This window comes from Arvicola amphibius, chromosome 18 (genome assembly GCF_903992535.2).
Source record: "Arvicola amphibius chromosome 18, mArvAmp1.2, whole genome shotgun sequence".
Taxonomy (NCBI): domain Eukaryota; kingdom Metazoa; phylum Chordata; class Mammalia; order Rodentia; family Cricetidae; genus Arvicola; species Arvicola amphibius.
This window is the reverse complement of record NC_052064.1, coordinates 26,801,479-26,873,567: the sequence shown is the minus strand read 5'-3', so window position 1 is coordinate 26,873,567 and position 72,089 is coordinate 26,801,479. Positions and strand designations below refer to the sequence as shown.

Sequence of the window (72,089 nt, the reverse complement as noted above, 5' to 3'; positions counted from 1 at the left end):
TAAGATTAAAAACGTTACTTTACTGGTACATTCCAGACTGCTTAGATAGAGCTAAGATATTAGTACTGATTAAGAAAAGAAGAACATCATTGAGGAAAATCTTTGGGAGTATATTCTCAAAGTCATCTCACAGAAAGACTGATCCAGAGGAAACCAACTCTGTGTTTTGTGTCAGCAGATGAACTTGGAAATGTGTAAGACTCTGCTAGCTGGAGCTTGTTTTAAAAGAATGGAGGGGTCATGAAGAACAGCTGAGACCAAGAGAGAACATTGATTCAGGAACAGCTGCAGTGCCTTAGTAGCTCTGGATTGAAGGAGTTATGGGAAGAAGTTGAGATTTGGCACCATGTGGCATTATTTGTAAAGGCACAGCCCAGCAGTAGAGAAGATGACAGTACTTTGGAGATGCCAGTACAATTGAATGTCCACTAAGTACAACAGCAGCTATGTTACATAGCTATCCTGAGGCTATGAGGTGAACTATGTGCACTAGAGATGACAGAGCCAGAGAAGAAGAGTTATTCAAGTCCTTTGGACCCAAGATAAGTGAGTTCCAGAAGTCTGACACTAAGTTTACTTATTGGTTTTTGGTTTTGCTTTGGTGTGAATGTGCCATGCTCCAATTCTTCCATCTTAGAATAGAAAACATGTAACTCATTCTGATTGTACCAGAGATCACAATTCATAGACTTTAGATATTTTAAAGAGACTGAATATTTAAAGTGTTTGAATTTTTAAAGAGTACAGGCACTTAAAAGTTGATATGTTTTATTGTAATATTAATATTGTTATCAGTTGGAGTTAAATAAAAACATGAACATTATGTATGATTTAATAATGTATTGATACGTCAAGGTCTCTAAGGGCAGGGACCTATTGGAAACCTCCAATTTAGACTGTCTCTCTCCACATAACGTCTGTCTATGATTTTCTGTATATGTTCCTGTCTGCTGCCAAAGGCAGCCTCTCTAATGACGACTAGACATGGCATCAATATCTTAGTACAGGTGAATATCTTTAGAAATCATTTCATTGTTTTCTTTTTAAAGAACAGTTGTGTTTAGTTATACCGCATGTCTCTGGGCTATACAGTCTCTCCTTTTTGGTCATTCAGGCAGTGTAGGGCATGAACATTCTCTTAGGTCATGGGACTCAAGTTAAATCAAATATTGGCTGGTCACTTCCACAACTCCTGTGTTACCATTACCGTTGCACATCTTTCAAGCAAGATAGATTTTAGGAAGAGGGTTTTGTGACTGAATGACTGTACAGGTTTCTAGTTCCATAGCCTGGAGAAAATCTTGTGACAGTGGGACTAGAAAGTAGGGGTGAATGTGCCATGTAGGCACCAGCTCAACTTCTCCAAGTTGTGTTACTTGTGATTTTCCCATGGCAGCTTTATATGAGAGTTTGGTACTTTAAGTTATATGGACTATTTTGTTTTTAAACAGCTGGGTTTCTGGTTTTTTTGTCTTCCTATCTGATTGTTTTTTAGATAAATCCAAACCCTTAGATATACATATTTAGGTGAAATTTTATCTTTGGTGCATGTCACTGGATTAACACTGATAAACCGTTGACATATTATTCTGTTTTATTTACTGAAAAATCCTGAAGCAAAATTAAATGTATGTAAATGTGGTCATATATTTCCATATTGTGTGTTTATCCTGTGCAGACAGATTTACACATAAACATAGAGGAAGACAGAGCTAGAAATGGCAAGGGAGAGCTAGGTATACATAGATGTCGATAGATAAATGATAGGTAGGTAGATAGTTAAAAGATAGATGATGGGAAGGTGGATGATAGATAAATCACAGATGATAGAATAGATAGATGATAGATGTAGATAATATATAATAATCAGTCTACATGTATTTTCTAGACAATATAATAAGAAATTTTGTATAAAAATAATTTTTAACGTTCAATTCAATTGTACTTCATAAAATTTGGCTATAATTTCTGCTGCACGCAATGATCAAACACTTCCAAAGAGCACACCTTCCAGAGAGCACACCTGGGAAAGTTAATAAGAAGCAGACGATTTATTGGATTTGCTACTCATGGGAGGAGAAATGGACAGGGACATGCTGAAGCAGAGAATATTGTTTGCACCTATTTGATTAGGAGAATCTTATCATTTTTACAGGGCTGCTTGGCATATATCAGATAAAATGCTTTTCAATAAAGAAATTATCAACCCCGATTTTAGAGGAATTTATATTGTTCATATATAGAAATCAGAGATTTAGAGTTACATGGTTGTGCAAAGTATTTCCAATGATGGAATTTATCAAGAATAGTATAAGTGCCTAATCTTACCAGTGAATCAGTTACCAAAGCAACAGCATTAAATAACTTGATTACAAAGAAAAGAAATGACTTGAAATATATTATTTGTCTGCTCTACTTTTACAATAACTTTAAAACCAAAATGAAAGGTGGTATTAAGAACTTTTAAAACTGTTCTTTGAGATAAAACAAACCATAATTCTGAAAAGAATAACACGTAGATTATCAAAGGAAAATGGGTGTTAAGATGTGTCAATCTACATTTCTTCTCTACTACTTTAGATATTTTGAAAGTTTAACTTCTACTCTAAAAGATTTTAGTAATTTTAATATGCAAAATTTATTGTAAATGCTATGAATTATTATAGATAATCAGCACTTTTCAAAATTGCCGATTACTTTATGCACATTAGAAATGTGTTACTGTCACTTGGTTTATTTACCAAATGAGAAGTGGTAAAGCACATCTTTATACAGATTTAGACAGAATTAGAAGCATAAAAATAATGAACTTGTGACTTTATCATTTTATTAGAATAATCTCATGTATAGAGAAATATACTTCCAAAAGAAGTACAGTAATTGTTGACAAAATTTAAATATTTGGGAAAGACAGATCCACAGTGAGCTATACACTGTTGGTTCACATAATAAAAACATTTTTAAGTTAATTATTTTGGAAACTTCATGGATGAGTATAGTATTTACATCATTTCTATTCTTCCCTCTCCTCTACGACTCCTCAGTGTCTGCTCAATTAGTTTTCAAATTGTGACTCATTTCTCTTTAATTACTATTTACACATACACACAGACACTTGTTTGCATATGCACACACACACACACATAAACACACGCACCTATAACCTGCTGTGTCCATTTAATATTGCTTATTTGCATGTGTGTTTACAGATGACCATTTGGAATCTTATAGCCTACCTGGGTGATAGTACCCAGAGAGAACTGATTCTTCCCCTCTCAGTAGCTTTGGTTATATGTTACTCCTTGTTCATGGGTGGGAGACTTATGAGGTTTCTCTAATTAATGTCGGCGTGTCAAACTTATGCTGTCTTTGTGCTGGTCTTGCTTAGGTTACAATATTATAGATTTCAAAATGTACCAGCATCTTGTTTTTAAAGTTAATTTTAAGACATTGAACTCTTTAATTAACATTAAGGTAAACAATATTTTTATGACCATATGTGATTAGAAAAAGCATGCTAAAAGAGCTTAGCATATATAGGCTAAACATTTTAGTAAAGACTATAAACAAACAAACTAACAAAATCAGCCAGGAGGTGGTGGCAAGTGCTTTTAATCCCAGTACTAGGAAAGCAGAGGCAGGCTGATCTCTGTGTTCCAGACCAGCCTGGTCTACAAAACAAAAGCAGCCAACGCTACACAGAGAAACCCTGGGTCTTGAATAACAACAATAACAAAAAAAATCTTCAGCTTCATACCTTAGATAGTGGCACTTGAAAATGTGATGTAACCAAATAGTTAGTGAATCTTTAAAGTTGGATTTTTATTTCTGTTGTTGTTGATTTTTTTTAAAAAAAAAATATTATTGATTTATTTACATTTTTTTATTTATTTTACATCCTGACTGCATTTTCCCCTTTCTTATCTCCTCCCATTCTCTCCCCCACCTCCCATCCTCACTCCCCTGGTATGACTATCAGCATAGTATGGCATCTAAGTGGCTGTAAGCTAAGTACCTTCCCTTGTGTTAAGACTAGGCAAGGCATAATGAGGAACAGGTTTCCCACAGCCAGCGGAGTATTAGGAACAGTCTCTGCCCCCATTGTTAGAATTCCCTCAAACAGGTCAAGCTATACAACTGTCAGATGTATGTAGAGGACCTAGGTAAATCTCCTGCAAGCTCCCTGATTTTTGGTTCAGAGTTTGTAAGTTCCTATGAGCCAAACTGGTTGTTTCCGTGGATTTTCTTGTGATGTCCTTGACCTCTCTTGCTCTTACAATCCTTTCTCTCTCTCTTCAACTGGATTACCCAATCTTGGCTACTGCTTGGTTGTAAGTCTCTGCATCTATTACCATCAGTTACTCTGAAAAGGCTGTCCTATGACATTTGTGGTAGTCACCAATTTGATCGTAACAGAGGGCCAGTTCAAGATACATTTGCACTATTGTTAGAAGTTTTAGCTGGGGTCATCCTTGTGTATTAGTGGGGGGTTATATTGCATCAGGTTTCTACCTGACCCCAAAATACCCTTCCTTTCCAGTTACCTCTTTCAGTACCTCCCCCTCTACTCACTCCCTAACCTGATCCCTCAAGTTCCTCACCCCACCTGCCCTCAGTCCACCAAGGAGGTGTCTTCTACTTCCCTTCCCAGGGAGTTTTATGCACCCCGCCCTTTGGCTTTCCTTTCTACCTAACCTCTCTAGGTCTTTGTTTCACTCTTTGAAGCTGTGTTACTCTGCCTGTGTAAAACATCTGATGGTCCTAATAAAGAGATAAATGGCCAATAGTGAAGCAGGAGCAATGATAGGTGTGGCTGGCAGGCAGGGCGTATAAAGAGGAGGAGAAGTGAGGATGAGGGAAGAGCAACAGGAGACAAAAAGAGGAGGACATCAGGGGTCAGCCACCAGGCACCCAGCCAGTCGTGGAATAAGAAGGAAAGAAAGGTATACAGAGTAGAGAAAGATAAAAGCCCAGAGGCAAAAGGTAGTTTGGATAATTTAAGTTAAAAAACGCTGGTAATAAGCAAGCTAGGCTAAAGCCAGCAGCATTCATAACTAAGAATAAATCTCTGTATGTGATTTATTTGAGAGCTGAATGGTGGCCCCCCAAAAGTCGAAAGAATAAATAAAACACCCACAACACCTGAATTCATGTGAATAAGGGGAATAAATTAATTTAGACATCCTAAATTTCTCAGTTGGTCTCAGGGTCCCTCTTCATGTGTACAATTATTTGTTTAGAATAAGCAACGTATCCAGGACTTCAGGATGAACATAATGAATTTTACTGCAGCTGTATTTCCACGGGATTTACATGATTTGTTTGTTTTCCATGTCATTTAGAAAATTTTTGCAAGTTTATCTTCACGTCTAAATGTCTACATATATACCCAGGATGTAGTATATACATATATATATATATATATGCTTTTGTACTTCTGAATAGATAAATATATATATACATATATATACACTCTGTAGATATTAATATTCATATTAATATACTGAATATATATTCTACACTCAGGATACAACACACATATATAGTCTACTGTACTTCTGAATATATATATATATATGTATATATATATGAATATACATTCTCCCTAAGTATATTCTAGGTCTATGATTTTATGTCACTTTGAAAATAAAATTCTCTAAACTTTTTAAAAAGTTAAATGTGTTTTTTTAATCACTATGATGATTATTTTCTGGGCATGAACAGAAAGTGAACAAATTTCAGTAGTTGATCTTGGCAGGACAATACCCTAGCTGCCCATTAAGGTCAATCCTGTAATGGTGCAAACATTTTTTTTTCTTTTTGATACATCACCGCTTTGTATCACACTGCGAATTTCAATAGAAATACTAGTTCCAAATTTCCTTAATGGATTTTTGCCTAGAGTATGTGCATTTAGTGGTGAATGGCAACTTTGTGTGCCAGCTCCTAAAATGGGATAAAATATAATACATTATGGATGTTTTTCAATGAATTGTTCTTGAAGATAGAATTGGCAAGAAGTAGAGATATACAAAAGAAAATAACTAAATAAAATACAGAGACCTGTGCAAAATAAGGTCCATTTTCATAAAAAAGGAAATACATACCTTTCACCTTCTTTTCTGCTTTTAAAATGTTCATTGATGGAGTCTGTTTTTTTCTTCGTATTTTGAAATTGTAAGATGCATCTCATGCATATTTTTGGAACTCATTTTTAACGCCACTGAAAACTTTTAAAGTATAAATGCTACTTACTTTGTAATATAAATGTTTGGATCAGTTATCTTGTGGAAAAAATAAATAATTTAATAGCATATATTTAGAGTGTTACACATTTTTAATAACTTGATATCCAATAACTTTTGACCTCCAGATCATAACGTCTTAAAGGTCCTGATGAGGAGCAGAAGGAGAGAGAACATGAGAAAGAAAGTCAGGAACGTGAGGGGTGCGTTCACTCATAGAGACGGTGGGACAGAACTAATGGGAGATCACCAACTCCAGTTGGAATGGGACTGATGGATCATGCGACCAAACCCGTCTCTCTGAATGCGGCCAACAGTGGGGGCTGACTGAGAAGCAAAGGACAATGGCGCTGGGCTCTGATTCTTCTGCATGGACGGGCTCTGTGGGAGCCTTCTCAGCTTGGTCGATCACCTTCCTGGACCTGGGGGGAGTTGGGAGGACCTTGGTCTTAGCATAGAGTAGGGAACCCTGATGGCTCCTTGGCCTTCAGAGGGAGGGAGGGGAGGTATGGGTGGAGGGGAGGGGAGGGAGGGGGGAGGAGGAGGGGAGGAGATGGAAATTTTTAAATATAAAAAAATAAACCATGAGAAAAAAAATCAAAAAAAAAGAGCAAAAAGCAGTATTCTAACCTCAGTCACATCATTAAGGTTCATTTCATTTGCTTTTTAAAATTTATATGTATATTTTGTCTTCATGTTTCTCTATGCAACATGTGAATGACTAATGCCCTCAAAGACCAAAGAAATGATTTTGGATTCCACCGTCCTAGAATTGGAGAAGACTCTAAGCTGCCATGGGGTTGGTAGAAAATGAAATCAAATGGATGCCAGGGACCAAATTCAAGTAAAATAAAAGTTGACATTATTAATAAAAATGATCATTAATAAATTTTCATATTCAAAACAAAAGCACATTTCTTTGCACTTTTTGACATTATGCTTTCCGGAGAGAAGCACAAAGCATGATTGCAGAAGAGAGAAACTACCTAGGCATGATCTAGGGAACTAGGAAAGGAGGAGGCTGATCTGAACTGTTGCAAATTAAGTAGAAGTCTTAGTAGAGGATGGACCTAGAAATCTGGGTGGTCTCTCAAGAGTCACTCTGGAGACTTGACAAACAAGCTTAGATGAAGACCCTCAAAACCCAACAATGAAAAGACCCCCAACAGAGCAGAGGCAACAAAGTTCAAGCTCTAGGCACAGCTAATCATAGTTCTTGTCTCTATCAACCACAGTGAAAAATATTCTTGACCTTCTCGTAAGCTGTGAAGGCTACGTGAAGGCCCAACATACACATCAGGCCATAAGAAATAAATATTTAAAGTATTTAAAAGTTAATTGTCACTCAAATTTTCCAAGAAAATTCCATGATAAAATATTTTAAAATAAAAAATATTACTTGGAATTCAGTAGAAAATATATAGATAAGATTACCACACTAATTAATATTTCTTCTAGAAAATAGTATCAATTTTTTTATATATTTAATAAAAATACCAGACACATCACCATAAAAGTGAAGGTTTTAATCGCAGATGTTTTATTGCCCCATAAAATATTCTAAACAATACGCAAATACTAAGTGGAGTAATGTGTTTCAAGCAAATACCTACTGGGAGTTTTTTTCTCACAGTTTTTCTGTAAATAGAACACGCTCTGTAAAGTAGTCTTTTCTGCATACTAATCAGAGAGTTGTCTGCCACATTCTGACAAGATTTCATCTAGAGGGTAATATGTGAAGCCCTCCAGAAAGATTCCCCAGATACAGACGATACAGCAAATCAAATCTCCCTTCAAACTAAATGTGCTGGCAATGGTGGCCCTTCAATAAGCAGCATGTCCTGAAACCCGAAGGGATAATTTTTGAAAGGGAAAAGTTTGAATATGTAGACTGTTGCCATGACAAAAAAAAAAAAAAAACCTTAATATGAACATATTAGGCCAAATTCAAACAACGGCTTAAACTGAGACCGAAAGATTGACACCAATTCCACCTAGATGGACCATAGCACACTCTTGGTTGTTGCAATTTAATTTGCACTTCCTTCTTGTCTTCTTAATCTTCTGCATCAGGGCAATGTCATGAAACACCTAGTCTACCTAAAATCTAGCATATGATGTTTTCATGTGTTCATCAGGACATTCTCCAGAGGAGGACAGTTCACTATGTTAAGGGTCAACCTAAGCAGAAAAACGAACAAACAAACCAAATCCATCCTGCTGAAAATAACTGGGACAGAAAATGATTAAAATACAAATGAAGACTATCTAAAGGTCTTAACAAAAAAAAAAAAATAACAGATGAAGACAGTAAGCAACCTCTTCAAATATGTTAGGCATGAAGAGATTTCTTTTGAATTACTTAATTATTCAGTTATAAAGGCTGAAACATCCTCAATGCAGTACAGACATAAAGGGTTACTAACTTCATTGTATGAACAAAAAAAATAATAAATCCTGCAATTAACTTTTCAATTATGGAATCTCTTTCTGCTTTGCCCTTTATTAATAGAGAAAATGTATGTGCACACTCATTTATCTTTGCTCAAGGTTTTTTCTATTATCTAATGGGATAATTCCATTTTATTAATATTGGTGTTGTGTGGAAGAGGGACAATTTATAATAATTCCTAGTTTACTAAAATCCAGTCAAATACTAGACCTTTCGCCCATTCAGGATAATTTCCCTGAGATCCACTTATGTAAAAGTAAACTATGCTTTCTTGTAAAAAAAAAAAAAAAAAGGTAAAATGTATTTCAATATATTTAGTTTATTTCCATAAGGATATGAATGGTATTCAGAAAAATAGAGTGCTATATTCCAAATCATGTCGTTAACAATATAGAATTCCTTTATATCCATGATTGTGACTATAACCAGTCCTGGTTTGAGTCATATTGACATGCTGGAATTTATCAAACAATAACTGTGTTATCATCTGGTGTCTCAGTTATCCAGTTGCTAGCATGCAAAAGCTGTGGAGGCATTGGATTCTTCTACCTAAAACTGACAGCCTAGCAGGGAGAGTCCGGGCACTTAAGGAGAATTTTCCCAGGATGGGTCAGCCCAGAAAGACCCCAGGAAGCTCATCTATCAGTCTTGAGAATGAAGTCAGAACAGAGTTGCTGTTTAACTCACTTTTGGTTTCCTGTGTTCATATTAGTGTGTTGAGAAAAGAAGTCTCCTTGATGAACGGTGAAGGCTACACTTAAAGAATGTAGAAGAAAACTTTTTATAGATTGTTCTTAAGTATTATACTGGTTTAGCAAATTAGTGGTTGTAGACTCTACACTAGCAAACGTGACTTCGCTAGCAGTGAGGAATAGTTAGGCTCCCAGCACCAGGAGTCATTTCTGTGTTGTTATAAAGGTTCCAAGATCAGCTGGAGCTGTTATCTACCACCAAGGAAAGTGTGCCACTACTGGACCCTTATAGTGACCATGCCACGCAGTTGGTGGGTGCGGTTCTTATGAGCCATAGCTAGGTAAAGACAGTTGCTGGGCTCACTTCTTTGAATGCTTGCATGTGCATTTTGGTACCATGAAAGCTAGTTCTGAGACAGAAGTACTCAGAGTCTGCTGAGTGTTATTTCTAAAGTGCATGGTGTCTTTAGCAATATAAATTTACCTTTCTTTCCTGAAGGTGACAAAGAGCAATAGGCAATAGGATGCGTGTTTTGGGAGTCTCTTGACAGTTCTAGCCAATAACTCAGAAGGGGGCTTTCCATGTCTGGTGTTGGAGTTTTTGTTAGGTATTCTTTGGCTCACAGAGGAAGTACCCTCAGCATAGATAAGAAACATTTATCTATCTATCTATCTATCTATCTATCTATCTATCTATCTATCTATCTATCTATCTATCTATCTATCATCTATCTATCATCTATCTATCATCTATCTATCTATCTATCTATCTATCTATCTATCTATCTATCTATCTATCTATCTATCTATCTATCATCTATCTATCTATCTATCTATCATCTATCTATCTATCTATCTATCATCTATCTATCTATCTATCTATCATCTATCTATCTATCTATCTATCTATCTATCATCTATCTATCTATCTATCTATCATCTATCTATCTATCATCTATCTATCTATCTATTATCTATTTATCTATCTATCTATCATCTATCTATCTATCTATCTATCTATCTATCATCTATCTATCTATCATCTATCTATCTATCTATTATCTATTTATCTATCTATCTATCATCTATCTATCTATCTATCATCTATCTATCTATCTATCTATCTATCATCTGTCTATCTATCTATCATCTATCATCTATCTATCTCTTTATCTATATTTATATAGAGAATTACATAAAAGTTTTTAGGTAAATAATAGTTAATAGTATGATTCATTATGATTCTATCACACATCCTTGTTATTATTTTACCTACCTTCCTCATTCATCTGGATTTAACTCCTTCCCCGCCCTGAAGACCTCCTTTCCCATTTCCCCTATCATTATCACCTGTATCCTTCAATTCCCATTACCCTCTCCTCTGCATACTTGCTATTATGTGACTCTTAATCCACTGATCATATTGTAGCCATCTCTGAATCTTTTGTTTCTGTCATCAACAAATTCATGGGCCTGGAAAATATATTTTATTTTATCTCTTATTCTTAAAATGTGTCATGAGGCCTGGTGCACAAGAGTCTCTAGAAATGTTTAATTATGAATAAACACAATCTCATTCCTATTACACAGTAGCTCAGTTTGCAGTTCCAGTCAGAGAAAACAACACCTAGCATGCTAAACTAATCTTAGCGTATTGGTTATTGTACCAACTCTCTCATCCTCCCTTTTCCCTATTAGAATCTGTAAGTAGCACAGACACATCTTAGATTTTTTTGGATACTCATTGGTTAGTTGTTTTATCCTTAGTTATATGTATATAACACTAGTTCATAACAATATCAATACAATATCAATAGTACATAACACTATATATTTAATTATATAATATATTAATTATATAATATAATTATGTATTATATAATAGTTATATGTATTAATTATATAATAGTTATGTACTAATGCTATACATAATAGTATATATATGTGTGTACACACACACACACACATACACACATATATATATATGTAAAACACAGTGCCCCTTCTGTGCTCTATGTGCTACAATATTTTTTGTGAGCTTCGGGCAAGGGGCTGGAGGTTGAAATACATAAACACACACAGAGACAAACAGACAGAGCCATGGACCTCTAACCACTGGTAAGAGGCCTCTTACTCAATAGCACCATGGAGGCTTATATACCCAACAGTCAAGTGGGCCAACAGGTGAAAACCTTATCCTCTGATCCTCTAGGCAAGGCACAGCGTTTAGTAACTCTAATCAGAAGGCTCTAGCAGGGAAGAGCAGCTGAAGGGCAAGACTCCAAATGGTCCCAACATATATGTTATATAAAAGAGTGTTATAGATGTGTATGTTATTAAATCTATAAATAATGGGTCTCTGTGTCTCTGTGTGTCTATGTTTAAATGCACAGTATCATAAAGGTTTACTTTTAAAAAGACATTGGATGGATGAGGCTTTAATTAGTATTTTAAGTTAAAATGTTAAGTGAGACTCTAAGTCTCACTTAAGGGAAGTGTGATACATTTCAATGGACAGTGATCTCACTTCAACTAGTTGTTACTTCTCAAAGGCGAGCATCAATATGTATTTCTTTTCCCCTCTCCTGACACAACAATCAACACCTTCACCTTAAGAACAGTGTGTTCTGGGGAGGAAATGTGCCCTCATGGACGCCTTTGACGGTCATCATTTGTACTGAGGAGGAACGGGAAGACACAGAAGAGTTGGATTCAGTTGCTGCACCCTGAGGTGCCTGGTTAACCTGTGCTGTGCGGACAGATCTGCCATGGGCTCTCCCGGATAATGAGCGATTAATGAAAGTCTATGGGTAACAGCGAATTGTCCTCAGACACGTTAGAGTAGCTTAGCATGCTAGGTATTGTTTTCTCTGACCGGAACTTAATTTAGTTTGCAGTAAACTGATACTTTGCCCACAAATTATTTCTGGTAGCACGATGATTATAGTTTGTAAGTTCCTAGTGCCCATAGGAGAAATAAAAAATGATTGCCTCTATTATCCCCCACAATCTCTTGATTTATCTAGATAGATGATCCATATTTACCACTTAATAGTTAATGTCTCTTACAGAAAGTTATTTTTTAATTATTTATTTAAAAGGTTTTTTTTTATTTTACACACCAACCACAGTTCCCCCCTAACTCCCCTCCTCTCTCTCTTTTTCCCCAACTTCTTCCCACCCAAGCCTCTATTCACTTCTGAGAAAGAAAAAGTCCCCCCATGGGGAGTCCACAAAGTCTGGCATATCAAGTTGAGGCAGGACCAAGTCCCTCAAACAAGGTGTCCCTCCATACAGAATGGGCTCCAAAAAAGCCAGTTAATGCACTGGGGATAAATCATGGTCCCACAGCCAGGGGTCCCACAGACTGCCCAAACCACAGAAATCTCCCTCACCCACATTTAGAGGGCCTTTTTCAGTCCTATGCAGGTTCCCCAGATTCCAGTCCAGAGTCAGTAACCTATAATCCAGAAAGACATGGGTTATATATCTCACCAGTCTGTCAAAGGGTGACTATAAGATTGCATATAAAAAATATCAACCACACTGAGGCTGAGATGTTTTACATACTCTGTAATAATTGCTTTGCTTGAAAGAAGACAGGCCACTCATGAAGGTGTGCTCACCACTTCGGGTCTTTCTTAATTTTTCTTTACAGCTATTCAGTTAAAAACAATAGCTGACTCTTCCTACTCAACATCCTAACGTCTTACTGTCCTGGTGCCATGAAGGGGTATTCAGACATTGTTTTCAGTTAATGATAATCATAATTTAGGCATTGAGTGTCTTATGATCTCAGAGTTTTAGAAAAATGTTTGGCAGACTTCACCTAATACCAAATTAATTAGATATTAAAATAATAAATTAGATGTATAAATAGAATACGATAGTGCATTTAATTGGAAGTGAGATAATAGAACTTATTAACTAATAATAAGCAATTACCAAATAATAACCAAATAAGTTAACCTCCCTATTCATTAATACTTTATTTTAATAACTGACTTATTCAGTAATATTTTATTTTACCTGACAATGCCTGGAACAATGGAGGAATCTCATTATTCATAGTCTGCCTATTCTTCTAGGGAGAGGTTTGACTTGGATGGCAACCTCTGCGGGATGACCTGTCCAACCTGCCCCAGAGCCCAGCTGCATGTCAGTTTATAGAAAAGGAGATTTCAGAAAACAATGTGGAAAAAGCTATTCATTTTCTTCCCATGGTTTCTTTTTCATAGATTTTTTTATTAAAAATTTCCATCTCCTGGAGGGCTCTGTGTGAGCCTTGTCAGTTTGGATGCTCACCTTCCTGGACCTGGGGGGAGTTGGGAGGACCTTGGACTTCCCATAGTGTAGGGCACCCTGAATGCTCATAGTTTTTTGTTTTTTTTTTTTAATCCCAAGAAAACATTTGTAGCTTTGCTGCCTGCAAAAGTGATGCTAGGGTATATTCTGCAAAACTTGCAAAGCTCGTAACTCATAAAATATTCCTGAAGTTGGCAGGTTTCATGAGATGAAAGGTTTGCGCGGCTCTAACAAGGAACTCAAAGGAAGAGTGGAGGAACAGGCACAGCACAGCACAGCAATTTAAAGCCTTGTGCTGAATACGGGACTGCTTTGGGATTCTTATCATGGACCATGGAAGATTACACACCCAGCTCGGTTTTCCTTCCAGACTGTGTTTACTTTAAAATTCTATACATAGAATAATTAAAAAGGTGTACAGAACAAAGCTTTTTATTTATTTTTTTTTTTTTTGCTTTCTTCCTTTGCTTTTCCTTAAAAGGAATCTAAAATTTCCTTATGAAAATGTTTTCACATTTATGTTTAGTTCCTTTTGCTCTACGTTGGTTTCTGCCAGCACTTGTAACCAAGGAGAATGATTGCCACATGCAGGTGCCACTGATTGGCTGGAAGTGAAAGCTTCACAGATTAACTAGCAGGACCGAATCTGTCTCTCTGCTCTCTAATCTCAGCCGCTTCTGCCAAATGCCATCAGACCCAATCATGTCAGTTGTGACTGGCAGCATAGCTAACAAGAAATGTCACTGGCAAAATATCACGAGTGTTTGGGGAAATTACTAGTATTATGCCTGTATTTGTTGCGTAAAGTCGATGAAAAGTATTATCTTTAACTTGTACATATGCACTGCTTTTTTTGTTTTTTTTTTCTGAAAGAAAATATAACTGTACAATTTTCACACTTCCCTTTATTCTGTCATACCTCCCCCATGTACTATTCCAAACGTGCTGTCTCTCAAATTCCTGGCTTCTTTTCTTTAATTGTGTATGTTCATGAATACAATACGCTCAGTCCTTATAATACTTGTATGTATATGAGTCCAGAACAGACAGCCTAGAAATAGATCACCAGTTAGGTAGCTTTTCTCTGAGAACAACTGTCACTCCTGCTCTGGGTATTCCTTAGGTGCCTGTGGTTTTTCCTCCAGAGATAGAGACCTGTAGGTTTGCCCCACTTCCACGTCACATGCCTATTGGGTGACAATTGCTCATGTCTTGTTTAGGCAGCCATATTGGTGAAACTTCATGGGTTATCTTCCTGACATTTGTAGGAGAATCAACCTCACAGCAGACTTCCTGTTCCCTTGGCTTTTATAACCCTCCCACACCTTCTTTTAGAATGTTCCCAGGCTGACTTTTAGATGTATCACTGCTGAATCTGGATGCTGGTTCTCAAATGGCACAAAGAACATACACCATGGGATACTATTCAATTACAAATAAAATTGAAATTGCGAAATTTGCAAGCAAATAAATGGATATAGAAAAATTTACACTTGAAAGCGTAAGTCACCAACAATCCCACACCAGTTTGGAATTATGATTAATAGAATGGTTATTTATTTGAAGGGGAAAAACTTACAGATCAGCCCTCTGCGCAGTCAGGAAGGGAGCCTAGGCTGGAAGCGAGCGGGAAGCCAGAGAGCGAGTGGAGGGAGGTGGCCCCGGTTTTTAAAGAGAGAGACCACGCCCCAGTGGGCTGGTATCTCAGCGGCTATTGGCTGAAGGAGCGGAAGGAGCTCCCGCAGCATACACTGAGATAGGTAAACCAGACCCAGGAAGACGAAGGTCCCATGTCCTCTGTGCATTTTAGTCAGTTGTGCTTTTCTGTAACCATTGCCACCAGTTGCAAAGAGAATTTCATTTAATGAGAGGTGAGAGCTGCACATTTCTGTGTGTGTAAGTATGAGAAGGCAGAGAGGAAGGACTTAGGTTTAGGAAAGTGGTAGTAAGAGATTCTCTTCCAATCGATGACTTCATTATCCCTGGGTGATTGACGGTGTTTCCAGAACCATCCATGGTTTTCCTCTTCCTAAGCAGGCCCTAAGTCCATCTGTTGGTACTGCCAAAGTGTATGTGCACTATTGAACCCTTAGGGTTATTGTAACGTGCTGGTCGCTGTTTAGTTCTTAGGTGTTATAGCTGTTCAGGATTGTGCCATCTCATTGTACCAGCTTTGGTATCATGAAAACTGGTACTCGGAGAGGAGGTTTTCAGGTCAGATAAAGCTCAGACACCTCTGGGTCCTGTGCCTGATGGGTCTTATGACATTTTCAATAATGAAAACGTATCTTCAACCTCTGGAAGACAACCAGATTGACAACAATAGCCTATAATATTCTTGCACTCTCTTGGACTACCCTGGCCAAGAGGGAATTTTCCAGGTGGGGTGTTTTGCTTTTGTTACGCAGTCTGTGGGTCTTGAGGGAGCATAGTCAGGCCAGGATGTAAAATTTTATTTAACCTATATAGTAAAGTGTACACGTAGACTTAGATTCATTATATGCAATTTTAGGTTAGATAATAAAAGATTCCTTATGCTTTTACGGGCAACTTAACTGTTATTTTACCCTCCTTCCCCCCCTTTGCCGACATCTTATCCCTCCGTAATTAATCACCAACACTTTATCCCAGGTCTCTTTTCACATCAATTACACCCTGCTATTCTCTTGCTCCTTCCATTGAAGCATCTTTTTTTTTTCCTGCTTCTTTTCTGGCATTATGCCACGTTATAAACTCACATCTGGAGATGTGAAGTTAAGAGATATAGATGAGCGATATTATAACCAGGAACATTACTTATTAAAAATAAAGCACAGTCAAAAATGATAAAAACAAAAAGGAATTCCTGACCACTAAATCAGTGTATGGAAGGTACTGACAAGAATACCTTGATCTCAAAAAAGGATAAACACATTCAATAAGTCACAGGAAATTAATAATTCTTGACCAACTAATCAAAATAGTTTAAGAAAATACAACAAGAAAAACACCCAAATGACAGAAACTGATACACACACTTTTATGAAATTGTTATTAACAATAGTCTAATTCACAATAAAAAGGTTACTACATTGTGTGAGAATACGGAATCCATATTTTGCTCCCACGAAGAGTTACACCTCTTTATCAACAATACCATTTTAATGGGAAAGGATAGGGAAGCATATTTCAAATAAATGAAGCTAAGAAGCAAGGAGCACAGCAATTCCAGCATCTGACAAACTAGCTGAAAATCAAAATGAGACAAAAGAGAGGAAAAAGAACATATTTTCATGAAGAGAATGATCCACCAATTAAAACAATACACATAAAAAAACAAAAAAAAACAAAAAAAACAAAAAATAAACATTACACATTACAAAAGTGTAACAAATTTCAAAAGAAAAAAAAAACACTGCTCAACCTGAAACCACAGATATTTTCCAAAATAGAGATGGTGATATTTCAATACATGCACCTCATTAATAGCCATGCCATCTGCACAAAAAAAAAAAAAAAAAAAAAAAAAAAACACACAAAGAAACAGTAGGGCAAGGCAAAATTACATCAGAAATCCAATTGACCTAACAGACATCTACATAACATTCTATCCAAACCTAAAGAATGAATAATGACATTTTCTTCAAAATTGATCATATTGTAAGAAATAAAGCAAGCTTCAAAAATGTAGAGAAATTGAAATAATGTCCTGCATTATGTTCTACCACAATGTTATCTAGTTGTAAACTAGATATTAAAAGAAATTAAAGAAAATACAAAAATAGATGGAGAATAAATAACATGTAAGTGAATGGCAATTGAATAAAATAAGAAACAAAAAAATTAAATAAAATAATAGAACTTAATGAAAATAAAAATGTAATTTACCCAACTCTACTGGTTAAAATGAAGGCAGTCATACTCATATGATTAGAATAGCAAGTATTTCACAAACAAATGGGAGTTTTCAAATTAATAATGCAACAATTACCTGAAGGCCTTGGAAAAATAAAACCTATCACCTGTCAGTAAGAGATCTTCAAATGATCCCTAAATCTGTGGATTGCTTTTTGTAGTGTGGATATTATTTACTGATTAATGTTACTGATCCATGAGCATAATTGATCTTTCCATATTTTGATATCTTCTTTAATTCGCTTCTTCAATGTCTTAAAGTCTTTCACTCTCTTGGTTAGAGCTACTCCAATATATTTTCTATTTTGTGCCTAATTTGAAAGGTATTGTTTCCCTGATTTTTTTTTCTAGGTCTGTGTGTTATTTGTATATAGGAAGTCTACTGATTTCTGTGAGTTAATTTTGTATCTCTGCTACATTTCTGAAAGTGTTTATCAGCTGTAGTAGTTTTTGATGACATTTTGAGGTCAACAATGTATAATAATGTATTATCTACAAATAAAGATACTTTAACCTCTCCCTTTGCAATTGTATTCTTTTGACCTCGTTCAGTTGTCTTATTGCTCCTGCTAAAATTTCCAGTATTGAGTAGCTACAGAGAGAGTGGCAATTTTGTCTTGTTTCTGATTTTAGTGGAAATATTTTAGGTTACTCTCAATTCGTTGATGTTGGCTGTGATCTTACTGTAAAATGACTATTATATTGATGTATGACCATTGTATTCCTATTCTCTTTAGGACTTTTATCACAAAGGATATTAGAATATTCAAAGACCCTTTCTACATCTAATGAGATATAGGAGAAAAAAATATTTTCAAAAGAGGAAAAGAAACCAAAAAACCAAGTCTGAAATAAGTGAAACAGAAATTTTAAAGAGATTTAAAAGATAAATGAAAATTAATTCTTAAAAAAATTGCCTTTTAGCCAAGTTAAGCAAGGGAAATAGGGAAAAGACTGTTGAGTGAGGTTTCTGTTCTGCCCAATTCCCACATTTGCTAAGTCCCAAAGAAATCACACAGAGGTCTACATTAGTTATAAACTGATTGGCCTAGTATCTGAGGCTTCTTATTAGCTCTTATAACTTATATTAGCCCTTAATTCTTGTCTGTGTTAGCAATGTGGTCTGGTATCTTATTCGATGGGGCAGTCATATCTTGCTTGCTCTGTGCCTAGCTTTCTCTCTGTCTGGATGGTGACTGCAGACTGAAACTTCCCTCTTTTTAGAATTCACATTGCCCCAGCACTACTTCCTGCCTGGATGCCCCACATATACTTCCTGCCTGGCTACTGGTCAATCAGTGTTTACTAAAAATACAAGTGACAGGGTACAGGCCATTATCCCACAGCACCCTCCCCCATTTTTTTATTAAACAAGAACTCTGAATCAAATCTCCTTTGTTTAGCTTTTCTACTGACCATTATTCATAAAGCTCGCAAGCAACATTCTAAAGAAAGGCAAACATCCTAAATCCATTTTTTGAAAATGTGGGCATAGTTTTCCAGGCTACTTCCTGCTCTTGGGGCCAGTGATAACCTTATGGGAACCTAAAGATAATTTAGAATTAGGATAAAGTCCTGACTAGAATTCCTATGAGGCTTGATCATCTCAGGCAACAGTCTTTGAACTGTTATGAATGTAGAACTCAGACATCTGGGCCATTCCTTCTATTGGAGATTTCTCAGGGGGGTCTTCCTTGGTCAAACCTCATTTTTCTTAACTCAGAATGAATCCACAGCTTCTCATTTCCTGTGGAAGCAAAAACAAAACTGCTTCTCAAAAGTAACATGTCTTTTGACTTAAATTTTAAAGTCAAAGTAATTTCAATTGAATATATATATATATATATATATATATGTATAGGTATAGGAATATAGGTATATATGTATACACACACACACACACACACACACACACATATGAATTCACTCTGTAGACCAAGCTGTCCTTGAACTCACAGAGATCTGCCTGTGTCTGCTTCCCAAGTGTTAGGATTAAAGGTGTGTGTCACAATACCCACCTACTCTCTTTGTTACTTTTTATTTTAAGGACTTTATTCTTTTTCTTTTCTCTCCCAAGCCTACATATATTTTTAAACACACTGAAAACTGTTTAAAGGCTTTTTCATCTGAAACTTTCCTTGCTGTGTCTCTCTTTTTCTGACCACATGAGTCTTTAATTTGTTAAGCAATGTGACTAGGATTAAAGCCGTGGTTTTGATGGCTTGATCCAGCCCATTACTTAGCTTTCTGAGAGGCCAGCTTCATGGAGGAGGTATTGGCCAGAGCCATATTTATTGCTACAACTCTATGGAGTTTTAAGGTCCCTGCCACCACCAAGAAGCATGCTATCAGCTACTCATAACACCATTTAAGTGTTTTGTGCCAGAGCCTCTTAAAAGGGCTGTAAAGTTTTTGCAGCTGAAGCTGAGTCAGGAAGCCTCTCTTAAATGAGAGGCACTTGCCTCTAGCAAAAGGAGCAAACCCAAGAAATTGCTGCTATCAAAAGCCATGCTTAACCCTTGTTATTTTGTGTCTATAATTACTACCCAACCTCACTCAGGTTTTCTGGGGATGCAGCTGTCCACATGTTGGGCATCATTCGTTGACTGAGGTTTCTGTTCTGCCAAGAAAAAAAAAAGGATGATATCACTAGAGACACTTAAAAAATTCTTAGAATCTCAAAGACATACTTTAAAATTCTACATTCAATCAAACATAATATCTAAAAGAAATGGGTGAATATGACCTACCAAAGTTAAATATGGATGTAGTAAACAATTTTAACAGACCCATAACAAACAAAGAAATAGAAGTACTACTTAAAATATCTTAGGCAGGGAGCAGGGAGCACAGTGCTAGATGTATCCACAGAGGATTCTACCAGACCTTCAGATAACTAACACCAATAATGCTCAAGTTATTCTGTAAATTAGGAAAGGAAGAAACACTTCCAAATTCTTTTTTCCAAAGCAAGGATTCCCTTGAGATCATAGCCAAAAAAAGACCCACCCATAAAAGAGAACCACTAAATAATCTCACTCATGAACATCGATGAAAATAAAGTAAAACATTAGCAAGTCAAATTGAAAAAACATATAAAAAGAGCATACTATGATCAAATAATCTCCATCATATTGATGTAGAAAATTTTCTGACACATATAAATTAATAAACAGAATCCAGCAGATAAGTCACCTCAGGGTGACTATAAACCATATAGATTCAGAAAAGATCTTTAATGAAATCCATCATTTCTTCATAGTAAAATTTCTGAAGAAAATATGCAGATGCAGCAACACATCTAACACTATTCTTAAAAAAGAAAAAACTCTAAGAATTTTCACTATAATCAGGAACAAGACAAGGATTGGACCGCTCTCCACCTTCTATTCAACATAATGCTTGAAATCTTAACTAAAGATGTAAGATCAAACATGACACAAAGTGGATACAAATATGAAAGGGAAATCTCAGAGAATCCTTATTTGCAGACTAAATGGTCATATGCGTAAAAGTCATCAAAGAAGCCATCAGAAAACCTTGTAGCTGATACATATCCAGCAAAGTAGCAAGTTTCAAAATTAACAAAACATCATAGGTCTTCCTATATACAAAAAAAAGACATATGAAGAAATAATCAGGAGAAAATAGTGATTCACAATAGCTTTAGAAAGAAATTATCTTATACTCAAGAACACGAAAGACCTACAGAAATGAAAACTTTACAACTCTGAAAGTTTACCAATGCCCAAATAGATGGTCTGACCCCTGAATTGGCAGGCAACAATATGATGACTCAAGAGTACACACCAGTGTCGAAAGAAAGTAGGGGAGATGACAGAAGATTTGGATAAGAGGGGAATGATTTTATTCAAAACACATATGCATATGAAATTATAAAACAATAAAAAATAGGAAAATGTTCCATGCTTTGCAAATATTTCCGGTAATAAATAAACCATAGGATAAGCCTCCCTATGAGAAATCTTCAAAATGTGTGAACATTTTTTTATGTTTATTCCTTAATATTTTTTATATTCTTCTTTTATTTCTAAAATAATCTTATGTTAAGAGATGATTCAGTGGTTAAGAACACTGGCTACTCTTCCAGAAGTCCTGAGTTCAATTCCCAGCAACCACATGTTGGCCCTCTTCTGACCTGCAAGCATACACACATGTAAAACATTGTATGCATAATAAATAAATTCTTTAGCATTCTTAAAGATCTACAGGAGAGAGAAAAAGAACAGCTTCCACATCCAGGGACTGGTCATTTATTTTCAGACAGGTCTTCAAGTCCCCTGTCAAAATTATTTTCTAAAACAGATAAGACATCTCTCTGATCAGAATGATAGAGACAAAACTGGAGCAATCCCTGGCCATGTGTGAGCCTAGACAGAAGATTATGACCCAATATAACATAGCAGAGTTCAGCATGCTTCTTGCCGGCTGATGTGCGGTAGTCACTAGCGGACGTCAGTGCTAGTCCGAAGATTATCTAATACCTCCATGTATAAGATCTTCCAGCACATGAGTTAGCAAACAGAAATGATGTTACTGGGATGGATAGTACTGGTGAGCTGTGTGTGATCAGGGAGAATGGAGAGAGGAAGCATTGGATAAACTCAACCACTGCCAGGTGTGTATGAAAGTGCCCTAAAGAAAACTGTTACTCTGCATGCTAAGGTGAAATAAATTGGCGAAGTACTGATTCTTTGAACTGCTTTCCTTTGGTGACGTCATTTTTCTTAAAACGTTCTTCATCGCAAACTCAAATCGTGTAACAAATGTTGTTAAAATACTTCCCAAATCACTCCACATTTCTCCACTGTATATAGAGGCTGTGAGTCTGTGAGTGACTCTGTGTGTGTGTGTGTGTGTGTGTGTGTGTGCGTGTGCGAATAGTAATAAGGTTGAATACATTCCTGATGGATATGGGCAAAGTCTAAAAGGTAGATTGCCAGCCAGCAGCACATCAATGTGTGACGGACAGAGGGAAAGGATGACATAAAGTCTTGGAAGAATGGCAATATAGGAAGGAAGAGAAGCCAGCAAACAGATGTCAAATTGATCCGCTCCTAGAATTTTATAGTTTCACGCCAGAGAGTATTGTAACTTATTGATTAAATTATCCAATTCAATAAAAGTATGGAGACTAGCAGCACAAAAGCTGTTTCTGAATGCTCTGTTTAAATTACAATTAAGTTTCCAGCTGTTAATCTCCAACATAGAGTAGAATCCTTACAGGGATGGCATTTGCCTGGTTCTATTTTAGAGTTCTTTAGCAATATCACCTTAAAGTAACAGCTGTTCAGAGATCTGAGATTGGCACATATTGTGTTCGTCTCCTGCTTGGCATGATGAAAAACCGTAAAATACTGTCAGTTCATTTCAGGTTCAGGTGTGCCTAGGAGCAACTATCCTCAGCTAGACAGAAGAGAATGCACTAAGATCGCAAAGCACAGACTGTAAAACTAAATGCAAATTCTTGTTGGATGGAAACCCCAAGTGGGACTTTATTACCAAACAGCAGACATTAGAAGATCAGTAAGGAAGTAAGCCAAAGTAAACATCCTGGGGTGCAAAACTAGAGCCAGCTCACTGAACTTGCAACAAGATAAGTGGGTTGGCCAAATGGGGCCAATGGCAATCCTCAGCACATTTGGAAGTTTGTACCTGTTTGCAGAGTTATGGACAAAGATGTATCAGAAAAAAATTAGCCACATGCTTAAAGATTTTTAGAGGGTTTCTGCTGCCAATCAATATATATATATATATATATATATATATATATATATATATATATATATATGTATGTTGGGATTAGGTTGATCCAACTGTCTTGCCTTTTAATATTTGAACCTTCTGAATTTCTTTAAAATCATATGTTGGTCCTAGATATCTTTTACCACTAAGTGAAACCTCTAGTGTCAGGAATAGGTTGCATCTAGTTGAGTTACTGGCCAAAGGGGGTATTCTAAAAACCCTCAACCATCTCAGGCTATTGCCAGAGCTATTGGTGCCTCTCCAATCACTGATGATAAGGCCCTATCGCTGAAGAGAGCAGTTATAATTCTCATTAAACATGAAGAAATTAAATTGGTGTCTAAATAGAGTCTTCTTCCCTGCTGCCTAGAGATCAGTACTCTGCATCTTTCCGGAGGAGAAAGGCAGCGACCAACCCAACTCTAAACTCCACCATCTACAGCAACGACAGGCATGCATGACATTGTGGTAGTAGAGGGGCATGAATTTTGTGGGGGTATTAACTAGCCACCATTTCATCGTATTCAATGCCTACTCCTCAAGGCAGCCCATGTCTGATACTCGGGAAACAGCTGACATGAGGCCAGATAGACCACAGGGCTAGAGGATAACTAAATATTACTGATCTGCTAAAGGAACATCACAAAAACATGATTCCTACTGCCATTCTGCTATATGCATAGATGCCTGCCACAGAGTCATTATAGAGAAGTTTCCTTCTTCACTGGTGGGAACTAACGCAGAGACCCACAACTGAATTACAGGCAGAGTGAGAGATTTTCTAACACTCAGTCCTCAATGGGACATCATCAGTCCTCTCTGCTCAGGCTTCTTGGAGCTCTATGGAAAAGGAGAAAAGATTTTAGGAGTCAGGGTGGATGGGTGGCCCCACAGAAACTGCTTTCCAGCCAAAATAGAGTTGAGCATGTATGATCTCACTGGCTACCCAGTCATACAACTGTCACCCACATTTATAGAGCCTAGTTTGGTTCTATGCTGATTCCCCAGCTGTCAATTCAGTCAGTGAGCTCCCCTTAGCTCATGTAAACTGTTTGAGTGGGTATCTCCATCATGGTCTTGACTCCTTTGCTCATATTTTTGTTTCTCCTTCCCTTCAACCAGACTCTGGATGCTCAGCCCAGTCTTCTGCTGTGGATCTCTGCTTCTGATTCTATCAGTTGCTGAATGAAGAAGGCTCTACAATGACAATTGAGGTAGTTATCAATTTGATTATGGAGGAAGGCCAGTTTAGACATCTCCACTATGGTTTAGGGTCTTAGCTGGGATTATCCTTGTGGATTCTTGGGTATTTTTTTAATGACAGGTTTCGCTATAGCCCCATAATGGCTCCCTCAATCAAGATGTCTCTTTTCTTGCTCTCTTTCTCGGGCGTTCTTCCATTTCAACTATCCCGTTCCCTCTCATCCTCCTCCCCTCTTCTTTTCTCCCCTTCTCCACCATTCCACCCTCCTTTCTCTCCCTATCCCCATGCTCCTAATTTTCTCAGGAGACCTCGTTTATTTTCCGTTTCCAGAAGAATTCAGTATGTTTCTCTTAGGGTTTTTCTTGTTACCTAGTCTCTCTGAGACATGGAGTTTAGGCTAGTTATCCTTTGCTTTACAACTAATATCTACTTATGAGTGCGTACATACTGTGTTTAATTTTCTGGGTTGGGTTACCTCACTCAGGATGTTTTTGCTAGTTCCATCCATTTGCATGCAAATTGTAAGATGTCATTTCTTTTCTGCTGATAAGAACTCCATTGTGTAAGTGTACCACATTTTCTCCATCCATTCTTCTATTGAGGGGCATCTAGTTATTTTTTCCAGGTTCTGGTTATTACAAATAATGTTGCTATGAATATAGTTGACCAAATGTCCTTGTAGTATGATTGAGCATCCTAATCAATGATACTTTTCAAAAATTATCTTTGTAGCATGACATTTCTCTGTCATTCCATCATTCTCCCTGAAACTCTTAAGTAAATAAAGCTATATTAAGCTATCCCTGACAACAAAACCTCCCCAAACTGCATTGAACTATTCACATTTCTGTTTCTCATGCAACATACTGTTTTATTTGAAATCCCCTCTAAATACATCCAATACTTACATTCATAATGAAACCAAAAAATAGTGAAAATAGCAGAAAAAATTATAAAGGTAGGAAATAAATAACATCTTATCCAATAATCAAATAACTCATGGCTTCCTGGGTATCTACACTAGGCCTAAATGATTTTAATTGCTTCCAAATAATTTTGGCAATCTTAGTTTTCAATTGTCTTTGAATTTCCTATTATAGTAAAATTCTTACCTGCCCCCATTCACAGATATTTTGAGCATAGAAGAGCCCTTTTAAACATCCATTATTAGATGATTTCCCATATTTTCTTTTTAAAGACATAAAAATTCATCCAGGCTTTTTCCAATTAACACTGCTTTCAGGTAATAAAAATATTCCTATTGCCTTTTTTTACTATAGTAAATTCTTCTATGTATCGTATTTATCAAAATCACATGATGAGGAATGAGATTTACTTGCTGTGTCTTTTCAGAGATTCCTCATCCTCAATCTTTCTTTGACTGTCATGATTGTAATTTGTTTTAAAGTTAAAGGTCAGGCATTTCCTAACTGCCGATCAATCTGAATTTACCTGCTAGATTTTATGAATAAATTTAATTTATACACTCGGAGAAGGATTCTGTGGGAATATTTTTGTTTCTTTGTCCTAAATAAGTGAAAAGAAAGAATGTAATTTTACTTTATCTCAGAACCAGTGTTATTGCATTAGAACATGTTTTTAAGGAAATGTTTACTAAATGTTCGAACCATTTTTTTTTTACATTTTATGTTGTGATTTAAAAAGAAAGCAAAGAGTTACCTTAAAACAATGCAAATATTTTGATTTTCATTAAATATTCATGCACTAGTAATAGCACCTTTGATTATTTTCTTATCACATCTATTTTCTTTCTATATACCTATCTTCTTCTATGTATCTAATATATCATCTATCTACTTATTAAGATAACATTTTTATTCTTCTATTTAATGTAAGTAGGTATATCTTTCCATTTCTCTTGTAGGGAAGAACTATACATTATGCTTATATTTTATCAGATAGTAATTCAAAATTGCTGCAACTTTTTATTTAATGTGAAGACACTACTTATTCTCATATGCAAATCATTCATTTTATGTACTTATCTGTTCTTCAGATTCTCATACCTAGGTCTTCATGTAGATGAAACTCGTCTTGTAAAAGTATGACACCCCATATCAATCTATTGCTATTTTAAGGTCACTGATACTATTTTATTGACTGAGGTTTCTGTCCCAACCAGTCCTACAGTCATTCTGTCCCAAAGAAACACACAGAGTTCTATATTAATTATAAATGGATTGACCTATTAGCTCAGGCTTCTTATTACCTCTTATAACTTATATTAGCCTATAATTTTTGTCTGTGTTAGGCACATGGCTTTTTATTAAAGTTCAGTTAACAGGGTACAGACCGTTGTCCCACAACACTATTTAAAATAACTAACATAAAAATTAAAACATGGATCTTTCTGTATTATGAGATAATGTATATATAAATTTCATTGTTTCGTTTATGGCCTCATTAAATGTGTCATGTTGTGAACGAATAAATTCTAAACCGGTGAAGAACTGTTTCACCTGTTCCTTTTTAATAATATGTATAATATTTCCTCCATTCCTTTTCATTTATTACCAAAATAAAAGGAGCAGTTAACAGTCTGTCTAAAAAGCATTTCCTTGTGATTAAAAGGTTTGCATCTTTTGCATGCAGACGTTGAGTGAAAAGATGTAAAATATGAGGCTTATTTTCAGTTTTGAAACACGGCTTTTTAAGTTTCCCACAGTGATCCTTTGTAGAGAGCAAGGCCACGTGAGAATGCTGCCATTGTTCTGGCCTTGAGAAGAAAAAAAATGTCAAAAAGGAACTTTCCTGTGGTGACTGTTTTTCTGGAAAACGCATCATTAAATCCTTGTACCGCGTGACATCGCCAGATTTCCCAGTGTGGCGACATTACTGTGGTAGGAGCTAAATGTGAGGAGCTGTCTGGAAATGTTGAACCCTATACCTTTAGAAAGAGGAAAACAAACACTAAGATCCTATCGTGAGGGGACCCGCAGGATACTTGACAGCCGTTTCCACTTAGAATCCACTGGATTCAGTTTGGATTTGAGCACCCCAGGGGCAAAACACTGTGCAGCAATGTCTTGGCCCCAGATAACATATTTGCCAAATTGAACTTACACAGTTCCTACCAGCTTCACTCCTGGATATGGACAGGAATGATCATAAATGCACGGCTAGTTTTCTTTTCATTCCCACGTAATTGAGGACATTTGTCAGTATGGGCAATAAATAACCTCTTCTTCAAGGTGTCTCCAAGAGAAATTCCTTCAGGTCTTTCCCAATATCTCTTTGAAACGACTGACTCCCTTCTCCACTTCCCCCCAGAACCTGTGGACATGAGTTCTCTTCCTTCTGCTCTGACGACTTGACACACTACGAAGTTCAGGGCTGGAGGTTTCCAGTGTCTGCATCCACTCTGCAATGTGTCTCAGATACTACTTCTGTTAACCTGTATTTATTATTGTCTATATTTTTATTTATTTTCTCCTCATACTCAGTTTTGTTGTTGAGTTTTCATAATGTATTTAACTTAAATAAAAGGCACATAAGGAAACATGCTATTAATGTCTAGAAATATGTTGGAGTCTTTATTTGGTAATTGAAATTCAAATTCTTTCTCTGCATTTAATAACTGAAATGAAGTCCTGTGGATAAAGCAGGTCTTCTTTGTACGGACAACGTATGTGTGATAATGGGCACCTATCCAACTCCAGAACCTTCTTTAGCTTTTTCTCTTCAATCTCTTTCTCCAATAATTAGTGTGTGCTTCTCAGTGATCAACTTTTCTCCAGGTAGGATTTCAGGTGTCCCCACGCGTACTTCTGTGGAGGTTTGTAATTGTAAAGGGTCATCAGTGAATTCCTCTATGCAGAATCATTAAGCACTGGGTCTCAGAGGCTTTTCATCTTTATGAAAAGTCAAGCATGTCTACCTGCACTACTGACTTTAGCAAGAACCTGCTTTTAGAATATATTTTATTAAATGCATTTAATAATATTTTCTGTATAAAGTAGTCCCAAAGCAACCTCTGATATTTTATTAGTTATATAGAGAAAATGTAATAAATTATAGAAAATAAGGACTTAGGAAAGTGATACTTACTGACTACTTAGTCAACTTTAGAAAATAGTTTTCACAATTAGATATTTTTAAAGCTATAGCTTCTCTCTTTTCCTTTTTTTGTCTTTGGAAAACATCAGAATATTTTCATGTATCTATATTGTGATTAATTTAAATATACATATAAACTATGTGTATTAAAGTGTTGAAATGTAGGAAGAGATACAGAGGTATAGCTCAAAAAGGTGTGGAAACTGTATAAGAAGTAGTTTCTATTATCGTGTTGACAACTCTCCTTCCCAGACCTCTGTCACAGAGCTCTGCTTGGTTTCCCATCTGTTCTTTACCTCTGATATATACATTTTCTGTTATTACTTTAAAAATCCCTGCATATTAGTATATTGAGTATTTCATATTTTAAACAATACCACTGTCTCTAAATTTTATTATATATTCAATTGAATACTCAAGTATCTCTTGTCATCACGCAATGCCAGAAGTGATAGTACATTATTAGAGAGAACTGAAGCTACCTGCTTCCTAAAATTATAGCAGGAGCTGTAATGCCTCCTTAAGAAAGCAACCAAGGAGGGCAAAACAGAAAAGCAAACAAGCAACCAAGGCAAAGGCAGATTAAAAAAATGGGAAAAGTTGAAACTGGAAGACACAAACATTCTAACAGTATACAAAATATAACAAAGGAACAAATATGGGAAATAGTACGCTATGAGAAATTCACAATTGCTGCTGTGGTGATATCGAGTAAGAGAATACATAGCTGCACTTATATGGGCATTGGGGTACAATAAGTGAAACTCCCATCACGGTGGCAACTAACAACAGTCTAATTGGATTTAGGGCAAACTCAACAGGAGACAAGCAGGCAAACCTTGCTTAGAACTGGAAATCTTCTCAGTTTATCTGTGAGTGAGGCCATAGAACTTAGAAAATATTCTACTACCTCTACTTTCCTAGACCAGCATAATTTCTCGCTACATTATTAATCTTATCCTTATACAAAGAGATAAGTGTAGCTCCCACACCTAATCAAAGCAGCCTGTCTTTATTTCAAATAAAGACTATCGCAGTAAATCACAAAATGGCATCAGTGACCATACAGAGGACTCAAATATGCAAATGAACGAAGAAAAGAAATGAACTGAAGACGTAGATAAAAAGTTTCCAAAGTAAACTTAACAATTTGTGATATAAAGGAAATTTAAAAAAAAAAAAACATGAATTAAATGAATTAAAAATACAATAAGTAACTGAAGACACTGAGAAAGACCAAAAAAGAAATTCTGGAATAAAACCAACAAAAAACATCAATAAAAAGATACAACTTAACAAACCAGCAAACAAACCATAAACAGAGAAAAAACAGCAACAAATATGAACAAGCAGAATAATCAATATCGTTGATATAGGACAAAGTTCAGGCAGTAATACATTCAGACACATTTAAGTAAAAATAGTATACTAAACATAATCAAAAGTTCTAAAATATCAGTGACACACTTACAAGACAAAAATCTAATAATCTGTGGTATAGAAGAAGGTGAGATAAAGTTGTAAGATACTGGTAATTTGTTCAAAGAAATTACAATGGGAAATTTCTAAAACCAGAGAACAAATCTAGAAATAAGAGGCATCCAGAAACCAAAGAAAATAAACATGTGCAGAGATGTCAAATATATAAAACAAGGGAAAAATCAGAGGCTACAAGAAAGATGTCAACTCCATGGAAAGCAGAATATATTCGTCAATATTAGATATTTCATCTGTATCCCTATAAGCAAGACATACTTGCTATTGTACATGTCAAGCCTGAAGATAAAGAATTGTCAACCAAAGTTGATAGATCAGCAAAAGTATCTCTCAAAACTGAGGGACAAATAAAACCATTTCAAGTCAAACATAAGATTCAGGAATTAGTTAAAACATCACCAGCATTGCAGAAAATTCTTAGTGGAATGTTAGGCAGAAAGAATAAAAAATGCATTTTATCCATGCAAATAGAAAGAATACATTCAATGACAGAAAGAGATAAGCAGTATTGTACCAGTATTGTACCAGAGATGATCAAGTCCAAAACAGTGAATCAGAAAATACCTATAATATTAGAGGAGGAGGAAAAGAATCAATAATCCATCAAACTAGGAAAATAACAAACCATGAGAAATAACATCTTATCCATAAAAATCCTATGTACAAATAACCTCAACTGAACAACCAAAAGACATTGAGACTTATCAAGCGTCCATTGTCTCTAATAATTTCACTGAGATAGGAAGACATCCCAAAACACAAAAGAAATTTAAAAATTAATATGCAATAAAAAAATTTAGCAATGGGATAATGAGATAATTTGGTTCAAATTAGAATTTGAACCAAAATATCAGAAAAGTTGAAGAAAACTCAATATTAATAATGAACAAATTCCAAAATGAAGATATAAAATATGTAAACATTTAAGCACCAGCCTTTGGGCATTCTAGTTTCACATAACAAACATTGAAAGTCACAATGTTCACACAGGTCTTGAACCTTTAATCCAATACCTCCATTTTATGTTTAGATAAGTTTTGAGAACTAAAAGCAAGCAAAGAAATTTCATATATAAATTATAAAAATTAAAAAACTGTACTTAATAGCTATATACAGAATTTTACTCAAAAGAACATGGTTTTACACTATTGTTTATGGCAAAATTTTATTCCCTAAAATTAAACAGATTATAAGTCACAAAGAAATACTTAAATAAAAAATAATATATATATATACATATATATACTATATATATATATATAGTATATATATGTGGCTGACGGTAGAGGAGGACTGAGAAACCAAGGACAACGGCAATGAGCATGAACTCTACAGCTCACTGTGAGCCTTGTCAGTTTGGTTGCTCACCTTCCTGGACTTAGGGGGAGCTGGGAGGACCCTAACATAGTGAACTTAACATAGTGAAGGGAACCCTGATGGCTCTTTGTCTTGGAGAGGGGTGGAGTGGGGGTATGGGTGGAAGGGAGGGGAGGGAAGGGGGAGGAGGAGAGGAGGAGATGGAAATTTTTAATTAAAAAAATGAGAAAAAAAAAAGAAGAAACTGGTTGAGATCACAAAATTTCCCAAAAGAAAAAAAAAAAAAAAACTAAATGTTGATGGCATATGGGGAAGATCTGATAACGTGGTATATCCAGAAGAGAAAGTTGTATGTTAATCTATGTAAACAATTTCAATTTAAATGCATTTCAAGTATTTGCTACTGACGGAGTTGCTACATTTCTAAGACATGCTCTGAGACTGATTTACAACGAAGGGTCAAAGCAGGACAGATAGCAGCAAATGGCAGGCCCAGGGCTCTACAAACCAGTATTAGAAATCCATTCACCGTTCAATTTTCTTGGAGTCATTGGTGACAAATATCACCTGGAGTTGTCAGTGCAATCAGTGGTCAGGACCAGCCCCAACCCCCACCCCCAATTACCTACTTTGGGTTAGTTTGTCACTCCTGTGACCTCTTTCTTCCTTGCTATGTTCCAATATGCAAATTTTATTTTATTTTTAATGATATATAGATTGGGGAAAGGTAGTGCACACAACATTATAAGTTTTTCTGTAGGCCACTGGCATCAAATCCCTGGAGCCAGAATTACAGGCAATTATGTACCACCTGTCATGGGAGCTGGGACTAGAACCCTGGTCTTCCTTAATAGCATTATACGTTCTTAAATGTTGCACTAACTGTAGATCCTGGATTATTTAATTGTTGCTTACTGTACTCTGTATTACACTGCATTTTAAGAATAGACTCACATAATTCATGTCATCAAGTTTTCTTTGGAAATACATTTATAACAGTATTTTCACTGCAGTTGAACAAAGGCATACTTTGTGTATAAGAAACAGAAAATGATAAGAGACTGCGGATTCTGATACTGAGTGTTTTTTTTTTATCATTTATGCAATTCATATGCTGTATGATCCCCCAAAGCACCCTTAGCCTTTTGATAATTCAAAGAAATTGCCAGAAAATGTGATAAAAGGCCAGGGTATTTCTGATTTAAGTAATTTCTATAAAATTACTTAAGCAAGTTTGCTTTTTGAATTTTTTTTTCTTAGGCATTTATTTTTTCTCAAGTCACTTCTCGCAGATGGGCATACTTTCTTCCACCTGGACTGGACCCAAAAGCATTATCCGTAGGAAGACCTAACTGTTTTCATTGTACACTTGTATTAAGCTTCGTGAAATCTGGGCAGCAACATTAAATTACATTTCTCCATAGCTTCAAGGCTCTATATCTGTAATTAGAGGCTTCTGTTCTTTATTGCACTGATCAGTAATGCAGCTCTATTCATCACCAGAGTCTCGGTTAATTATCCCTGCTAATGATTTTCATGGTGTAAAGCATCGACAGGACTCGTTTGTTAAGTTATTTTGCCCTGGAATTATTGGATGGTATGACACCACCGTGAGCCGATAAGCTGTTGGTGCGTTGTTGTTGTGGGAGATGATGACTCTTTCTCTATTGTGTTTGCTTTGATTGGGGAAAAGTTACAGGAGACTGAATGCAATGTAATTTTGCATTTACAAGATTATAATACTCCAGGTGTGCAAGGAAGTGGGGAAGGAGTCAACCAGAACGCAGAGAGAAAATTAAACTTCCTCTGCATGCCTGAGCCAGTGGGAGACTAACTTATTTGCGAACCCGTCAAGGATTGCCTTTAATATAATTCTTGTTTGATAAAGTGGTACTCCTACTTCATCATGTGTTTACATTTAAGCCCATCTGATGTGGAGAAAATTAATCCCATTGTGGTTTTTGTCATTTTGAATTGTAAACGGGAATTCCAGAATAAGTTAAAAGTTTGTGGTAGATATAATCTGATAATATTGAAGACTATTTCACCTAAAAATTGCTATTGTGAGATTTCAGGAGATAATTTTCTAAAGAGGGGAAAATGAATTTTAACCTCATGATACAAACATAAATTACTGGTGTATGAAAACAATCTTATGAATAATATGTATATTATATATAGTATGCGTATATGTAAATGCGTAAATATAAAGCTTTAATAAGTTTTATGTAACTCCATTTAATAGACTATACTGAATGATCTTCATCTTTTTTTAAAGGACTCCTCTTTCCATGACAAATAAAATTTTGGAGACAAAGGGGAAAACAACTAAGTAAATTATTGAATGAAGATCATCACTAAGAATTATATCCATGAAACATAGATATATTTTCCTTCTGTTGATGTATTATGTTTGTGTTGATACATTTGTATTTACTTTTGTAGATTATATCTTAATTAGAATACTTCTACTTTCCTTCGCACTCCAAATCCTCCCACATATCCATCGCTAGCCTCTCTTTCAAATAATGGCTGGTCTCTGTTTCTTTAATTGTTGATATGTATTATCTTTTTTGGTGTTGATATGTACGTACATATGTATATATTTATAAGTATATCAATATTTATTATATATTATATTAAGAATATACTTACTCTATTTAAAATTATTTGTGTGTGTATGATTTCATGTGTGACCATTTGGGGTTGTACCCTGTGGAAGACTCTTTCTCCTGCTGGCAACATTTCCTAAATAGTTTGTAGTTCCTTGTCCAGGTTTGAGGCCCCATAAGATTTTCCCCTTTCTTGTTTGCATGTCTAGTCTCATCCTTGTTCAGGTCTTAAAGAATGGGATTAGTTTATTAGACATTGGTGACAACTGAATTTCTTTCTCCTATTTTTTTTTAAAATGATTTAATGATTGTCATTTCAAAATGAGAACCTGGAACACTTTTAGGAATTATACAGTACAAGGTTTAATAAAAGCCATAGGTCAGTTGATCATTAAAATAAGTTGTTATATACTCAAATAAAGACTGGCCATTTGGACAATGAAAAGATATATTGATACCAAGTAATCATACAGATATCAAAAATAATTTCAGCACCAATCAACTATTAAAATCACCTGCATATGTCTGTTACTTGAGTAGAATGTTATGGATAGCTTGTCTGTCCATTAATTCATCCATGGCTCAGCCCATCTAATTACCAATAACATATCAATCTGTTGGTATCACTTATTCATCTCTCATATTATTAATCTTTCTATGATTGATGATTATGAAGAATAGCAACATGTCATCTCTTTGTCAACTGTCAGATTTCAACTTCAATAGGGTAAGTTGAATAGGAAAGAATTTGAATTATCTTGAAATTTCATTACATGTATGCTTCCTAGCATGTAATGAACAAAATCACCCTCCTCATTTAGGCAGAAATAAGCAGAAACATCCTGATAGACAGAGGCACTCAAAAATACCATACACACTTGTGAACAGTAGAAGTATAGTTTGATTTATACATTTAAGTAAAGAGTCACTTTATAAAACATTAAGCATGCTTAACCTTTTTGAAATTACTAGCAATTACAAGGAGAAAATATGTACAGTATTTAAACTTATAACTTAGCTTGTGAAGGTATTATCTAAAAGGCTGAATACAACAGCTAAAATTTCTCTAAACAATTGTGTTTAACGTGTGATATATGAATTGATAATCATTGTATTTTATTTATTTTTCTTATCTAATCAATAAAGAAGAGATTTTAAATACTTAGATAAGCTTATATGAATAATGGATATATTTAGGTTTTGTGAAATGATGGATAATTCTACTGAGTTTATATCATTGTCCTGCCTCGGGTTGACACATTTTGTTATCATCTTCACTAACAAAAAATTAAAACACAGTTCTAACTGATCAAATATCGCCTTGCCATTGAGAAACTAACAACTCAATGAAATGGGTAGCACTGAACTTGTTAGCTGACTGGATTCGAGAATTTTTCATGAATTCCCTGGACATAAGTGATGGCATGAGGGAGTAGCCATAAAACAAATGGCAATTTACTCTGCACCTGTTTTGGGGAGTCACCCAGATTGCTTTTTTCGGCCAGAGGCTGTAATATTCTTCCATTGATTTTTTTTCCCCTTATTCCCCCTTTCATTTTTAACCCTCTACTTTGCCCCTGGTCTCTGTCTAAAGTCTTGCCTGTTTCTCTCTGAATAATGAAAACATTTAGTTCTCTAGGTGCCTAATTTCTATAGCAATAATAAATAAAGAATAATGACATTCTTAAAGATTCAGTCTCTATCACTTGAAAATCATGCTTACATGTATGTCATAAGAATAGCTTAACTTTTCTTTGTTCCTGTCATCTCGGCTATCTTGGGATTTCCGTTGCCATAACTGGAAGTATCCTCCATCTCCCTGGTACCCTTGGGCTGGTTTCTCTCTACCCACTGGGTTTCACGCAATAGTTCCCACAGCCACTTATGAATGAACCACTCAGAGGTTTATTATCAGTTACAATTGTCTTGCCATAGTCTTAGGCTTCTTTCTGGCTAGCTCTAACTATTAAATTAAACCATTTCTATTAATCTGTATATCTGCACAAGGCCATGACGTACCTGTGCAACATGTTACTCCTTGAGAGCTACATGGAGTCTCCTCACTCTGTCTTCCTTCTCTGTCTCTTTGTTTGGATTTCCTGTCTAGCTCTTTTCTATCTGTCTATTGATCAAAACAGCTTTATTACTCAACAATAAAAGCAAAATATATGCAGAAGGACATTCCACAACACCTTCTTTTTTCTGTTTAAATGAAAAGGAAGATTTTTAACTTTAGCATAGTAAAATTACATATAATAAGAGTTATCAAACAAGAATTACAGTTACTATATTTATCTACTTATATTATGCAAAATTAAAGAATATAGTTTATCGCCTATCTTACCCTTGTGAGTCTAAAGTTTAAGATCTAATTTATGTTTCTCCTTTCTTTCACGTCTATCCCAAACATACATATTCATCACAGGACAAATATCCTGAATATCATGAAGGGTGAGGAAAGTTTTAATACTTGTTATTCAAATAAGTATAAATAATGTCACATAATAATTATTTATTTATGTCTTCATGCTTAAATTGAAGATATAATAATACAACTTAAATGTACCACAGATAGAAAATAATTCAAATTTGATTGATAATTTTACATTTTTGATGTATTGAAGAATGAATAAGGTAAAACGAAACAGGATCAAGTTAAACTTCTGAGTTCATAGGCACAAAGCAAGTTTCCTATACCATGACATCTACCCAGGGAATAAGCCCTAGATTACCTGTGATTGCCCGTTAACTTTCTGTCCAGTATAATATTACACTGAGTTTTGACTACACTGTTCTCAAGACTTTGAACCACTCTATGGTGAATTGAAGCAATATGTAAATAAATAGCACCCTAAATTGGATTTGTAGCTGAGTCCTCAACTGGCACATGCTTCTGCTAATTTCAGCCTTGCAATAACTAGACTATACCCATATTAACCAAATGACTGACTTCCCAATGAAACCAATCATATTGTATCAGTTCATTGTTTCTTTTCTGAGTACAAATGTTGCCTGTTCATGTTGCTTGGCAGAAAGAACTTTGACTCTTTTCTGATTCTGAGCACTTCATGAATTGGTTTTTTTTTAATTCTGATATATGTAGGAAGCGGTCTCCTGTGCCCAAATGTTGTAGAGTACTTCCCACTTTCTCCTCTAACAGGTTCAGTGTGTTCAGATTGATATTGAGGTCTTTAATCCATTTTGGACTTGAGTTTTGTGCATGGTGATAGATACGGATCTACTTTCATTTTTCTACAGGTTGACATCCAGTTATGCCATCACCATTTGTTGAAGATGTTTTCTTTCTTCCATTGTGCGCTTTTAGCTCCTTTATCGAAAATCAGGTGTTCATCGGTTTGTGGGTTAAGATCCGGCTCTTCTATTCGATTCCATTGGTCGACTTCTCTATTTTTATGCCAATACCAAGCTGTTTTCAATACGGTAGCTCTGTAATAGAGTTTGAAGTCAGGGATGGTAATGTCTCCAGAAGTTCCTTTATTGTATAAGATTGTTTTGGCTATCCTGGTATATGTGTGTGTTTAAAGTTTTAATAGTAGATGAATCTTAGTCTAATGAATATCTTAAGATATAATTCAGGGATATCATCAAGGGAAGAAAACCAATGGGCAGAGTCTGAGATGTATGATCCTCACTGATAATTCGGTGCATAAATTAGCTTTTAACTCATATTTATGTGGCACGTGTGAGCAGTTTTTAAACAGTTAAGAGAAAAGTAAAATCTCTGATAACTGAAATGTTTGCTCTTAACACCATGCTGAGATAGTGCAATGATAATGACAAGTATATTGACCAGGTAATATGAATGGAAAACTAACTTTTTTCTAAGAGAAAATATACAGATCATTGAAGCATAAGATAAGAATGATGATAGACATGCTTGAGAAACAACGGGTATCACAAAATTCTATAGCAGCAGAAACATCACTTGAGATACAGTCAAAATAAAGACAATTACAGATAACTATGAACTAAGAAATACTATTTTCAACAAGTCTGAACTATCAGAAATATTTTCAAAAGTCTTTAGACTGAAGGAAAATGAAACCGGGTATTTCTTTGTCATAGCCAAGGGCCATCAAGTTTGAAACATTTGGCCTATTATGCTTTTTCGAAATGTTATGGTTCTTTGAAAAATGCACAAACCAAACATATCAACATAGAATATGGTTGTCAATTTTTAGCATGGGAAGCATAAGAATGTGAAGTATCATGCAGTTGATTAATGTTTTAACTGTATATAATTACTAGTGTATGTTTGGTACACATATTTGTGTGGGAGCAGTGTGCCTAGGCCAGTATTTAGGTCACAGAACAGTTCAGTAGAGCAGGTTCTCTGTTTCCACACTTCCTTGGGTCTTGCGGATGGAACTCAGGACTCTAGCTGTGCATAACAAGCACTTTTGTCCACAGAGACATCTTAATTTCCTAGGTGTGTTAGTTCTACACAAACTCTGTGTGACTTTGAAAGGACTGTATGCTAAAATTACTTGAGTAGTGATGTCAGATACAGGAAACACTGATAACGCCAAGAACCAGATGTTATCATTGCAAGGGCATGGGTACTGAATGGTTTACAGGCTACAGCTCAGTGAGATCATACTTAAGCTACATCCCAGAAACTTGGGCAACCAACCACAGCTACCCACAACTCAATAAAACCAAGGTCGGCACATTTCTACTCTTTAGTAAACCCCTCAAAATAAATAAAATGATACAAAGATGCAAAAACATAAACACTAAACCAGAATTACAAGAATGGACAGACAAAGATTAGTTGTTCCATGAGAAAAAAAATGGTAGTAAGTGATAAGGAATTCATTTCAAAGTATGGGAAATATAAAACATATAATGTAAAATTAGGCACTTAAATACAACCTTATTAATAATATTAAACACAAGTGATTTAAATTTCTGTATTGGTAGAGAATATAAGACCTTTTAACCCTGCTGAGCCTATTTAATAAGTTGGCTTGATTAGCATCTACTGGTGAAAAATGTTACTGCACAAACGATCTTTCAGAACTGTGTTTGAGAAAATAAACAGAGGCATCTTGGTTATTGAAAATTCCAGGTTTATTCCTCGTGTGTCCTTCTTAGCAAAACTGCTTGAAACATCTCATCTTGCCTTCTTGATGATCTTGAATTCTGGGTGAAGACCAGATAAGTAGATGCTTGATCAAAGATGGGATGATTCAAATTTTAGATGAAGTAGACTGGATCATTTCCCATGAGAAACTGGGCTAGATTTCAGGAACTCAGTGGGTTTGAGGTTGACTAATGTTTTATTTTGATAGACAGTAAGAGGACCTGTGAACTCTTCTGCTGGAGGGTGGGCAGACTACTAATTTGTACCCTTTGGGTTCTAGATAATCATCATTTCTCCTGACTATTATTATTATTTTTTTATTAAAGATTTCCATCTCCTTCCCTCCTCCTCCCCCTTCCCTCCCCTCCCTTCCACCCAATTAGGATCTTTTAACACTCAACCTCTATTTTGTTATATTTAGTATACTAGGGAATGTTTATAAAGTGGATTTCATCAATGATGACAAATATTTTCAAAAAAATTCAAACATCTCTTTCACCAAATGACTTCATACACCACTATTAGCAAAATGATACAATTTAAAAGTAACCTATTTTGATTTATAAGAAATAAAAATTTTAAACTTCACAGTTGAAAGTAGAAACAATAAGAATATCAAATAAGTTAATTCCCCATATGTACTTAGATAGTTGATGCAACTGATGATCAAGCAAAAGTAGTGCTATCTAAAGCACTGTTTTAAAAGTTAGTCTCTCCAAAGTAGATCTGGAACTCAAAGGCTTTTGGCAACAATTTACATTTCAAATCTTTTTGCTGACTTGGATCCACAGGCAGAAATGCTACTGTTCACTGGAGAGTTACATATATTTATGCAATCAATAAACTTTTTCTTAGTTGGTACACCAACTTTCAAGAAAATACTCCCAGATGGCTTTATTTTTATACCACAGCCATGAGATAAAACTCTAAATTATTTTAATTTGGGGACAGGATTGCTCAGGAGCTAAATTTTCTAGGCCAGGTGTTGCAAACTAATTTTGCTTACACTGACTCAACATGCTAAGAGTAAAAGGAGCCAACTTTATAAATAGAAAATTAGAGAGCAATTGAAACAGGTTAGCACTGTTAGAGCCAGCAAAATAAAGTTATGTAAACTTGCTTAGAGTTTGGAGTTAGGTGCGAAACAAGAGAAGAATTTTCCAAAATGTTTCATTGTTTAATACTGAAGAATAACCAATATATCAAAGTATCAGGTCAGATACCCATTTTGGGAAACTTTGTCCATTGATTTATTACAATATTTTTATATGAAATGAGTTATAGTTAAAATTCTCAGTCAAAATAGAAAAATTGTATTTTATGAACATTATGAGAAGAAATAGTTTCTAAAACATAAATGATTTAACAGTAATTCAACATTAATGTCATCAGTAGATCAACTAACCTTTTCAGCTGTGAGGAAATGTTAAGTTATTCTGCCACATCCAAATAGGTCTGAACTGATGTGGATCAGAAATAGAGTGACAGAACATCCTAGCATGGGTTGTGCTATGAGGTTCTACCTTCTTTGCTACTAGGTTGACAATTGTCACACTTCAATTTGTGCTGTGCTGTTTACAGATGACCACTCTTTGAGGTGCAGTCATTTTTCTAACTTTTGGAACTAATCACCTTTATTTCTCAATTGTTTTTATTCTGTACAAAGTATTATTTAATAAAATGCATGTCAGACTTTATGTTTGTGTGTGAAAGCAATGTTTACCTTTCATTTAGCCTACAATTATTCAGATAAATACTCTTTGTGCATTTACTTTCCACCCCCTTTGAGACTATTGTCTACTTGGATGTTGCTAAGGTTTTGACTCAGCAAAAGAACAAAATTTCTGTTGATTTTTAGGAAAACATCTAAAATCTTTTAAGTATCTTTATTTTTCATGATACCATGTTCACAAAAAGAATTCTGAAAATTTATTTCAAGTGCTTAGGAACCTTCTGCTGATTTCTGTCATTTAGTTTATTAAAATATTTAAGCATGATATCTCTGTTTTATGAAAGCTGTCTTTGCTTTAGAAAAAAATTGATGCTCATAATGGAAACAGTACCAACAAAGAGTGTGTGTGGGTCCAGTTTTACCACTTTTCTTGAGAACATAGAATATTTTATCTTCCGGCTATTGTTCTTCCTTTTCCCACCCCACTAATGCTAATGGTAGCTCTCTTCCCTTCAGTATTTAGCTCACCATTTCAGAATTTTATTTCATATAGGAGATGATTTAGTGTTGCAATCTTTCTTTTCAGACTATATTTGGATTGTCAGTCCCCAAATATGGACACAGAGACTTCTTGTTAATCGTGCAAGCTTGGACACTACCTTAGGCTTGTTACACTTGCTCTTTATAGCTTAAATTAACCAGCTTTAATTACTCCATGTTCTGCCATGTGGCTCAGTTACCACTACTCTGAACCATATTTTTGACACCTTCAGAGTTTCGCTGGCATCTCCTTGCACCTAGATTCCTTCTCTTCCTCTCTCTTCCTGGAAAAATCTGTCATAGAACAGATGTTTCTCGACTTTATGATGGTACTCTGTGTTGGTAAATCTATTGAAAGTTCAAACTATGATTAAGTAAAAAATGCATGTACCAGAATCATAGTTTTCTAACCCACTGTACTATTTCATCTTTGTGTATGAGAGAGAGGGGGGAAGGGAGAGGAAGAGAGAGGGAGGGAGAGGGAGAGAGTGTGTGTGAAAAAGATCTGTCTGTCTGTTTTATACTGGGGACTAAGCTCGGAGCCTTACACGTAGCAGGCAGGTACCCTCTTTTGAGTGTCAGTCGTTTATCCTCAGAAGAAAATTGGGATAAAAGTTAAGTCATGAAAAATCTAGTTTTATTAATTTTTGTTTAGTCTTTATGTGATGGAAAAATCTATGAGATGGGACCATCTCAGTTGGCAGCTTTGAAGTTGTTCTAAGTGTAGCTTTTGAGCAAACTGAAGCAAAGGCACTGAAAAGGCAGGATCACCTGGGCTACTTCATTAGTTTCTGGTCTTTTTTCTGCAAACACACAAACTTTTAATGGTAACATATATATCCACATTAACACAAGTATGGAATGTGCAGTGTGAACAAGTCACCTAAAGATGAAATTTTGTTTTATGTTTGAGCAGGTAAAAGACATCTGCTAACTCTATGAATCTATTTGTACTGTATAACCAAACCTCTATAAATACCATATGAAAGGATAGCATGTAATAATAAGTCATGAGGACTCTGTAGCCAACAAGATTTATAATTTCTTATCCAGTCTCAGAATTGTTCCCTTGTAGAGGAATCAGCATATATATATATGTGTGTGTGTGTGTGTGTGTGTGTGTGTGTGTGTACATTGTATACATATATATGTATACAATGTATATGTATATGTTTATGCTGATGTATATGTATATATATATACAATATGTATACATTGATATTCTTGATGCCATAGCGCTACTGAGTCCCTGCCATTACTTCCTGATCTTGAATAGAGTTTCTTGATTGTTATTCATCTTAATCTAAATATACTTGAACAAATTCACCCATAACATCTGATATCAGTGTTAAGCATTACTGATATCTGCAATCACACGATAAAGAGAAAGGCATTCTTGGGATAGAAAAGAGCAGGTTTAAAAGCAGGGTCTGTTTTATTTCATTGAAAAATAGAACTCAAATACAACTTGGTGCTTTACCCCCATGGCTAAACTCATTAGATCAGTGTCAAGTGCGTCCTTACTAGGAAAAGTATTGCCAGAGGCTGTACATGTTGACAAATGCCCACACTTGCAATGATACAACCAACACCATGTGCTTTGATTTTATAAACATTGCGCTGCCTTCATATTATCACAGTGACTCCGGCAAATGTTTTTCTTATAGAGGCAGATGACATTGCCAGAGGATACCGTCTGATTTGGCATTACATTTGTTATTTTGACAAAATAATTTGGCATCTTGGTGGATACAGTGATTGCTGTCAACTTAGATGATTTGAGACAATATGATTCCTTAATCTGCTAGCAAAAAAAAAAAAATCCAAAATTACAGTGCTTCAGACTTTATATTTCAAACAGGGCAAAAATATCATTAAATTTGTTCCTTCTTCACAAATATGTTCCTGACAATAATCAAAACCTGTAATTTAATGACTGATAAATATTTGTGAAATGAATCAGAAATAATACAAAATAAAGACCCAGGCTGGGCACTAGTGTTCACCATCATTCTTGAACATAGAAGCAGAACTTGTTTCTGCAGAATGGGATAAGTTTCAATTTGTTATACAAATAAGATGACAATTTGCAATGCTATATTATCAGTTTTTAATATAAATTGATCAAGACTTATGAAGACTACCTACATTTCTCAGACATGGCAAACATTTTAGCAAACAGTACTGAACTAAGCTTTGGTAACCCTTATTTGGTGATGGTAGGAACCCATTGCCATTTCATAAAGGAATCTCCAGCTAAAACTGTTTGTTTCTGTTAACAGAGACTGCACTTTGTTTCCCAGCCACCCAGACCCATATAATCACATAGGAGCTACATTAATTACAAAACTTTTTGGCCAGTAGCTCAGGCATATTTATAGCTAGCTGTTAACATCTTATATTAACCGATTTCTATTAATCTACATATTTTCACGAGGCTGTGGCTTACCCATAACGTTCTGGCATCTTTCTCCTTTGGAAGTTACATGATGTCTTCCTGACTCCACCTTCTTTCTTCCTCTATCTCGGCTTGGATTTCCTGACTACCTATATTCTGTCCTGCCATAGGCCAAAGCAGTTTCTTTATTAACCAATGATAATAAAACATATTCACAGCATATAGAGGAGACTCCTACATCATATTTTACTTGACTCTTAAAAAGCCATTTTAAATGTAAAACAATTATGTAACATATACTGATCACTCTTTTGCCTCTCTCAACTCCTCTCACGTCTTCCTTACCTTCCCATCAACTCAACTCTGTCTTTCTCCTTCTCTCTAGAAAACAAACAGGATAACAAAATAACAAACCATAAACCAAAAAAAGCAACAAAACACTGAGAAAGCATAAGAAAAAGACACTCACACATACATACACACACAAACACACACTCATAAGAACACAAAAATTGAAAGCATAAAGCACAAGCGTAATACTGGGAAGACGAAAGAGTTGTCCAAACAACGCAAATGGTATTGTTTCATTTTAGAGTCTCCTTTACAATCCCCTACTCTCTTCAGCATATGATTGTTGACTTCTAATCTGAAACAACTGTTGTCAGATTTATTTCATTAAATGTTTTTTAGAGCCACGAATCTTTTTCTCATGAGGGATGTGAAATCCCTTCATCTCTCTTTGTTTGTATTTTAATAAAACCTTTCAGAACTTTGCTTGCTGGTGATTTGGTGCTTTTGGGCAGTCACGGACAAATGTCTCATTGCCAGGAATCTCAAAACTTCCTTACCAGTGAGTCTGTTTCTCACCACCTTCTTTTCTTTGCAACATATATACATCCATGCATATGTGTGTGTATATATACATACACACACATGTTGTTGTTAAACTTTTCTTTCAGTGGAGGCTGTTCTCCATGATTTAATGGTTATGATACTTTCAAAACGACTTCATCAACCCGTGTCAAGTTTCTAAAGGCAGATTTAATCATTAACGACGTTCCTCTTTATGGCCTCAATTTTAAACCCATACTTTTTATTGCACGTAGAAATAATTTTGACAACTATTAGCCACCTGTCCATCATTTTAGAGCAAGCAAGGCTCACTGAGTCTGCAATTAACCAATCACAAAGACAATTACAGCCCTTGCAATTGTGGACAGAAAGCCAAGCTGGTGGCATCCTGTGTACCACAGCAGCACTGTGTCACTGGCTCCTCACTGCCTGGGGACCAGCAGGCCACAGTGTTTATAGTGACAGCTTTATAAAACGAGTCATTGTTACATTTGCCATCATGATTCCCTCTTTATTCACATATGAACATGGGCTTTGACAACACTGCTCTGTTACTTCCTGAGCACGGAAGTTGTTTTTCTTCTAAGTCTGTGGATAAAAGGTGCAATTTAATAAAGCCATTTATGTAATGATGAATAATCATTATAAAATGTAATATTTACTCAAATAGTATTAATTGCTTTGATTTCTATTATTTAATTTATATAAATTATATACATATATATAAACATTTATTTAAATGAAATTAATTTATTCGGTCTTTCAAAACAAGTTTTTTCTGTATATCCCTGGCTGTCCTTAAACTCTTTGTGTAGACAAAGATGGCCTTAAATTTAGACATCTGCTTGTATAAATTAACTCGATTTGGGAAATAACCAGGCCAACTTAACGATAAACAATTATACTTTTACTTATTATAAGGGGAAACTCATGCCACAAGAATGGGAAGTCCAAGTTGCGCTGTGTCCCATGGGAATCACCCAGAGAGAGCATGCACCTGGTCTTTCCCAGGTTTCCCCCCACCCTGGGCTCCAGGTAGTCACGCCTTAACTAGGCTCCACTTCTTAAAGATGATTGGTTAACAAAGCTTCCCCCATCATCTGCCTGCCTCTGCTTCACTAGTGCTGGGAATAAAGGTATGTGCTGCCATGCCCAGAGTGGTTCAACTGAAATTAGCATAAAATCATATCTACATTCCCATTAAACATTTTTTTATTTTTATTCAGCCGACCAGATTTTAAATTAAAGGACTGTCTTCACTTTGTTTCTAGTAAAGAACCAGTCTGTTGGAAGGTCAGGCAACAGTTCTCAACCTGTGTATTGCCAACCAGTACAGTAGATGCAGTTGCTTCTCACACAAACAAAATCCCACAAAAGTTCGTATAGCTTAAATAGTATGACAAAATTCAGCAGGCTCAAGAAAGAATTGGCTACATCTCTATTGCTTGAAAAAAACCTCTGATATTATAACTTCTTTCCTGGAAGCTTTTTTTTATTCTATAAAAATAAACTTAGAACATTTCAAAATGTTTCAAATGTTTCAAAACTAAATTAATCTATTATTAATATTTCAGCCTTTTTCTGTGCTTTGCATAGCTAGCAGGTTCAATTCCTTAGTCCTTCAGTATTTTGCTAGAGTTTGTATGCATTAAAGGCATTTTAATAAAAGAATATTTGGCATACATAAATCTATTCATATGAAAAAACAAATATGATCAGATATCTGCATAGTTATGACATACATATATTTTATATCTTAAGGGAAGCTTTAAATTTTGACTAAGCATATTAAAATAAAAACAAAATCGCAATTGAAATAAGATTGTTGATTTTAATAACCTCCTATCTTGACAATGTCACCTCTAACCTATACTATCTGGAATAATATACTTCAAATATTTTTCTAACTCTTTCCCATAAGTTCTTAATATCAGGATTAAACTATATCTCCTATAAGCCTAATATTTGACATTCATATTTAACCTGTCTTAGGAAAGTATAATATCAAAATTATCATAATCCATAACTTTTTAACAAAAATGGAAAACTTTGAATGTGCATAAGTTAGCATTCATGACTTTTATACTTATATTCTTCTAGTGATATAAAGTAGTAACTGGCTAGATTTATTTAATTTCATACAAAACATGGTCCAGAATCCTTCTCAGTATCTACACACCCTACACTAATGTAAGCCTAACTTACATTATAATGATAATACTAAATTATCATGTTTGCATTACCTGGGACTCTAGTTACTCTGAGTCATGCCTTAACACATCTGTGAAGGATAACAGTTCTTCCTGATTCAATCTATAATTGTACAAGTTTCATTTTCTTCCATGTAGTGATAAGCTGTGGGCCGGCTTCCCACCGCCCTGCTCCCGGCCACCAGCTAGCTTATGCCCCAAAATAATTACATGGAAACTGTATTCTTTTAAACACTGCCTGGCCCATAAGTTTCAGCTTCTTACTCACATCTTGACTAACCCATATCGAATAATCTGTGTAACACCAAGAGTGGTGTCTTACTGGGAAAGATTCAGCACGTCTGACCTGGTAGCTAGCTTCATGGCATCTGGCGTCTGGCTCAGAGAGCAGAGGCATGGCGATTTATTTACTTCCCTTCCCTGCATTCTGTTCTGTCTACTCCGCCCACCTAAGGGCTGGGCAATCAAATGAGCCACGCAGTTTCTGTATTAACCAATGAAATCAACTCAAACAGAAGACCCTCCTACATCACTTCCATTAATGGATGTTTTCCATAATCATAGAAAATCCAACACCTAGTCTTTTCTGAATAATCCCTAGTCTTAAATACAGACAAAAGAATAGAATCTGTCTTTTTAATATCTGTCCTTAGAAGGTAAATAGCCAATACATGTAGCTTATTGAAGGTGATAGTCACTGCAAATTAATATTCTAGATAGTTTGGATATAACCTAAACCCCCTTCTGCTTTCTTTCAGGTTTCTGTTCATCACAGACATGTAATCTACACAATACAGGCATGTTATTTGTTTCTGTGCTCTATTATAATCCTCTACATGAAAACTTTAATGATACTTGTTTTCATTGGTTCACTGACATCATAAATGGATGTCACATTTTATTTAAATCTTTAATAATATTGAAAGACCAAGCCCAATAACCAAAAACCTTTCTCTCACCAAAAGTGTCTCATGGAGGAGGTGTGGAAGACAGATTGAATGGCTCCTATAATTGAACGCCTACCATTAGTCTCTTCTCTGTTGGTAGAGTGCAACTTGAAGCTGAGGACTTAATAAAGTAAGCAGACACATCTTGGCTTATGACTCTAGAGACTTTGAAGGCTGAGATCAGTCTCAAACATCTGGTTGCCCTTCTTTCTTTTTTCCTTCCTTCCTTTCTTCCTTCCTTCCTTTCTTTCTTTCTTTCTTTCTTTCTTCCTTCCTTCCTTCCTTCCTCTCTCTCTCTCTCTCTCTCTCTCTCTCTCTCTCTCTCTCTCTCTCTTTCTTTCTTTTTCTTCTTTTGTTTAAATCATACAGCAGGCTTTAATTCAATTGAGAAAACTATCAGCCTCTCTCCTTGTGAAATTTGATTTTGTGAGGGATGAAATCAAGGCTCTATCGTATGGTAACCAAGCAATCTCCTGAGGAGATACACCAGCATCTTCATGTCTGTGACTTCTAAGTAAAATCTAATATGTCTTCTTAAAGCAGCAGTTCTTAACCTGAGGTCATGACTGCTTGGGGATTGAATGACCCTTTTGCAGAGGTCACATATCAAATATCCTGAATATCAGATATTACATTTCATAACACTATCAAAATTACACTTATGAAGTAGCAAAGAAAATAATTTTGTGGTTGAGGGTCACCAAAACATGAGACACTGTATTAAAGGGTCACAGTGTTAGGATGTTGAGACCCACCGCTCATAGTGAACACAGGCAATAGGTCAGTGTTACTAATGTATTTGTGACATCTTTGTCAATAAAATCTACAGATATTTTCTTATCACATGATAAGTTACAAGAATCACAAAATTAAATGGTAATTTTATTCCAAAATTATGTAATCAGATCCTCTGATAATTACTGTATTAGCTAAAAAGTGCAAACATATACTTAATATTTTAATTGCTGTGCATGTTGACTGTCGGAAAGGCATCTTCCTGCACATGCATAGCAGAAAAGAAGAGAGTGCATGATGAGAAGAGGAGAAAATGTGAGCAGGCGCATGACAACCAATGTGTGAAAGATAAGAAGTCCTTGCTGGCCGGGCGGTGGTAGCGCACACCTTTAATCCCAGCACTCGGGAGGCAGAGGCAGGCAGATCTCTGTGAGTTCGAGGCCAACCTGGGCTACAAGAGCTAGTTCCAGGACAGTCTCCAAAAGCTACAGAAGAAACTCTGTCTCGAAAAAACAAACAACAAAAAAAAAAAGTCCTTGCTGTCTCCCAAAGTCACTCTTTTGGGAAACAAAGCTCAACTTCCTTGGCACTGCTGGAGACAAAGTCCTTTGAGTCAAAATGTGTTTGACTGGTTATTGATAAGAGTAGGTGTTAGATTCACAGTGGTTTCATTTTTGCTCTGGCTCCAACAGGGATGCATAATTATATTAGTTACATGGGTTAGAAAGAGAAAGAGGAGAAGAATAAAACAATATCCTACTGAATATTCAAAAGATTTTAGCAGTACGATAAAAGATTATTTTTTGAATTACACATTAGGAAGTGATAATGCAATCATACTTGGCATCCGCTGTCTCTGTGTCATGCACACAAATTCTAGTTGGGTTTCACTTAGAAAATGCAAAGGAAAAAGTCTTGGACCAGAAAAGCACTACAACAATGAAGGAAAAATGATGTCTGGAAATTAATCAGAAGGTAATTACAATAACATGTAGTTGATAATGGACAGAAATTGAGTCCAAGTAGCAATGATACTGTATCATTTTTCATATATTATAAATGATCCATATTTGCACCTCACTAAATTTAAATGTTTACTCTTTGAATAAAGGATCATGGTTTTAATGAAATAATTAGTTTGATAGAGCAGCTAACACAGTAATCACTCGTGCATACTTATCCTTTAGATTCATTTCACGAAGGTTTTACTTATAAAATCTGGTCACTTGCATTTTTAATATTATGAGTTAATGAAAATTCTGCTATTAGTCAAATGCCAGGATAATCGAATCATGAAGATAAAATGTTTATTTGCTTCATAGTTTTGGAGGTTCCGTGGCATAAACTCATTGTTCCATCCGGGTCTTGAGATGAAGAAGCATGTGACGGTTTATGCAATGGATCTAGCAAGTAGGATGACTGCTTTAATTCAGTCACCGCTTCCCTGCAAAATAAATCTTTCTCTGTATCTTGGAAAAATAAAATAAAAATGATTCATGTCCAGAAAGCAAGAGAGGAAGAAGGAGATACCTGGGTTCTGCTCTCTCTTTAGAGTGTTCTCGTATCCAAAAATCATGAAGACCTACTGGGATCCACATTCTCAAGTTCCCAGGAGCACCTTCGACCCTAAACACACAGATTTTCAGTGTCGCTTAACTAAACCTGGAAATATGGACTTCGTTTCATGTGGATAAATGTCTCATTCTTAGTTGTAACCTAATTGTACTCATTTTCTAATATAGTTTAGCTTTGAAATCTTTCTTCAAAATAAAAAATATCCTTAGATCAAAGTATAAATAATTATCAAAGAAGTGCATCCTAACAGAATGAAATCAATGGCTAACTTTCCTTCTACCCTGGCACGTCTTACTAGGTGAAGGTTACTGCGCATCTTTGAAGAGGCTAAGACGTGGAAATCACAAACACATTCAGTGTGCTTTCTTTACTGTTGAAGAATGGGAAGGTTATCCAAGAGTGTGTGGTGCCCAACAATGGGAGAGTTTCTTGGGGAGATACAGTGGTATTAAAGGGAACCCTACACAACATTGAGTTTGGAGACATCCATCTCTCAGCAGAGGAACTGTTGGCAGTAGATAGCTGTTGAAAAAATTCACTCTCCTGTAGGAATATGACATCTGGGTTGTTACTCATGTCCTTGGGGAAGGACCCACACTTATGCACATATTAGCAGCACTAATTGAACTCAAGGAGCTAATGACAACAATTAATAAAAGGGGTGGCTGAAAGGGGCACAGATGTGGGATGGAGGTACCAAGGAATTTGGAGGAGTCAGTGGTAGATGTATTTCATCAAAATTCTTTGTATAAATGTGTATAATTTTCAAAGAATAACTATGAAATACTATTTTTTTTTTAGAAAAATCGAAGTCCGTAGCCTTAAGATGGAATGTTTTAGTTGCATAATTCACACTACTTTACAGAATATGAATTCTCTGAGGAAATTTGAGCTTTTGTGAAGAGTAATATAAACAGGATCTGCAACATAAAACTGATTATTTCTATAATGTTACTCTTCCCTCATAGTTATCCTGATATGATACTTGGGTTTAATTAATTCTTTTCTGGTGAATACTCAGAAAGATGTTCATAAATTAAGGTAATCTTCATGAAAATTGTATCTTGTCTGATTACTTCAAATGTCAGTCGACTTGAGACATAATGCATCCTGTTAAAGCTTTGAAAATTAGAGTAGCGGTCATATGGGAACTGCTCTCTCCAGGGCTTCCTGTCTTGTAGTCAGTCAAGAGATAGGCATATTTTGAGACCAACCTAAATTTGGTCTCCTTTTGCAATACTCTTTTGACCCAGAAGATGATCCATTATTTCTTTCTATAACAAAAGATATACTTGCAAAGAAATACCCCCCTGGATTGCCTGAAATGTGATCTATAACTTACATGATTCCTCTTTCTACTTTATGTGAAGTGCTACCTACAGAAAGTCATCATTTAAAGTTCCGTTTCAAGCAAGCTGGTTAACATTTCTACATTTTTGCTTAACTGTCGGTAGCTGTTACCTTCTTAATTTCTAAACATCTGAATTTCTTTGGAAATGAATGTCTCAAGGCAGGTTTTATTTTTTTTTTTTCTTTCTTAGTGGTTCAGGGAATCCAAGGAATCTTAAAACAATGTATGTTATTGCCATTACCTTTGGCTGCCTCCCAAAAGAAGAAGGAAAGTTTCTTTGCTGGAAACTCAACATACCTTGGCTCTAGAGGATTTGATCTGGAAGTGACATAAACGCCTCTGCTCTGAAGATAGCCCCAGATTGTAATAAACAAATTGGTAAGAGGAGAAAGCAATCATTAGCCCTATGCAGTTGTAACGCCTATGAATAATAATAGCCAATGTGGCAAGGCATCCCTAGCAGGGCAATTAGTGGCATTTATATCTTGTTATTACTAATAGCTGTCTAATTAAAAAGCGAGGTCTACTCATCAGAATGGAAATCATGCCCAGTACTGTAAACCTAAACAACGGCAGTTGGCTAGTGATGCTGTAGGTCTCTGAGGAGAGCCTACTGCTACGGCTTGTCTAAACCTGCATAATTTCTAACTACATTCTAAATACTTATTCTTATGCTAACAGAGATGTGTAGATCTCCTTCTCATAAAAGATGCTTCATGGTGTAGCAGAAGAGATTTACAGAGAGCTACAATGAATCAAAATACAGAGAATAACTGACCATGGTGTGCCCAGCCACAAGTGATACATGTACAACACAACTACTACTCCTAAGGATTAGGGAACAGCCTGCAAGAAATGACAGGAAGACTGTGAGAGCCAAGGGACCAGAAAATTGGCTGTAACCTTGGGTTTTGTTTGTTTTTTGTTTGTTTGTTTGTTTGTTTGGGGGTATTTTTTGATTGTTCTGTTTGTTATTGGAGGGAAGCCGCTCCAACAAAATCTCAACAACATGGCTGCCTAATTAATACTGAACAATTCTAACGTCAGCTGACATCCCAGTGTAGATGAGTAAAGTATCCCAGGTCTCATCCCTAGACGGAGAGCTATAGTTATTAACAACTACTGAGAAATACAGAAATAGTCTCTCCTGGGGATTAGAGGCCAGAACGGTTATCCAGTGCCAAGTGGTCAGGCTTAGAAATATATATACAGGCAACAGTGATGAGACTGGGCAGATATTAATTATGTTTAATTTTATATGTGTATGTAACAACAAGGGTTAAAGAAAAGAAGGCGATGAATCTGAGGAGGTGTAAACATGGGAGGAATATAATTGCGGAGGAGAAAGTAATATAATTACATTTAAATTAGATTTTTGAAGAGTTAATAAATTAAAATAGAAATATACTCCATAATTGTGTTTTTAGATCACATACATCATCTCAAAAGACTCATTTCTAATAACAATTGTAGCATAGGCATCAGCATAATTTAATTATTCATTACTTAAATAATATCTTTGTGTTATATATGTTAATAAATTTTACATATAACGTAACTATCATTTCTTTAATGGATACATATTAAAAGTAGTAGTAATATCTAAGATATAAAGAAAATTACTCTTTTAAGACATTTCTAAAAGGCAATATGATTCAAGCAAGATTGTATATAAATAAAAAATGCATATAGATAAATAAAAATGATTTTTATTTCCTAATTTTTATGCAGCAAGTACTTATTTTTTGTGCCTCATTCATTGCAGATGAGACATCACATCAATGACAAGACTTTAAAGGTTCTAGAATGTACTAGAGAAGAAAATCCATATTTCAGAGCTGGGAAAGAAATAATTCATCAGTCCACTGAAAACAAAATACTCTGATATCAAACATTATATCTTTAAAATTTGTAAGTGCAGTCCTTTTCCTTGAGTAGAAATCTCATAAAAAAGTAACTTGCAGTCCACTATTTAATTTGCCGTCTTAGATATAAAATGGACTATAGTTTTTACTGTAGAAGATTTGTTAGAAGTTTCTTCAGTCAAATATGATAAACATTTTTATATCAATTAACATTTTTAATTATAAACTGCAAGTGAATTACAATGGACTTACTTGAGGGGTTGTGATAGGTTTGGGAAAGAAATGGGAAAGGATGGGGTGAAGAGGTCATCAGTATATATTATAGGCATGTGTGTAAATAAATTTCAATATCCAAATTAAATAAAAGAGAGAAAAACTGTTTTAAAAACTTAGCTGTTGATCACATGATCTCCAACAAAAAAGAAGAATACATTAACTCGTATTAAGAAAACAAATAAGGCTGTATGACAAATATTACTGACTCGGTTTCTTTTAAATTGAATACATACAGGAACAAAATTTTGTAATATAGCAATTAGAACCTGTAGTTTTTATATAAAGTATAAGAAGTAAATTTTAAAGGCAGAAAATGTAAACCAGAGACAATTTAATTGGCAACTACTTTTCTCTGATGCTTAGCCACAAAAAGCCTAATCCTAGGTTGAAGATTGCTGAGCCTTCTCAGCTTGGTCGATCACCTTCCTGGACCTGGGGGGAGTTGGGAGGACCTTGGTCTTAGCATAGAGTGGGGAACCCTGATGGCTCCTTGGCCTTGAGAGGGAGGGAGGGGAGGTATGGGTGGAGGGGAGGGGAGGGAAGGGGGAGAAGGAGGGGAGAGAAGGGGGAGAAGGAGGGGAGGGAGGGGGGAGGAGGAGGGAAGGAGATGGAAATTTTTAAATATAAAAAAAATAAACCATGAGAAAAAAAAATAAAAAATAAAGACCAGCTGAGACATCCAGCCTTGGGAACTGAAAAAAAAAAAAAAAAGATTGCTGACCTCCGATGGCCTCAATAGGGACACTGTTGAGGGGACAGTGCTGGGAGTCTGTGGAAGGTGACCAGTGTCTGGGAATCACATCCAGTCAACAACTGGCTCCCTCCTTTACTAATAATAACGAGCACTTATTACATCACGGAAATTTTAGCTCATAAAATGGGTCTTCCCACCATACAGTTCCCTCTTGAATCACTGGCATTTAAATACAGAACGAACAGTGCTGGAAGAGTATGGGATATCCCACATGCCAAGAAAAGAAGGTCTCCATTCCCAGCAACACGTAGCTGCAATCTTTTTCGTGAGCTATGTTTCAGGTCTCCGAGTCTTGTGATGTGAATGTACCCAGAAAGACAGAAGACAGGCCAAGATGTTTATGTATATTAAAAGAATTTTCTTTTCAAGACAATGGAAAAAGAAGGTCAATACATGTTAGTCAGACATGAAATAAGATTAGATTTCTTATGCAATGCATCAGAAATAATAGATGCTGGGAGGTAACTGAATATTCATACTATATTGAAAGTTTTTTAGAAGGATTGTGCGCTACATGGCAGCTACCTGGGCATTTGCTTTGGCAAGCATGAGGAATGTGTACATGTCTTCAGAAACTTCTGGAACCCTTGAGGTCACTCTTTTGAAATAAAGGCATAAAAGCATAGACTGGGAAAATGACTGCAAATCCTAAAGGAAACCTGTAGGCTGTAACGCAGAAAATCAGGAATTAGGTGAAACTCTATGATTAAAATCATAGAAATAAAAGTAATTTTAAATAACTTCTATTTTTATGAAAACTAAAACAAAGACATTACGTGTTACATGATCATTTTTAAAAGAATATGATTTAAAAGATTTTCAAAATATTTTAAAAGTCATTTGCTGTTGGATTGGTTGTATCATGGGCAAATTGGATCTACATGGGGAACTTTAGAATAGGAAGAAAGGTAAAATTTGTTGAAGCCCAGACCATCGTCTGTCATGGTTATAAGAAAAACCTACAGACAGTAGCAGTGAGGAAAGAAGAAAACAGTGGAGGTGGTCCGTGAGGATGTTGCTGTGGTTGTTGTTTCCTTACACACGAAGTGCGTGGTGTGTGGTTTGTAATTCGCTGCAGAAGGAACAGCTCTCCAGGTTCCTAGCGTCATTGTTTAGCTCTGCTCATGCCCTTTTGCTGCTAAATGCTTGTGAACTGGGTTTAATTTCCCCTAAACCTTGCCTTTTTTTGTTAAATTCTTCTTTGTGAAATTTGAGAGTACCTACATCCCCAGTTAAGTAGATTTTCCAAGGTGCCAAACTTGTCGCACTGCAAGCATCAGATATTATATATTATATATTATATCAGATATATATATATATATGCCAAAAATAGCTTAGATTACAGTTTAGATTGTTTCCTTAAAGTCAGCTTTGGTGTTATTTCTTGCAATGACAGATATAAAATTCAGCAGCACAATTTTGGAAATAAGTTAAAGCATCACCTTTTCTTAACGCTTTCTTCCTGCACTGGAAATCTCTTGGAATACTATTGTCTGCCCACAATTCTCTAGATCATTTTGAATTTTGTCTATTTTTCTAATGATAACATTTCTTTGTATCAAATGGCGCCAGTCTCTTTCAAGGTGCTCATACTTTAAGTCTAAAACACGCGCATCCTACATTACTGTGTTACAATTCTAAATTAAATTTAATACACTCCCAATGACTGCCCATCGCTGTTATGCAGAAGCTGATTGTGGGAGAAGGGGCATTGGAATGAGGGGAACACGGAGGCACACTGTGAAGCACCCAGTGTGAACTTGGCAGGGAAAGCCCTCCTGGCGCCACCAAGCAGCCAGGTGACAAGAAAACACACCACAACTCTGTCATTTCACATACTGGACGCACCTCGCCATTGCGTCTGGCTGTATTTCCAGCAGGGAACACATCTGTGGCCCGCTATAGGTGTTGATATGGACCTAGTGTGTGAAGTCACCCACACAGCTGTGAACTGTTGGAAAGTAATTGAAAAGAGGAAAAGGCGGGACAAGGAGGCAAGAAAGCGTTAAGAACCTTTTAAGTATATTCCTCTATTTTACTGCTTTTGCATGTTGTAGGATTTAACTTTAAGGCTTGGAAGTTTATTACATCCAGCAGTGTAAGTAACCCTTTCATTTCCTCCTACAACCTCGCTTTGGCACTCATTAATTCAACTCGTGCTAAAAGTATATTCAGATGATTTAAATAGAATTTAATTTGTCAATTGTGGGGCTAATTTTTCTAAAAGATTTTCAGTTATAGACATATTGACTCAGGATCAAGATTTACATTTTATAATAACACTTATTCCCACGTTTCCGATCTCAGTAACATCAGTATATGTCTTCCCGTTATGTTCCTCATGAATGAAGCTATGGAGTCTAGTCAGGATGAACTTTGGACACGCAAACTCCTTGAACATAAAGCAGAGGACTTCTCTTGAAAGCTTACTTTTTGACAATCACTGAATCCCATCTTTCTCGGTTACCAGACAAATCTTTCCATCTAACTATTTTATATGGAAAAACTCAGGTACCATTGATCAAGGTAGGGAAAGAAGTACTTATAAGTAGCATACATATTAAACTCATAAACTACTTATATTTGAGATATGTAATTATATTTCATATGTTGCATGTCATGTATCAAGTATAAAATAGTATATTATAAATTTGAAACACACATACACAGATTGTCTAGTCCCTATTTCTCAAACTGTCTATTAGAGTAGCCGAAATATTCTCTTCTCCAAATTTTTCATAGTAAAAAGAATCACTTAAACTTAGATGAGTATAATTAATAAATTAAAATTTAAATTAATTATTTGTAAATAATTAATAATCAGTAGCTACTGACAGATTATTTTGTGTATTGTCTATGTTAATGGATTGAAGCTCTCTTGCAGTTTTGGTGACTTGGATAATAATTCAGTTTTTAAGTATTTTTATTTATACTCATGTGTCATTTATTAATAATGGGAAACTATCTGAAGCCAAAGACTCTAGTCTATTTTCTTCTACTAACATTGCAATGAACAATGTCAGACTATTAAATCTGTATCAAAGGGTAGATGGCATAGGATTTGATAGACGGCCTTCACCTCACAAACACTGAACAACATAGTCAAACGCAATAGAACGGAAGAACAATAAAGCAATAAGCAATGTAGAAAACTCTGCGACCTGAGAGAAAAGAAACAACATAGACAACTCTAATAGTTATTGCAAGTTTTCATCAGACAAAGAAAATCAGGGCTAATGGAAAGATGTTTGTACAGCAACAGAAAAAGAAGTCCACTCTAAGTTATGGAGACAGAAGGAAGGGCAATAGAAGTATAGGTGGAAGAGGTAAATTCTTTATGGAAAAAAATATCAATGCATTCAGAGGTTGATAGGCATATTCCTTGAGAATTTTCCAAATATTATTATGAATATATATTTTGCCTAGTGTCCATTAGAAATTATTAATTAGAGATAATACCAATTATAAATTCTCTTAACAACAAACAATTGTTAAGAAACCCCAAAACACAAAGCATTTCTGAAACACAGAATTAACAGGAATACAAAAGTCTTCTCCGGCGTATTGCACAAACCTCAATAACTATGGAGTGACCATTAGCTCCATTTCTAAAAATTAAGCCTAAACTAGTCTTGCACACCAGCAGGACCATCCTACTGCATAGCACAAACTCCCATCCAACTCACCGGAAAGGTAACTTCCCTCGCAGTTCTCTGCCAAGACTAATTTAAAACATCTGAAAACAGTTTAAAGATTCTGCGAGTAATACGCCCCGTCACCACGCACGGAAAACACCAGGTTTGAAATGGGCTTGACAAAATAAGGTGGATACAGTTTCAAGAGGTTCAGAATAAAGGATGAGAACAAACATCCTTTGCCAGTTGACATCCTCAGAAGGCACGGCTGAAAGACGCTCCTAAAATGAACGATGGATGCCGTGGTGTCAGAAAGCCGTGGAGAGGCGAGCTAGCAACTGAAATGGGTAGCTAAATATATAGTTGACTTGAATATTTCAAAACCGAATTTAACATAAAAATAACACAGTACATAATGTATAAGACTGTATAATTCTAAGCATATGGCAAATAGACCGAAAAGATGAAGAAAATCGAAATCATTTCTGATGTCACATGGTCCATATTGAACTTCCATCTTACTATCCCGAGCCCACTCCCTTCCTCCCTTCCTAGATACATCAAACTTACTCTTCTGTTTTTCCAACATGGTTCCTTCCATCTGTCAAGAAATCTCCAATCCCACTTTTGTTCTTCAGGTAGGGTCTGAGCACCTTATTATATTTTTGATATAGCTTTCCTTTTCAAATTATTGTCACAGTGTGAGTAAATATTTCAATGCACTAAAATACTTTATATCATCCCTGGAATCAACTATAACTTATAAAGAGAAAGAACATATGTGTTCCATTTATCACTGTCAGATAGTACAGCGGTCCCTCATGCATAGCAGGTAGTCAAATGCTTTAATAGACGATGAAAATTTAATCTAGAAACAGAAATAATTTTCCATTGCTCACGCCTTGCTTGTTATAAGTGATAAATGTGTGAGGTTGCCACTGAATCTATACTTGTAAATATTTTGCCAGCATTTAACTGACATCTCCCTGTTGCTTTTTCAGAACCACGAGTGCATTACTGCTGAGTTCAGGATATAGATCAATTTTAAATTCCCAAATGAGGCAACCATCCAATACAGGATTATTCTAACTGGCAAAATTCTGATGTGTTTGTTTATCTTCTTAATACCTTAAAACATACAGTGTGAAGGTCTGTTGATTGTATTGATCACGGCACATCCTGTGGAGTTTTGTGCTGCTCTCTTTCAAATAATAGGCTCACCTTGAAAATGTAAAGGTCAAAACATAGTAAAGGTTAAAACTTCCTGATTGACAAGCATTTATTTCGTTCGTGGGATTAAGGCTCCTCAAAGTCATTGTCAATGATTTTCTGCTGTCAGAAGCTATAAACTTTGTCCAACAGCCATAGCAATTGGATGAAAACATAGAATAGAAAGAAACCAAATCAAACTGTAAGAGAATCACCAAGGTGATAAGACTCCTTCTGACAGAATTTTGCATTGTGCTTGTATTTGTCTCAAGAGTTTTCCCTTAAGATTTTGACAATTTCTAATGTTCAAAATGAAGTTATTAGAAATAGTTTTTTTAAATTTTTTTGCATCAATATAGAATCATATGAGAAAAAGTCTATTAAGCATTGATTGTGGAAGGTTTTATTGGTTTTTGTTCTGAAGGGCTTATGGAAGCTGATGGGAACATATCTTTGAAAATTATCTGAAGCCTTCCCACGGCAGCGGGACAATATGGCGCCGCAGAAAGACAAGAAACCTAAGAAGTCAACCTGGAGGTTCCATTTGGACCTCACTCATCCGGTGGAAGATGGGATTTTTGATTCTGGGAACTTCTTGTGCACTTTTTCTCTTTGCGAACAGGAACAGTTTCTCCGGGAGAAGGTTAAAGTCAATGGGAAAACTGGAAATCTTGGAAATGTTGTTCACATTGAACGCTTGAAGAATAAAATCACAGTTGTTTCTGAGAAACAGTTCTCTAAAAGGTATTTGAAATATCTTACCAAGAAATACCTTAAGAAGAATAATCTCCGTGATTGGCTTCGTGTGGTTGCATCTGACAAGGAGACCTACGAACTTCGCTATTTCCAGATTAGTCAAGATGAAGATGGCTCAGAGTCTGAAGATTAGTTGGCCTTTGTATGCTTTAAAGAAAAACTAAAATTGGACTTTTTTCGGCAAATAAAAACCATTGCACTCTTAAAAAAAAAAAAAAAAAAAAAAAAGAAAAGAAAATTATCTGAAAAGTCCATTGCTGATACAGTAGGCTAAAGTTTCAGTTATGGAAAGTGCGAAATTTTACAGCTTTTTACAGTATTATCCCTCTAATGATCAATATTATAGTAAAACAGCTCATAATCTGTTGAAAGTCCAGATAACATTTTAGGAACAATTTTTTAAAAATTAATATTATTTCCAGATATAATTCCACTAGGTTTTGTTTCAGGAAATCTAACTGGGAATATTATTTTATGTCAAGGAGAAGAATTGAAAAATATATAATAGCCAAAATAAAAGCCAGCAGTCAAGGAGAGACAGGGGTGAGTTTCAATTGTGTGTTCATGCAAAACATCAGTACCACTTTTTTGCTTCAGTCACCGAGCTTATTTTTCTGATTTAGCATAAAGGGATATCCGTTCTAATTATCACTCTACACAGAGCAATGAATTCATGTGCTGGGCTTCAGTGCAGAGAGCAGACAGAACTGTAGCTCATTTTCAAAATTAATTCCACATCTACATTAACACGATGGCTGTCATTATGAGCAACATGCGCTTATCTGATTAAGTAGCAAATGTGACTGGAAAGAGCCTGGTAATATCTTCGTGCCTTGCTGTACCCCAAAGGAGTCCATTCCAACGGTTATTTCAATCATGAGTCAACACTTTGAAAACAAATATTTTAAAAAGTCACCAATTCAGTGTGAATATTTAAATTGAATTAGAAATTGAAATAAATCGGGCGGTGGTGACGCACGCCTTTAATCCCAGCAATTGGAGGGCAGAGGCAAGTGGATCTCTGTGAGTTCAAGCCCAGCCTGGTCTACAAGAGCTAGTTCCAGGACAGGTCCCAAAGCTACAGAGAAACCATGTGGAAAGAAAGAAAGAAAGAAAGAAAGAAAGAAAGAAAGAAAGAAAGAAAGAAAGAAAGAAAGGAGGGAGGGAGGGAGGGAGGGAGGGAGGGAGGGAGGGAGGGAGGGAGGGAGGGAGGGAGGGAGGGAGGGAGGGAAGAAAATAAAAAGAAGCAAATTGAAATAAATTAATTTGAATTTAAGTCAAAAACTTATCTTTACGATAAAAGCATTTAAGGAAAATTGAAAATTGAAAGCAATCAAAGAATTCCTTCACTATATTCATGAATGGAGTTTGGCAGAACAATCTTTTTTGATCTTTCAAAATTATGCAAATGTTGTTCTTTACGAGGAATATTCTGTAATACATTAAATTACCAACTTCTGAACATTTACTCACTAGCATTTGAAGATAACATCTTACAGAAATACGTAGAAAATAATCCGTCTGACCCGGCATGCCTCATGTCCTTTTCTGCCTCATCCTTTAATTACTACGTTGGTTTCACTTGTTGACCATTATCTCTTTCATTCATTTGCTCATTCATTCAATCATTCATATTTACACAGGAAATTTCTTTCTGGATGGCTCACAGTAGCCTGGATAGGTATTTAAACTAAATTTTATATTTGAATTTTATAAAAGTTATACAAGGATGTATATTTTAGATCAAGAGATATACCCATATTGATTTACGAATTTACCCCTAATGTTACAGATATGCAATCATCCCCAAAGTTTAAGAACCTAAGGTCTCAAATTTCCAGATAACAGCTTAACTTTCGTCAATGCATTTCTTTGTCAATAGGCCCCAAGAAAATGTTTAGAGCATGTCATTAAAAGAAGATATTCTATTTCAAAGTCTGTTGCTGTGTGGAAGTACACAGCTTGCATATCATGATTACCTGGATCTCAGCTCCGACATTAGCTTCACCATTTAACACCTGGAATATCACAGAAAAGTTCTTTAATTTCTTTAGCACAAGTTTCTAAATGGACAGATCACAAAAGCACTTTCGTGGCTACCCTGCTCTGAAACTTTGCGCAGCTTTCCAATGTATAAGCAGAATCGGGGAAGCTTCTAGTGTTGGAAATGGTTTTCTTTGTGGAGTTGATTATGATAAATATAGGGGAATTTCTATTTCCTACTGTGAATTTTAATATATGGGTGAATATCCGACAATCAATCCAATGCTGAGCGTCTTGTAGTAACATGTTTCTTGGGTTTATCAGTAAATACATTTTACTATAATTTATAAAGTACTCATTATATATGTATTAGTTATAAAAAGCAGATTGGTAGACTTATTAGACTATATATTGAAAGCTACCCCAACTCCTAATGGAAGAACAAGAAATAAAAAGGCAGTTACTGGTTACAGATATGGAGAGGCGGGACTGAAGGGTAATACATCAATTTTAGTTCACACGTACTTTACATCTGTGCATACCTTATTTGACAGTATGCATTAAAGAATGTTCAGATTTTATTCATTCACTCTAAGTACTAAGAACTGCCCAAGTATTTTTATTCATAATAAGATACAGTTTGAACAAAAAGTCTTTAACCAATGATTGTCAAATTCTATCCTTAATGAGCCATTTAGAATTTAAGAAACTGATACAAAACTATACAAAAGTAACATTTTTAAATTATGTTGTCTGTATTAAAATTTAAGTTTGAATTTTGGAGGATTAAATTTTTTATTGAAAATAGATTTTTTTCATGCAATTTATTTGCGTCACAGATTCCTGCGGCTCACCATGCCCATCTGTGCTCTATGCGCCACCATACACTTTGTAAACTGGTCAAGGGGCTGGAGATTGAAACACACAGACGCACAGGGAGAGACACAGGTTATCCTTGATGCCAAAATGCCCCAAGAATGCCCCCTTTATTGTGTCCAGGGGCAGCTTATATAGGGATAGCCACACCCCAGCCAAACACACCAGAAACCACTCCCCTGCCATCAGGAACTCCTGAGGGTCTCATGCTCAGAGCAGCTGTAGGCACTCAGATCAGGGCAAAACAAGTTGTTTACAAGAAATTCAGGATCTAGGGGCTCACAGCTCCCAACAGATTCCCTTCCCTAATTCCTCTCCATTTCCTCATTTACCCAAGTCCACATGCTTCCTTTTTCTCTCTCATAAAACAAGTATGTAAAAAATAAATATTTAAATGAAAGCCAGACTAGGAACTGTTGGAGACTGTGAGAGTTTCAGGAGATGGCAACTAGTGTTGAGAAATTAACCTACGAGTGGAATGATTTTCTGATAGAGAAGAATCCCTTCCAGGCAAGGCCTATGAGACCACTGACTCTGGAAACTTTTGCTCCTGTCTGTAATTTCACATGTGAAAAAGCAGCTATGGTATCTCCCCGATACCTACACTGTGGCATATAATCTCATGTGATGTGTATATGTAATCTTGATGTGGGATTCTCCTCTGTATGCTGTGAATACCATTGGTTAATAAAGAATGTGTTTCGGCCAGTGGCTTAGCAGAGTAGAGCTAGGCATGAAAACTAAACTGATTGCTGGAATAAAAACAGCAGAGCAAGGAGAAGCCATCGAGCCACCGGAGGAGAAAGACCTGAGCTGCTTCTTAGAACCTTGCCGGTAGGCCAACAACCTTGTGGTAAAATATAAAATAATAGAAATGGGTTAATTTAATATGAAAGAGCTTGATAGGAACACACTAGGTTCATTGGCCAAGCAGTGTTTCAAATAATACAGTTTCTGTTTGATTATTTCGGGAGTTTGGGTGGCTGGGAAATGAACAAACGGCCTCCTACAGCATAAACTCATGATTTGCATCTCAATTTTATGGGCACATATGTTTATGGATTGTCGGGAAGATTACTTCTCTTTAATCTGCATAATTTTAATATATAGAAAATATACCATATATGATTCATAACTAGATCTATTTTCCCACAAGGACTGTAAGACACTTAAAAGCCTGCTTTTCTCTATTTACTCATACTACATACAATTAGTTCATTTTCACCTCAAAGTGAGTTCAAACTAGACTAAATATTACTGTAAATAGGTCATAATTTTAAAACTTTGCAGTTATGCACAATATCAAAGCCACAGATGTCTAACCAACATTATTAATACAAAGCAACATAAAAAATCAGGCCAACCTTTTGCTTGCCATATATGGCTGATAAGATCTGACTCTGTGCAGTTCTCTCTACAGCTTGACTCATCCAGGCACTGTGACCCCAACTTCTGGTCACAATCTTACACGTAGAACCTTGAAGCCTTGCAATGACATGGTAAATGGCTCTGCTCTTTCTCATTTACCCAAGGAATGTGCTATGACTTAATGAGATGTAAGTCTTGTAACTCTTTTTCTTATTGCTCAAGATACTGTAAAAAATTCTATTTAAGCTAGGTAAACATAGAAGCAGAGTGAACTGGAACAAAGAATTGAAACAAAAATTAGAACTAAAAGTTTAGAATTACAGAATTGGAACAAAAGAATTAGAGCTAAAATTATAGATAATTCGGACAAGAGACTTGAATTAAAGAAAAATAAAATAAGATGACCTTCAGATCATGTGTGAAGTTATTATAAATAGCTTCAATCCTCACTCCTAAGAAGTCTTTTCTGAGTTACCCTGGGTACTATTTTGGGATGGGTACTTCCAGACCACTAAAAGAACAAAACAAATAAGCAGATGAAAGGATAAAGAAAAGGCACAAGAAACCTATACAAATAGAAGGACACACATTTCCACACACAGGAAAGCCACAAAAATACAAAATCAGAAACCATAATATATTATCAAAAGACCTATAAGGTTAAAAAAAAGTTCAAAGTATTATGAGACAAAATCTCCTCCAAAAATGTCCTTGAGTTCATTTTGTATTGATCATTTACAACTGGGTATGGGACCTAACTTTAAAGAAGCTTAGTACCTAGTGGGGCTTCTTTGGAGAAAACTGATTTTTCCTCATAAGCAGTTATTCGGAGATAGCTTCTGGATTAAGGATTGGTGCTTGTGTCCACTCGCACTCCCAGCTATCTCCTAGCTCTGTGTAGACCCTGTGCATGCTGCCACAGTCTCTGTGAATTCATATATGTCTTATTCCTTTTGTGTCTAAACGGCCTTGTTTAATTGGTGTCTTTCAACCAATTAGCTCTTATACCCTTTCTGCCTCTTCTTTTGCAGAGTTCCCTGTGCCCTCAAGGGGAAGAAATTGATTAAGATATCTCATTTGGAGCTGAGTATTCCAAAGTCTCTCAGTTTCTATACACTGTCAGGCTATGGGTCTCTGTATTTGTTCCCAACTGCTGCAGAATGAAGCTTCTCTTATGATGGCTGAGCAAGTCACTGATATATGAATATAGCAGAGTATCCTTAGGAGTTGCTTTATTGCTATGCTTCTTTGGCAAAACAGTAGTACTTGGTTTTACCCTAGAACCCTTAGGTTCTTGGCTACCCAGGCAATGTTGGGTATGGCTTCCATCTCATAGAGTGGGCCTTAAATACATCATATATTAGTTGGTTACTCCCAAAATTTTGTGCCATTAATGTACCAGCATATCTCTCAAGCAGGTCACCATTGTAGTTCCAAGGGTTTGTGTTTGGGTTGGTCTTTAACTTTCTCTCCTGGCAGCATGCAGACTATCTTTTAGTACCATTAACACTACTCAGTAGTAGTGAAGCCTATAGGTAGGAACCGACTCTACTTTTTCATGTCGAATGAGTTATTTGGTGACATCTTCAGCAGTAGGTTCTTACCAGAATTTGCAGAAAGCCACTTATAGCCATGACAATATCCTGAGTTGTTTGGAGGTTTCCAAGTTCCACTTTGGCCAATGACTCAATGCTATATATCCCATTTCTGGAAGAGGAGGTTTTATTTGGTAGCAAGAGACTATGTCTAGTTTGGGACATTTCCCTTTTGTTATTTGCTGGTTCCATTTATATTTTAAAAATACATTTATATATTTTCAAAAGGTTTTCCTATAAGATGTTTCCATATAAACCTCAAGTGACCTCCTCATCTACCCTCGTTTACTCCTCTTCTTCTTCCAGCTTTTCTGTCAAACCATTACTTTATATTCTGTTTCCCTATTGACGAAGGTTTCTGTCCCACGTGGTTCTGCATTCATTCAGTCCCAAAGAAACACACAAGGGTCTACATTAATTATAAAACTGATTGGCCCATTATCTCAGGCTTCTTCTTAATTCTTATAACTTATATTAGCCCATTATTCTTGTCTATGTTAGCCATGTGGCTTGGTACCTTATTCAATGAGGCAGTCACATCTTGCTTCCTCTGGGCTGGATCACGACTACAGAATGAATCTTCTCTCTTCCCAGAATTCTCATTGCTCCACCTCTACTTCCTGCCTGGCTACTGGCCAATCAGCGTTTTATTAAAAATAATACAAGCAACAGGATATAAGACCATTGTCCCACAGCATTTCCCCTCCTCCGGAATCCCTTCCCTTTCCCACAATTCCTTACTCTATATGTAATGATATATCTTAATCAACAGCTTCACGAAAAAGAAATGTCATTTATAAGAAACACACGCAGTATAATTTTTAAGAGCAAAACTGTAATGCAACTATATAATGCACAAAATATATTTCTAAAGATCACTAAATAATACTGTGTAGAACTAGAGAATCATATTCATCAGTATTTATATGTAGACTATAATGACTTAGTGATCAGTAGGCTTGAGAAAATTCAAAGGATCTACAAACAACTCATAGAATCCTCATCCCTCATTGTCTCCCCCCTTGGTTTCCTTCCCTTGTCTCACCAACCCCTCTTCCAATCCACTTGTTCTAAAAGTAACTTTGAATGCTTCTTGGATAGACTACGACTTTGAAGTCAAATAAGCGCTGCTATCGATACAAGATTACAGGTAAAACTTTGAAAATAATCATAGAGAAAAGCTGAGAGCTATGTTGACCCTTCAGAAATCTCAGCTGTACCGTCTTAGCTATAACTATGTGACTCGAGGTATAAAATCTTTACCCCACTCGAAACCATAAGAGAGGAGAGTTAATCCCCTTAGAAGGATTGAGGACAAAGTCTTCCCTCTGCAAGGCAGCTGTTAATTTGAAGGCTTGCTTCACTATAGTGTCTCAGCTACAAACAGAGATGTGCTATGAAGGAAAGGGTGTATTTCAGTTCTGTCAATCCGTTCTTGCAAAACTGTCAAAATAAGGGCAATGGATGTGACTTTCATGTGAGGCTGTTGTGAATTTGACATTTTGATGTAAAATTATTTTCGCTGACATTTCCAAGGGAACACTAGCAGATACTGGGGGTGGGGTGGGCAATTTTGATGATGTGGGTGTATTCTGTGATGTTACTGAGTCAAAAACGGTACGTGCTTTTAAGTTAAATAAAAAAAAAATACAAAGCATTTAAACTTCCCCCGAGTTTTGCTTTATATTGTCTAAAATAATTGTTTCTGGCTAAGAATTCTGCCTAAAATATTCCACCTTTTAAAGCCTGTATGATAATGTGTTTCACATCTTTTGCTTTTGTTGAGAATTTTTTTCATGTGGGAAGTAATTGTAATATTTTTACAAGGGTCTTGACTTAGAAAATGATCAATGAAACATGATTTTAAAGACAATGATGAAAATACATAGAATTCATAATACATATATCATAAATGTTATACATTACTTCAGTATCATTCTTACCTGTCACATGTTCGTGCGTGTGTGTTGCGGATGTGTGTGATTTTTTTCCGAAATAAACTCAAAATAAATTTATGGAATTCATAAATTTTAAGTTAGTTTTGAACAATTATAAAATGAAGGAGGAAAACTGAAACATACTGAAAAGGGATTTCTGATCCTGGTGACATCAATGATGTACTGAATTTGCAGTTGTTTATGATATTTTTATTATTTATCATACTGCGTAAGCAATGTTACATGCTAAGGGACAAAGATTAATAATGCATGGTCTTCATCCTCAAGGAATATCTAATGGGATTTTATGTCTTCTGAATGTGCAGTTGCTACGGAGGCAGTTTTCTTCTCGGCTGACTTTATTCAACACTCAGCACAAATTGGAGGGTGATCCTAAGTAGTGGCAAGCTAAGCACTTTCAACTCTAAATAGCTGGAGCTTGGGGGACTTTTTCAGCTCAAAATGGACTGGGGAGCCTCATAAAAATATTAAGGACTCATACTTGTCTAAAAATAATATTCTGGCTGAGTTATTTTTTTAGTTTATTTATTTATTCATATTTTATTTTATGCAGTGTGTGTATGCATGTTAATGTGTGTGTTGTTTTTTGTGTAATCACGTGTATGTGCAAAAAAAAAAAAAATCAGGTATCACTTGATAGCTCTTCCACAGATTCGCAGTTTGAATTTGTGGCTGTTGTTTTACTGGTTAGTTTGGGAAACAACAGGCCCCTGTGATCCTGCTCTCTCCCCCCCCCCCACCCCGCCCACCTTGGAGCTAAGATGATAGGCATTTGTAGGAACACCTTATTGGTAGGAACACCCATAGGATCCGAACTAAAATTCTTAGCATTTCAGGCCAAGCGCTTTTGCCTGTAGAACAATCTCTCTAGCTTCCCCACTGATATTAAGTGGTGCATTTATGTAAATGACAAACCTGCAGGTACCAGATAAATAAATAAATAAATCTGAATTCAGCAGAAAAGAATATGCTTTACCCACAGGGAAAATGTGGCAGTTGTGATATGTTATTTTCTACAGTTTTACTATGTGTTTTAACAAACTCCTAGAGCTATTTGAATAATGAGCATGCCTAACATGTAGACTTTTTAATATCTTATCAACACTTAGCTCCTGGTAGTGTATTCATTATGTCACTGAAGTGAAGTGAAACATTTTTTTCTTTTACTTTCTTTCCTTTATGCTTTTTGATCTGATTCTGCCAAGCCCTCTATTTCACAGAAGACAAAACGATGATTTATTAAGTCTGGCCAAAAAAAAAAAAAAAACAAAAGTCATTCATTTCACAACAGGACTGATATACTGCTGTTCAAACACCTTTGTCCTAGTGTGCATGTCAATAGAAACACCTACATAAACCAGCACACACCTATATATGTGGAGTTTGTGTGTTTTATTCAACATTTAAATAAAGCAAAAGATAATCAAAATATGGCCAAAATTGTACATGCAATGAAAAATTGAACTCGATTGGTAGAGCTTCAGGAGTCAAGATTTTAAGAACAATGAATTCCACATTCAAGAAGGATATCATGCTTCCTTAACTTGTTTCATTGTTACTCCTCACTTCTATATTGAATGTTGATAATAATGCTCTTCATTCTAAACCTGAAAACAATGAATGACACATATTAAACAACTTATTCAACATAACCTAGTATTAAGTCAGTGAAGTATTGCCTTCCAGATTGTACTACTGTCTCTTCATCTAAATCACACTGCTGACTGTACCTCTTTGACTCATTCTAGCCACCTTAATCTAGAAATTTCATTTGGAGATATGTGCATAGAAACAATTAGTGTGACCACTTAATTTTGTCATAATTATATACGATACTATTCTACTGCAAGGTAAGCAGCTTAACAAATGCAAGACACAGACTTGCTTACATGACTCCCACTGTACTACAGAAGGCTAGGTATGTTTGTGTGGTGTTTCAGGAGTCTCGGGTTCACACAGGCTGACGAAGTACACATTTTCTGTATTCATGACCCCTAGGTTGCCACAGGAGGAAGACAGACATTAATGGGGAATTGTCGTAATATTCTCATAATCCAGCGTGACAAATGCCATGTTCTATGTTTATCCATGTGATTAGTTTTTGATGCTCGATTTATATGCAAGTGTGTCGAAAACTATTGTCCTCTTTATGGAGGGAAATTAAAAAATAAAAACAATTTTGTTTTAGAGAAGACCAGTTATGTCTGCCAAGAATATCCTTCGAAAGGGTTGTGAAGCCCAAGGAAGAAAATTAACAAGAGACTTCAGCAAGGTCAGCGAAAGAAAACTTCACGAAGTGGAGACATGAGGTGGGAAGATTTTGATTGATGTGGTGAGGGCCAATATGAGAAGTAATACAAATTGTGCCCAATCTGAGATTGCTTCCCCCAAGGCAGACAGCAATCTAGCCCACCTTCTGCTGCAGAGTAAATGGACAATAACGATGTAATTTACCATGGCTAAGAATAAACAAAGAAATCTCGAAGAGTGAAAGATATTTAAAAATAACCATTGGGTCACATAGTACTTTATAATGGCTCATGGGTTTTATAATTGTTTCTCACAGTGCCAGATAAAATCAGAGGAGTACAAGGAAAGGAAAAAACAAAGGCAGCAGCTGAAGTCAGCAGTGACAGACGCCCCACTGAGTGCTGAAAGCTCTATTATCTTCTGTCATAGCAAGTCTTCAATCAAAGGAAACAGTGCTGGAAAAACAGGAGATGGAGGAAAAAAAATACAGCATATGCAAATTGCCCAAATTATAGTACAAACTCCTACCAAAGACAGAGTAAAAGAATAATAGAAAAGAGCAGGCCTTTTTGTTCTCTTGGTTATTGCTTAAATCCCAGCAAAAATTATATGTATTTACTCTCTGACAAAAGATAGAAGAGGATCTCTGAATAATCAAAATGTCTTTTCTGTTTATTTGTCAGTTATTATGGAGCTCACAGAATCATAAGCAGAAGTTTACAGTATCAGTCTGCTCTCTATTTGAACCTCCCCTGGGTGAACCAGAAAAGACACAGTACTTTCATACACTTTAGGACAACATTTAGAGAAGTATATGCTAACCTAAGCATATAACTGTTATAGTTGTATATGGAATAACAGCTGTGTTTCAACAGGAAAGATAAGAAGACAAACATTTTTACTTTGCTCTTGATGATGCATTTTGCCTGAAAAAATCAGTGTGTGTATGTGTGTGTGTGTGTGTGTGTGTGTGTGTGTGTTGTGTGTGTTAGGCTGATTTCTCTTATTCACGATACTAAAGAAAACACCCATTTTGACTTTAAAAATTGGGTCAATGAACAACAGTAAAATTTAATCAAAATACTCTTATAATGTGATAGAACACAAAATCATTTCTTTATACTTCACGTATTTTAAACGTAAACGTTATTTGGTCTTGAAATCCTAGGAAAAACAAAGACCTCAGGGCTATTAAGCTGATCCCCCCTTCTGTTAATTCTTTTGAGATGCAGAAGCAGCACACATAGAACACTAATAACTGTTCTAAATGGTGCCAGTTCCTACAATGATGGAACAAGAAGACTTGCTACCCATACATTTATTCATTACTTTGTCCACTTAAATAATCTCCTTATAATTTACTTCCTTTGCAATACTCATAATTGTCTTGCTTTCTAAAAACAAGTGAACAGTTTTATTTAGTTGTATTGTAATTAGCATTAAAAGTAATGGCTTTCATTACAGCATTCTTGTTTATTTTTTCAAGTTTTTTTAATCAGAGTTCTCTTCCTAGGCCCTCTGCACTTCTGCTATCCAGACTTCCGTACACTAGCCCCCTGACTTCTTTAACTTCACATGTATTCTGTTGCACTCTTTTTTTATGTACTCCACCCTTCTTTAAGACTCCTCCCCCATAGCACACTGTTTTTTGTTTGTTTGTTTCATGTCTCTTTCCAAACTCCCTGTCTATCTCTGCCTCTGTCTATGTTGTGGAATATTCCTTTATATTTGTGAAGATATGTTCTTGTGATTGGTTTAATAAGGAAGCTGGTGGTCCACAAGCTGGACAGGGAGAGGATAAGGCAAGAGCCAGATAGAGAATACTAGGAAGAAGATAGGTGGAGGGGACTAGCGAGTAGACAGAGAAGCTAGATGGACTTTCTTTACTGAGAAAAAGGTATCAAGCAAAGAATAAATAAAAATATGGGTTGATTGATAATGTAAGAGTTAGCTAGTAATAAGCCTGAGCTATTGGCTGAGATTGTATAAATAATAATAATGTCTCTGAGTGGTAATTCTGGAAGTGGCTGGCAGAAGACTGCTGATCGAGGTCCTTTTAAAAACTCTACCTACACTATATCTCTGATCTCTGTCTCAGTCCCCGTCTGTGATCTCC

The 72,089-nt window shown here is 35.8% G+C and overlaps 1 protein-coding gene across 1 annotated transcript; it reads left to right on the top strand.

The window, feature by feature from the left end:
* The first annotated feature begins 59,680 nt into the window (after nucleotides 1–59,680).
* On the top strand, nucleotides 59,681–60,155 carry LOC119804033 (60S ribosomal protein L22-like 1). Its single transcript, XM_038315576.1, has one exon. It carries the CDS (start codon nucleotides 59,681–59,683, stop codon nucleotides 60,074–60,076), a length of 396 nt encoding a protein of 131 aa, XP_038171504.1. The 3' UTR covers nucleotides 60,077–60,155.
* Nucleotides 60,156–72,089: the final 11,934 nt, after the last annotated feature.

What these genes read in the sequence shown, in the direction of transcription:
- LOC119804033 (XM_038315576.1), top strand. Translation starts at nt 59,681, where the DNA reads ATGGCGCCGCAGAAAGACAAGAAACCTAAGAAGTCAACCTGGAGGTTC.